Source organism: Nuphar pumila, chromosome 4 (assembly GCF_984573655.1).
Source record: "Nuphar pumila chromosome 4, dmNupPumi1.hap1.1, whole genome shotgun sequence".
In the NCBI taxonomy this organism is placed as follows: Eukaryota; Viridiplantae; Streptophyta; class Magnoliopsida; order Nymphaeales; family Nymphaeaceae; genus Nuphar; species Nuphar pumila.
Genome location: NC_143252.1, coordinates 123,318,709 through 123,390,797, shown reverse-complemented (window position 1 = coordinate 123,390,797; position 72,089 = coordinate 123,318,709). Strand labels below are relative to the sequence as shown.

Sequence of the window (72,089 nt, the reverse complement as noted above, 5' to 3'; positions counted from 1 at the left end):
GAGAAGGGAAGGGCCTGATGACCCTTCCAGTCTGGCAACTAGAACATGGGTAAGCCTCCTTTGCCAGCTGGTGGCGATCCGGCACACACAAGAGGGAGGGCCGATCGCCCCTCCTGCCCATCTGCAAAACCCTAAGAGGAGGGCCGATCAGCCCTCCCTTAATTCAGGCAAAACCGAATGGCGCAAGAAAAGGCCGATTGGCCCTCCTTCGCTCGCGCCCCAAATTCAATCATAACAGATCATTGCAAAAAAACAAATAATAAATATATATTGAAATCAAACATTTCAATGATTTATCAAGAACAAGCTACTTTGATACCAATTATTACAATTTTAAATCCATCAAAAAACTAAAATGATCATCAAACATGTTCACGTTAAATCATTGAAAGTAAGACTGAAACCAAATCTTAATGCAGAATCGTACCTGAATCCATTGGTGCTCTGACAGATCTTTGACATGTATGATCTTCCAGAACCTATATACATGACCCTTATTTTTTTCTAAATCTGATGAGAGATGGATTGATTTCTCTTGTTGATAATGGAGAGCCCAAAGAGAAGATCACTATATAAGGTTTGAGGACCATAACTTAATTGTAACCACTTGGAAGTCTATTTTCAATTCAGCCCATCATAAAATTGAAAATTAACAGAAAAAGGTATAAAAGATTTCTTCACATAATAACACCACTATATGAGATATCACATTGCCCACTAGAATTAGATGACATAAAGATGACCTAAACCATAGACTTGTCATATATAGGCCCACACTATTTTTTCCAACAAAACCAACTTCCATAAAAAAAATTGGTGAAAACACCACTTATTACAATATTAAAAAAAAATCATAATTCAGTAGTTTATCAACAATTACTCTCATCTACCATATCATAGATTGAATGTAGTTGGGTATCACAAACACCTAAATCAGCATTACCACCAGCCCTATTCAATAGTTGCTACTCATGGCCACGTTCACCATATCTCATGACGGCAATAGTTGTTGGATGTAGGAAGGAAAGGTGAGAGAGAATTCAAATGAAGAAAACGTGGTCACTTTTCTTTTTTGGAAAAGGTTGGACTTGATGATGTGGAATAGTTCCATATTGAAGAGGTTTGAGTTTGTTGTGGGCTTTATAACCTGCATGTAAACTCTTACACTTGTTCCTAAGAACAAGAGGATGCGATGACTACCACACACACACGCGCGCACGCGCACGCCTGCCGAGCCGAGCTGGGTCAGGCTCGGGTTTGGGTAATTGGCCTTTAAGGGCCATATCCAATCAAGACCAAAGTACCTTTTTGTCCAAAGTTTCTGTGATTATTTGGATTCATTAATGGGTTATGAGAAATGATAACGGGTCACGACTCCTCGTACATGTCCGTTAACGGGTCTAGTCTCTTCGGATTTTGTAACGAATCTCGACTCTTCAGATTTCGTTAACGGGTCTCAGCACCTCAGATTCCGTAATAAGTCCCTTCCACGTTTTGTAACTATTCATGGGTTATAAAACATGGTTAGGGCTGGGGTTATGAATATGTTGTAACACAGATTTCTGAAAAAGAAAGACTATGCATTCTCTCTCTCCCTGCTGCTCTCTCTCTCTCCTGAGTTTTCCCTAAGGGGCTTTCTGCACAACGGTTCAGAGAGGTTGTCTTCGAAGGACGATCCATCGGAGTGCACTGGTCCTGACATCGAGGCTATTGTATCCTGAGGGAAGGACGCCAGACCTTGTTTGTATTGTATGCGGGAGTGAATCTTCTCTAAGGGGAGTACTTTCGTACACCTTAGCCTGTTATACAATATTAACATGTTTTCGTTGTTTTTATTGTGTTCTTTGCAACTATTTGTTCTTGTGCTGTTGTCTGGATTTTGGTATTATGCGGAAATTGATATGCTTGCTCCCTGTTCCTATTTCGATCGACTGTTAATCATGATTTCCATACTGCTGTATATCATGATTTATGTCATGATGTTGATTGTAAAATGATGTGATCTGAAATATGATCCAACAGTCTTAGAGAAAATTCTAAGCATGTCGACTTCTTCTGCTTTTGTACCAAAAGTGGACATGTCCAGTATGCCGGAAAAATTTGTCGGTCAAAAATTCAAGCGTTGGCAGCAACACATGAAAATATGGTTCACTACTATAGGATTGTTATATGTTCTGGAACTCGACTGCCTTTCGGTTTTTTATACTGACCCTGATCCTGCTGTGGTCAGTGCAACTGTAGAGTGGAAAGAGAAGGACAGTATATGTCATGGTTGCATACTGTTGGCTCTGTCTAATACGTTGTTCGATGTATATTGTTCCTCGTCTACCACTGCTAAAGCCCTATGGGATTAACTTGACAAAAAGTGCAATATCGAAGACCAATGTCTTGAGAACTACTCGGTTTCCAAGTTTCTGAAATATCAGATGGTAGAGGGCAAGTCGGTCACTGAGCAGACACACGAGTTTCTGCTGTTGCTCCACAGTTTGGTTAAGGCTGATATGAAACTTCCTGAGAAGTTTCAAGTAATGACCATCGTGGAGAAATTTCCTAAGTTTTTGGTAGATTTTGGTATGTCTCTTAAGCACCATAGAGGAAAAATTTCCCTAGATGATCTTATGGTAGTCATTGCCATTGAAGAAGAGCACAAAAGTCAGAAACAGATTATGATGCCAACTGAACAACTTAAAGTGAACATGATGACTGAATCTTTTAAGGGCAAGGGACAAAAACAAAAATCTGCAATGAAAAAACAGCTCATGGGACCACAAATAGAACGCCTCAAGTCAATATGGTGATTGAGGTCGTTGGGACCAGTACTGGGTATGTTTCTATTAACCCACAAATCTATCATGTTTATGAGCCAACTGAGTGGTTGGTTGACACTGGGGCTAATGTGCACGTTTGTGCTGATAAGTCTGTCTTTGTCTCATACCAGGATGCTGCAGGCAGATCCGTGACTATGGCAATTCAATGACATCAAAGGTGTTATGGATTGGATGCGTGGATCTGAAGTTTCCTTCAGGACGAGTTCTATCTTTACACAAAGTGCACCATATGCCTGTAGTTAGAAGAAACATTTTAAGTGGTTCATGTCTTGTTAGAGAGGGTTATGAATTTAACTTTAAATATAATAAAATTATTATTTTATATTCTGGAACCTTTATTGGCAAGGGGTATTTAGATGATGGTTTGTTTAAACTTCGTGTTGAATATGTTTGCAATAATAAATTAGAGAATGATGTTTCTTTTGATTTATTGTCTAATGTTGCATATAACATAGAATCATCTGATTTGTGACATAATAGATTAGGTCATGTGAATTTCAATTCTGTGAAATGCATGATGAACTTGAAGATGATTCCTGAGCATTGCATAGATAAAACTAAAAAATATGAAATTTGTGTGCAAGCAAAACAATGTAGGAAACCATTTCATACGATTGTTAGAGATTCTGAAATATTGGATCTGGTGCACACAAATATCTGTGAGTTTAATGGAGTGTTAACCAGAAATCATAAAAAGTATTTTATCACTTTTATAAATGATGACACTAAATACTGTTATGTGTATCTGCTAAAATCAAAAGATGAAGCTTTTGATAAGTTTCTTAATTTTAAGAATGAAGCAGAAACACAAACTGATAGAAAACTTAAAAGATTGAGGTCTGATAGAGGGAGAGAATATACCTCTAATAAACTTGATGAATATTGAAAATCTGTTGGCATAGTTCATGAGTTTACTGCTCCATATTCTCCTCAATCTAATGGGATTGCAGAAAGAAAGAATAAAACCCTAACTGACATGATAAATGCTCTACTTGGGAGTTCTGAATTACCTACCTATATGTGGGGGGATACTGTGAATACAGCTTGCCATATTCTGAATAGAGTTCTTGAGAAGCATAAGGACAGTAGGCCTTTTGAACTATGGAGAAATAGGAAATCGAGCTTGAAATACCTTAAAGTGTAGGGGTGCCTTGCAAATGTACTTGTCCTAGAGCACAACAGAAAGAAGCTGAGTCCTAAAACCGTAGATGCTGTCTTTTTGGGTTATGTAGAGAACAACTATGCCTACAAGTTCTTAGTAATTAAGTTTGAGATATCTGGCATAGATGTAAACTCTATTGTTGAGCTTCGAGAAGCTATATTCTTTGATGATGTATTTCTCATGAAAGTTGGTGTACCTCAGAATCTTTCTTCTTTAGATATACCTTCAACTTCTGGTTCTATTCCCGAACATGTGGAAATGATGACAGATGTGGAGGTAGAACCATCTTGTTCTCATTCTAGACCCATTGAGTCTGAGGAAGTGGCTGAACCTAGAAGGAGCAAGATACCACATATTACCAAGGATTTAAGAAGTAATTTTATCACTTACCTTATCGAGGATGATCCTCCCACTTTCCGAGATGCAATGGCTTCACCTGAAGCAAGACATTGAAAATAAGCCATAAAGAGTTAAATGGACTCCATTGTCTCTAATGGCACTTGGGAATTGGTTGACCTCCCTCGTGGTAGTTCCACTATTGGGTGCAAATGGATCTTTAAGAAGTTGAAACCAGATGGTTTCATTGACAAGTACAAGGCAAGACTGGTTGCCAAGGGGTTCAAACAAAAGAAGGAAATATATTACTTTGACACTTATTCTTCGGTTACCCGAATGACCACTATTAGGGTGCTTATTGCACTGGCTTTCATTTATGATCTCTCGGTCCATCAAATGGACGTGAAGACTGCCTTTTTGCATGGCGATCTTGAAAAAGAGATCTATATGGATCAACCTGAGGGTTATGTGGCTCCTGGTAATGAAAACTAAGTTTGTAGACTTGTTAAGTAATTATATTTACTAAAACAAACCCCTAAACAATGACATGAAAAGTTTGATAATGTTATTTTATCATGTGACTTTGTTGTAAATGAATCTGATAAATGTGTTTATTGCAAAGTTAAAAGTGATGGTTGTATTATTTTATGCCTGTATGTAGATGATATTCTATTGTTTGGTTCCAATATGAGAATTGTTAATAAGACAAAGTCGTTTCTTAGTAGTAAATTTGATATGAAGGATATGGGTGTTGCAAATGTGATCTTCGGCTTAAAGCTAACTCGTTCAACTGAGAGGATAGTCATTTCTCAATCTCACTTTATTGAAAAAGTACTTGAGAAATTTGGTTATAACCAAGGGAGATCTGTAGCAACTCTATATGACCCTTCTATTCCTCTTCATAAGAATACGGCTGGTGTTCATGTGTCTCAATTAAGGTATTCCCAAATTATTGAAAGTTTGATATGTCTTGTAAATTACACGAGACCAGATATTTTGTTCTCCGTGACAAAATTAAGTAGATATACAAGTTGTCCAAATTGTACTCATTAGAAGACATTGGATAGATTACTTAGGTACTTGAAAGAAACTATTTCATTGAGTTTACATTACAAGAGATTCCCTGCCGTTCTTGAGGGATATAATGATGCAAGCTGGATAGCCATAAACTTTGGGAGTTATAGCGTGACAGGGTATGTTTTTACCTTAGGTGGCAGTATTGTCACCTGGAGATCAATAAAGCAAACCATCTTGTCACAATCTACTTTTGAGGCTGAGCTCTGTGCTTTAGATATCACAGGATTGAAAGCTGAATAGTTAAAGGGATTTCTTAAGGAACTTCTTTTAATGAACAAACCAATTCCTGCTATATCTGTGCATTGTGACAATATGGCCACAATTGCAAAAATCAAAAGCACAAAATATAATCAAAAGTAGAGAAAACACATCCAAGTTAGAATAAAATCTGTAAGGGAACTGATGTCTCAGTTAGTGGTTGTTGTGGACTATGTTGGATCAAAAGAGAACACAACTGATCCATTAACAAAAGGACTAGATAATTCATTAGTCCTAAAATCCAGAGAGGGGATGAGATTGAAACCTATCAATAGTTCATCTACAGTAGCAACCCAACCTATCTAAGTGGAGATCCCACAAAGTAGGTTCAATGTGGTAATAACAAGTTGTAGGGTGAACTGGATAACACCTTATTTATGGGATACTATGTATCTGTGTTTGTTCCCCTGTTTACTCTAGAAAGATGCCATAACTGCTAGTTAAGGAAGAGTTAAAACTCTGAATGAGTTCAAAGACTTATAGGCGAGATGTTAGTAGTGCATCTCTGGAAAAGCCTACCTATGTGAGTGTGACTGTGTGACCGCAGTTTAAGGAATTGGGTTATTTCTGAAGTCACTCATGAAACAGGATTCAGGTGCATGGCCTTTAACGCGCCGCCCCTAAAGATTACAACAAGAACCTTTATCGTGTTATTGCTAATGGACACTCCTACACCAAAGGTTCAAGTTCAAGACTTTAGTTCACTTCGTTCCTATGGGGGTAAAGTTAGTCGACTAAGGTAGTGGTTCAAACCGAAAGGAACCATTACTGAAAGCATGATATGTCCTGCTGCAGATTACTCTATCTTGCATCTTGGTTTCCTTCTGTTTTCATTCTTTGAATTTGTGGGGGAATGTTGGATGTAGGAAGGAAAAGTGAGAGAGAATTCAAATGAAGAAACGTGGGCTATTTTCCTTTTTGAAAAAGGTTGGACTTGATGATGTGGAATAGTCCCATATTGAAGAGGTTTGAGTTTGTTGTGGGCTTTATAACCTGCATGTAAACTCTTACACTTGTTCCTAAGAACAAGAGGATGCAATGACTACCACACACATGCGCGCATGCCTGTCGTGTCGTGTCGAGCTGGGTCGGGCTCGGGTTTGGGTAATTGGCCTTTTAGGGCCATATCCAATCAAGACCAAAGTACCTTTTTGTCCAAAGTTTCTGTGATTATTTGGATTCATTAATGGGTTATGAGAAATGATAACGAGTCACGACTCCTCATAGTCCATGTCCGTTAACGGGTCTTGTCTCTTCGGATTCTGTAACGGATCTTGACTCTTCAGATTTCGTTAACGGGTCTCAGCACCTCGGATTCCGTAACGGGTCCCTTCCATGTTTTGTAACCGTTCGTGGGTTATAAAACATGGTTAGGGCTGAGGTTATGAATATGTTGTAACATAGATTTTTAAGGAAGAAAGACTCTGCGTTTTCTCTCTCCCTGCTGCTCTCTCTCTCTCTCTTGGGTTTTTTCTGAAGGGGTTTTATACACAATGGTTCAGAGAGGTTGTCTTCGAAGGACGGTCCGTTGGAGTGCACTGGTCCTGATCGTCGAGGCTATTGTATCCTGAAGGAAGGACGCCGAACCCTGTTTGCACTATATGTGAGAGCAAATCTTTTTAAGGGAAGTATTTTCGTACGCCTTAACCTGTTATACAATATTAACATGTTTTCGTTGTTTTTATTGTGTTTTTTGCAACTGTTTGTTCTTGTGCTATTGTCTGGATTTTGGTATTGTGCGAAAATCGATATGCTTGCTCCTTATTTCTGTTTCGATCGACTGTTAATCATGATTTCCATATTGCTGTATATCCTGATTTATGTATGATCCAACAGTGGCTATTTCATATAAACAGCGGTCACCATACCAAATATCTTCAGAGATGGAACAATAAGTGGAATGAAAGGAGGAAATAAGAAGATACTTCATTTTTTTTCTTCTGGAGTAGTCTCCACCTTGCAAAACTTGGCAATATATTACCACTAAACTCAGTTAGATCTGCTGTAACGCTTACAACTAAAGATTACGAAAATCCACTTTAATCAATGTGGTCATTCCTGTACTCGGTACATTATCTCATAAACTAGGATTCTTTCTTGACAAACAAATTCACCAACAGTATCTTTTCATTTTCTATATCACCCAATTCATTTCTCCAAACAACAAAAATCTAGCAACACCCTGCTTTACACAGCCCACTAGAGACTTCAAATTTTCATCGTGTGTGTGTTAAAATAACCTTAATAAAAGCTAAACAACCCAGTAAAATATAACGTGGTTTACGCCATCCACTGGAATCTAAAAAGAGTAAAAAATACTAAAGGCCCAACAAAAGAAAAACCAAAATACTCAATATTATCCATAAGAACCTGCACACTGCACAGCACAGCGTTCGCCGGAGGCCACAGTCGGGACTCGGACGGTGACAGATCGGAGGTTGTTGCTTGTGTCAAATAGCCATGCCACTTAGCCGCTATCTGAGCAGTACTGGAGTCACCGTTTTGGGAGGAGAGCCAGAGATGGAAGCGGTGTTGATAGGGAAGATGGTGTTATAAATGAGTAGTGGATATCAGAAACGTCCTCGTGAGGATCCACCGATTCTATCACATCTGTCGTCATTGCTCCCAACAATGCAGAGCCTAATTCAAACACCTGATCTCGTTCGTATGCCTTTCGGCTGTGGACCCATTTGGATTTCTGGATTTGCCGTGATCCTTTTGTATCCGATCCGTGATCCGATTGTCTAACCATTTACAGTCTCTCTCTCTCTCTCAGAAAATAAAATACCCAAAATACCGTCTTCTCCTTCCACCTTAAACCCCTACCTGGTCCCTAGGGTTTATCTTCAGGGGCCTGAGCAGCCATTGCTATGGCTTTAGAACCCCAAACCCCTCTCTGATGGACTCTCTGTCAATATGTGGTGCACGACCATCTTCTTCTGAACCTGCCCATCTTCGTCTCTTGCCATTCTGGTCGTCTAGAATGATCAGGAGATATGCAAAGGTGGTGGTGTACCAATCGATGACAGTCATCAGTTCCACCAAATCCACTTGTCGGTTCCCTTCTAAGATGCATAACATTTGTTGCAGAACCCAAATGAAGAATACCTGCTTCGCTTTTTCGACTGTTTCGAATGACGATGAACTCAGTGGATTGGACGACCCCGATTTTCCGTTGATGGGTGATGACTATATCTCATCCCCGGAGACTGAAATGGGTTGTGGAAGGGGTTCAATGAGAACCACAATGGATGACTTCTCTTTTCTATCCGAAGCTGTGGTGGAATGTGAGGACGGTTTGGAGTCAGCTGAGGGTGGGAATATTGATCCGTGTAAGTATTCGAAAGATGCTCTTTTGATTTCCGAGATAATTTGTGTTGATGGGTTTGATTGGAAAAACGGATCCTCTCTTAGAAAGTTTAGGGAGAAATTGAATGATTCTTTGGTTATAGATGTGCTTAGACTCGTGAAGAAGCCTGAGTCTTGTGTAAAATTTTTTGTTTGGGCCGGGCGGCAAATCGGCTACTGCCATAGTGGGTTGGCATATAATGCACTGTTAGAGATTTTGATGAGTGGTAGACAAAATCGGATCTCGGAGTGTTTTCTATCTGAAATTAAAGATGAAGATAATGAAGTACTTGGTAAACTTCTAAATGTATTGATTAGGAAGTGTTGTCTGAATGGGCGTTGGAATGAGTCGCTCGAAGAGCTTGGAAGGCTTAAGGACTTCGGTTACAGGCCCACGAAGATTACGTACAAAGCATTGATTCACGTCCTTCTTAAGGCAGAGCGCGTTGACTTGGCTTTGGGGGTTTATAGTGAGATGTCCAATTCAGGTTTCGATATGGATTCTTTCACGCTTGGTGTCTTTGTGCGTTCATTGTGCCGAAGTGGGAGATGGAAGGATGCCCTTAGGCTTTTTGATAAGGAAGAAATCGTGCCTGATACTGTGTTGTACACAAAAATGATTCGCGGCTTATGTGAAGCATCTATGATGGATGAAGCAGTAGCTTTCTTGCATCGGATGCGTGCGAGTTCTTGTGTTCCGAATTCTATTACTTATGGGACACTGATAATTGGATTTTTGAAATCTAAGCAGTTGGGTAGATGTAAGAAGATCCTTAATCAAATGATCACTGAAGGCTGCTATCCGAGCCCTATTGTGTTTAATTGCTTCATTCATGCAGTTTGTCAATCAGGCGAGTTTGCATATGCTTACAAGATGCTAAAGAAAACATCTGGTGTGGGTTTCCGGCCTGGATATGTAGCATACAATACCTTGATCAATGGGATATGTGCTAAAGAGGATCTTCCAAGTGTCAAAAATTTGGAATTGGCTGAAGAGGTGTACAGTGAAATGCTTGATGCTGGATATGTGCTAAATAAGGTAAATGTGGGGCATTTAGCTCAGTGTCTTTGTGGTCATGGAAAGCCTGACAAGGCATACAGAATTATAGGAGAAATGATGTGCAAAGGATTTATACCAGATACTAGTACCTACACAAAGGTGATTGAGTTGCTCTGTCAGTCCAAGAAGGTTGAGAAAGCATTTCTTCTGCTTGAAGAAATGAAGAAAAACAACATTCTTCCTAATGTTTTTACTTATACCATCCTGATTGACAATTTTTGCAAGGTTGGACTTATTCAACAGGCTCGTAACTGGTTCAAGGAGATGTTAAAAGATGGTTGTATCCCAAATGTTGTGACTTATACAACACTAATACATGCTTACCTTAAAGCAAGGCAGGTCCTTGAGGCAAACAAACTTTTCGAGATGATGCTAGCTGAAGGTTGTAATCCAAACATAGTCACATATACCGCTCTTATTGATGGACATTGCAAGGCTGGGAATGTTGAAAAGGCTTGCCAGATCTATGCTAGGATGAGGGGAAGTGGAAGCGTTCACGATATTGAAATGTACTTTGAATCAACTGCAGCTGATACAAGTCTTGAGCCAAATGTAGTTACCTATGGTGCTTTAATTGATGGTTTGTGCAAAGCCCACAAGGTGGTTGAGGCTAATGAGCTCTTGGAAGTCATGTCAAGGGATGGTTGTGAACCAAATCATGTCGTGTATGATGCACTAATTGATGGGTTCTGCAAGGTTGGGAAGTTAGATGAGGCACAAAAAGTTTTCCAAATGATGGCTGAACATGGGTACAGTCCGAATGTTTTCACATACAGCTCCTTAATAGATAAACTATTCAAGGATAAAAGGCTCGATCTTGCTTTGAAGATCTTATACAAAATGCTAGAGGATGGATGTGCTCCTAATGTTATAACATACACCGAAATGATAGATGGTCTTTGCAAAGCAGGGAAAACTGATGAAGCTTATAAACTTCTACTAATGATGGAAGAAAAGGGATGCCATCCAAATGTTGTGACTTATACTGCAATCATGGATGGATATGGGAAGATTGGTAAGGTTGATGTTTGTCTTAATCTTTTGAAACAGATGACTGAGAAAGGTTGTGCTCCAAATTTGGTTACATATAAGGTATTAATAAATCATTGCTGTGCTGCTGGGCTTTTGGATGAAGCTCATAATCTCCTAGATGATATGAAGCAGACTTACTGGCCACAACATTCAATAGGGTACCATGATGTAATCCAAGGATTCAACAAAGAATTTATAGCTTCCCTTGGCCTCTTGGATGAAATTACACACTACATCTCTGTACCAATTCTTCCTGCTTATTGTGTTCTTATTGATGCCCTTTGCAAGGGTGGAAGGATGGAGTCAGCTCTTGAATTACATAGAGAGATGCTGCAGTTCTCTCCTATCCGTTCAATTTTCTGTAGGAAAACATGTTCTTCCTTGATTGAGGGCCTCTGTCTGGCATCTAAAGTTGAGAAGGGTTTTGAGTTGTACAGAGATATGATTAACAGGGATTGCATTCCAGAATTGACAGTCTTAGTTCACCTCATTAAAGGGCTCTGCCTTATAAACAAATGGAATGAAGCACTGCAGCTATCTGATAGTATATGTGGCACGGTAAATATCTAGCTATTGTGAATGAATAACAATATCTTGATCTGAATATCGTGAGATGCTAATTATGTTTCATAAGCTTGGTTCTTTCCATATCAAAGATGGATGGTGCCAACACCATGGTAGTCCTTGTGAGTAGGGTATTGCTATCTACTGGCGATAACTGCCAGGCATGGTTAATGCCATCCTTTCTTTGATTTGAAGTGATGCTGTATTATGCATGTGCTTGTTATTGAAATAACCATGATTGTCTTTGAAAATATTTTGCTGAATCTTGGCAAGAGCTTATGGGTAGTCTCTGGGAGTATGGGGGCTGATAGGCATGGGATGGTTGTTCAGATTGCAAATTTGCGTGTTTCTGTGAAGTTGTCTTATGCAAATTGATATGCAAGTAATGTTCATAAAAGTAGTTTGTTTTCTAAAATTATGACTTCTTGGCTAGTCAAAACAATTAAGACATTGCTAACTTAAGAAATGGATTACTTTATCACAGGGAATCATTTGGCTTCCTAGCAAATAAGCATTCAACCAATGCTAGAAAAATTCAGTTCATTCTGATACTATTCTGTGGAGAATGAGATGTCCAGAAGATATTGATTCGTAAATAGGCTCTGCTTGAAGTGCCTGAATCAGAAGAGTGGAAGCTGGATCAATCTTTGTCAAGCTTTATGTTTTTTTAGATCTGCTCGTCCAGTCTTTGGCCTGTTGTATCAGGCAGAAACTTGTTCCGTGCACAGTTCAGATGCCTAGCCCCATTCCAGCAGTAATCGTGTCAGGTAACGTGAAGAAGATACGGCTAACACAACGATTGCCTTGTGTTCTGAACTCTGCCTCAACTTAACCAATGGGTTCTGGTAGTGCAGGGTAAGAATTAAGCGAACTCAGTGGATTGAGTCTTCAATTTAGCTACAGAACTAGCCCTTTATAGCTAGAGAATGAGCCCACAATTTCACTAAGGGCCTCTTTTGCACAAGAAGGCATCAAGTGATTTTTTGAAACTATCATGCATCAGGTGCCTTTTGCTGTACAAGGATACTGAGTTGGGTTTTTCTAAACTTTTGCAGCAAGGAGTTTTTCTTGCGAGTAGGAATTTTTTCTAGACATATCATCCGAAGCAGATAAAGTATGATAATAATGATCCTTTTTCATTCTATTTTCATTTTTAAGTTGTTCCTCCCCAGTAACAATATATGTTAAGTTGCTTAACAGTTTGTACTTTGTGTCAGCTAACATGCCATTTCTAAGATGAAGGGGAAATAGATAGAGCTCTTATCAGACAGAGGTGTGCTCTCTTCAACATATTCAATAGATGTCAATTGTATCTAAATGTTGAGGTCTTCATTTGTTGGTGAATGAATCTTCCACCACAGTTTCTTTGACTGTGAGAAACAGTTCCTTTTAAAATGAGCAGCTATGGTTTTTCCAAGCTGCATTTTCCAAGTCAATTTAGTATGTGCTTACCGACCAATTTTTTTTTACCAGCTCTGATCTTTTAACCTGTGGAATAGGAGGACAACTAATTAGCAAGGTTCCTCTGGCATAGGAGTAGGTGATACATTATCTTTGTAAAGTTTCTCCATTAAGCCCTTTGAGGCTAAATACCTTTGTGATAAATTTAAATATTAAATTTTGATGCTTTGGAGAACAATACTTTGTCAGCAACTTTCTAACCATCTGCAAAATGACTCCTGCTGTTTCAAAGAAAAAAAAGAAAAACCTAGTTGCAAAATATACTGCAAGTAAATCTCCTTTAACATCTTACTAACCATTCTTATTTAAAATTACATGTAAAGAGAGAAACTTACTGAATAAGTAACTTGCGTGCTGTTTTAAGTAAATATGGAAGTTGGCTTACTATTTCAGAAATATTGTGTCGTTTGACCTTTTTGAGGTAAGTACCTCTAATGAAAGGATCCCATAGATGACCTATTTTGAATATTTAATGAATAAGATCAAGTCACCTGGGTAGACAAGGGGAAAAAACATCTTTATATAAGATTTACTTGACAACTTGATTGCAGAAGCGGTAGTATATTATTTAGCTATGGATAAAACATATATAAGAAAAACACTTGGATCACAACTTAGAGGGTACTTTATACTTTTTTACATAAAACATATATAACAAAAACACTTGGATCAACATGGTCAGGCTGATATCTGGCAAAAATCATAGCCCAAACTAAGCACATTACTCATGTCAGGTTTGGATCGATCAGACTAACATTTGGGTGGGCATTTTATATGCCCATGCCAGCAAACCCATATATCTGCTTTTGGTGTGACAAACCCAATCCATTGATAGCCCTACATATGATCTATAAACTAATCAGTTTACATGCTGCCAGTAGAAATTCTTGGTTAACTAAAGCTGTTTGGATGGGTACACTCTTACTGTTGTTTCTAGCACATCTTTTCATCTTGATTGGAATTGTCTGTTTGGTAAATACACAGAGAACAACTCTATACTTTCCTGAATCTCTGCATCATCTTATTCAGTTTCTTCAAGAGATAGACATAGCACAATCAGAAATTCTTGTAGACAATGTTTATGTGATGAGATTCACATTGTAAATACAAGACATATATATATATATATATATATATATATATATATATATATATATATATATATATATATATATATATATATTGCGTCCTTGAAGGCTACGCAATTCTTTGAGATTTTTCGGGGGTGGCATATGTTATCATCGCAAAATTTTTACTTTTGCAAGTCAAACTGACCTTTGAAAAAGATTTTGAAAATAACTCGCCTCCGTTTTAGATGATTCCATTAAGCGTCAATTTTGGGAAGATTTAGATGGAGTAGTACAAGGGATATCTTATGGAGAAAGGCTTTTCATCGGCGGTGATCTTAATGGGCATGTAGGCATTAGTAGGGATGTATTTGAGAGTATCCATGGAGGTTATGGTATAGGAGAAAAAAACGAAAGTGGTGAAATGATTTTAGATTTTGGTTTGTCCTATGATATGATCTTAGCAAACACTTGGTTTAGGAAGAGGGAGTCTCACTTAGTAACATTTAAAAGTGGGGTTAATACGAGCCAAATAGATTTTTTCCTACTTAAAAAGAGAGATAGGGGTTGTTGCATCGATTGTAAGGTTATATCTGGAGAAAGTGTAGCTACACAACATAGAGTCTTAATTTTAGATCTTAGAATTAGACAATGCCGCAAAAGGGATAGACATATGATAGATCCTAGAATTAAGTGGTGGGCACTGAAAGAAGCTAAACAAGGAATGTTTGTAGAGCAGGTAGTTAAGGAAGTTGATTGGTATCTCGAGGAGAATTCAGAATCAATGTGGAATAAGATAGCGGGTGGCATGAGAAAGGTGGCTAAGGAGGTATTAGGTGAGTCTAAAGGCGGTGCACCGCTAGGTAAGGATACATCGTGGTGGAACGAGGATGTCAAATTAGCTATTAAGGTTAAAAGAGAGTGTTATAGAAATCTAAGTAAGAGTCGTGATAATGAGAATTTGGAGAAGTATATGATAGCAAATAAGGAAGCTAAAAAAGTAGTTCGGAACGTGAGGGATAAGGTATATAAGGAGGTTTATGATAAGTTGGATACCAAAGAGGGCGAGAAGGATATTTATAGGCTTGCAAAGATGAGAGATAGGAAATCGAGGGATCTGGGTATGGTTAGATGTATCAAAGATGAAACGCAAAGGGTTTTAGTCAAAGATGAGGAGATTAAGGAGAGATGGAAAGATTATTTTGATAAGCTATTTAATGAAATGCATGCTCAGGATCTTGGAGACTTGCCCATTCCTTTTCATGAGATGAATCGTGACTTCATGCGCAAGATTCAAAAGAAAGAAATTGCAGAGGATTTGAAGAAAATGAAATCAAGAAGGGCAGTTGGCCCAGATGGTATACCTATCGAGGCTTGGAAATGCTTAGGAGAGAAAGGTTTAGAATGATTGACAAATCTTTTTAACAAGATTTGGCGGACAAATAAGATGCCTAATGAGTGGAGGAAGAGTACTTTGGTGCCTCTATATAAGAATAAAGGTGATATACAAGATTGCACAAACTATCGTGGTATAAAACTCATGAGTCATACTATGAAACTTTGAGAGAGGGTGATTGAGTCTAGGTTGAGGAAGGTTGTCATGATATCGGAAAATCAATTTGGTTTTATGCCTGGAAGATCAACTATAGAAGCTATACATCTTCTTAGACAACTTATTGAGAGAAATAGAGAGAGGAACAAAGATTTGCATATGGTTTTTATTGATTTGGAGAAGGCATACGATAGAGTACCTAGGGACGTTCTCTGGTGGACAATGATGAAGAAAGGTGTTTCTCTTAAGTACATTAGTATAATTAAAGATATGTATGAAGGAGTAGTAACCAATGTTCGCACTTGTGGAGGGGTAACAACTAATTTTCCTATAACGGTTGGGTTACATCAAGGATCTGCTTTAAGCCCTTTCCTATTTGCTATAGTGATGGATGAGCTTACGAGATCAATTCAAGAAAATGTGCCGTGGTGTATGTTGTTTGCTGATGATATTGTTTTGATTGATGAGTCTAGAGCTGGGGTTAATGCTAAGTTAGACTTATGAAGACAAACATTGGAAGCAAGAGGTTTTAAGTTGAGTAAGAGTAAGACAGAATACATGGAATGTCGGTTTAGTAAGCAACAAAGTAGTGATGGGAGTGTAGTGAAGCTTGGTGAGCAAGAAATATCGGTGGATGATTGTTTCAAATATTTGGGATCTATCATTCAAAAGTATGGAGAAATTGATGGAGATGTAAATCATAGGATAAAGGTTGGGTGGATGAAATGGAAAAGTGCATCTGGAGTGTTGTGCGATCGTAGAATGCCATTGCGGTTGAAGGGAAAGTTTTATAGGACGACTATTAGGCCCGCTTTACTATATGGTACGGAATGTTGGGCTGCCAAGAGACATCATATTCAAAAAATGAGTGTAGCTGAGATGCGTATACTGAGATGGATGTGTGGAAATACAATAAAAGATAAGATTCAGAATGAGGAGATACGTAAGAAGGTAGGCGTTGCACCTATTGAAAATAAGATGAGAGAGAATCGTTTACGGTGGTTTGGACATATTCGGCGAAGGCCTAATGATGCTCCAGTTAGAAGGATGGAGAAATGGGAAAATATATTAGTTAAAAGAGGTCGAGGTAGGCCTAGGAAGACATGGATGGAGGTGATGGAAAATGATATAAATGCTTTGAACCTCACCGAGGACATGGCATTGGATAGAAATGATTGGAGGAGAAGGATTCATGTGGAAGACCCAAAATGATTTTCTTTATTGGTTCATATCGCCGACCCCAATTGATTTGGGATGAAGGGGTTGTTGTTGTTGTTGTTGTATATATATATATATATATATATATATATATATATATATATATATATATATATATATATATATATATATATATATATATATAGAGAGAGAGAGAGAGAGAGAGAGAGAGAGAGAGAGAGAGAGTATCATCAGATGCAAATAATATCCAACCCATCCTAGCCGTCCGATTTTAAGCGAAATTAGATGGCTAGCGTGTCCCCTATATAAAGTAAAAAAAAAAGCAAATCCCTACCCGACCCCTTCCTTACCTTTCTCTCTTCCCCTGCAACCCTCCCCTTCTTCCTCTCTTCTTCCACGGCCCAACCCCGACCATTTGATCTCTATTTAGGCCTCACAAAATCCCCCGGTCATCCTCTATTGACCTCGACCTCAACCTCCTACCTTGACCATAGACCACTGAACTTGGCCGGATCTTTGCAAACTTCTGGCGACCGAAATGTTATTGTTGCTCTCTCTCTGTCTATTGTTTTTCTTGCATCTGGTGCATATAAGCTGGAATTTTTATGATAACAACGACGAATGAAAGTTGCTTGATTTGGTGAGAGGAACTTCCCAATTTCAACGATGGTCCACCAGTATGCTCATGCAATCATTTTCTCAATGGTGATGATGAGTGCCAAGTTCTCAAGAATGCCAACCAAGTGTTTGTTCAAATGCCTCATAGAAATGTGGTCTCAATGATGGCACACTCAAATGGGCGTGCAATCATTTTGTCGACGGTGATGATGAGTACCAAGTTCTCAAGAATGCCAACCAAGTGTTTGTTCAAATGCCTCCTAGAAATGTGGTCTCAATGATGCTCCACCAGTATGGGTGTGCAATCATTTTCTTGACGATGATGATGAGTGCCAAGTTCTTAAGAGCACCAACCAAGTGTTTGCTCAAATGCTTCATAGAATGTGGTCTCGTAGATTGCACTCATGTAGTGGCTGTCATTAAGCATTTAAGTTCATTTGTCGGATTGTGAACAGTGATATCATTATTAGAGATGTAAATAGGCTTGATCATTTTGGAGATGGGTTATGCTCATGTGGTGGCTACTAGTTGGTGTTTAGTGCTCTTTTATAAGCCCATATGTCCATAGGAAACCTTGTTGCAATTGGATTTATCTTGTATCATATTAATAATAATGAGAGTATCTGTCACAGGCCGATTTCTTCAATAGGCCAGTGTGGTGCGACAATCCTTCTTTACCGCCACAAGCCTTTCGGTCGCTCGCTTGCCACTGCGAAAGTTTTTACCCACAGACCAATGGGCAGACAAAGCACATCAATGGACTGTTGGAACAATACCTCAAGTACTTTATTAGTGCCAATCAGAAGGACTGAGTGAAGCTCTTGGACGTGGTCCAATTCTGCTATAATCTTTAGAAGAACGACTCTTCAAGCAACAACCCATTCGAGATAGCCATGTGATAATAATCGCTGACCCCGCACCCTCTAGCCGTGCAGGCGAAGGAAAAGCCATCCTTTGCCTATCAGTTTGTTCGAGATTGGCACGAGCAGACCGAGCTGGAGATATCATTTCTGCACAAGGCGGCCAAGAGAATGAAAAAGTGGGCGGACAAGCATCGTCGACCTGCTGTTTCCGTGTTGGGGACCAGGTGTTGGTGAAAATTTACCCGGATCACACAAGCATCTTTTGTGCACGACACTGCGGATTGATTAGGAAGTACGAGGGACCATTCACCATCACCAAGAAAGTGGGCAACCTAGCGTGCAAGCTGGACTTGCCTTCAGACTTCAAGGTGCACCCGGTGTTTCACGTGTGTAACCTGAAACCATCTTATGCGGACCAAGGAGATCCAGAACGTAGCGTGCCACAACGCGCTCCTATCCTGCAGAGGGCCTCGACAGCACAACGGGCCAAGAAGCATCTCAGTAAGATCCTTCACCACAAAGTCAATTACTTGGGCAAAGCAAAGAAGTATTTGGTACAGTGAGAGGAGACAACAAAGCCGACATAGGAGTCAACATTCTTGATGAAGATCCGCTATCTAGTCGAAGTCAGGGCCTACCATGAAGTAGATGGCGCCGAGGGCGACACATGATTATAAGGGAGGAGCCTGTTCCCTTGTGACCTACTTTGTACAGTTGTGTCTAGAGTCTGTTTTGCTTTGGTTGAGTCTTGATGTAAGTGTCGAGTCACTTGTAACTTTCTTCGGGCCACCCTTTCTCTTTGGTTCAGGTTGATCAATACCCTGAAGGGTTAGCCCGTAGATCTAAACTATAATAAGCTTGCGGAAAAAATTGTGAATGAATGCAAATGCGTTGAGTTTTCTTTTGTTCACCCTCGTTGTGATTACTTTCAAGTGATTGTAATTTCTCTCCATCTCTATTCTCTTTCGCTCTCTATTATCAAAGCTTCCGTAACGGCAAGCAAGCGACCAGAAGGCTTGTGACGGTAAGGAAAGACCGTTGCGCCGCACTGGCTTATTGAAGAAATAGGCCCGTGACAATATCAACCATAACTATTAATCAACAAATGATCTTTCTTTTGTTGTGTAATATTAATAATGCTTGCAACTATATGAAGGGTGGTTGAAAAATTTGTGTTTTTTAGCTATGTTGAATGCCAATTGGTCCACTACATAAAATGGTCATTATATAGATCTTTTGGTACATGAAGTGTGTGTCCAGAGCAATCAAAGTGAGACATTGTGCTTGTTATGAAACATAAGGCTTTTTGTTCAAATTCCATCCTATATTCATGGTTGATAAAGTAAATGTAGAACAATTGGATTTGGCTTAAATTTGGTTCATGTTAAGTCCTAAAACTAGATTATTAGAACGTGAACTTGATAGAGTACCCAAAATGAAATAAGAAGCATAAGGATTGAATTGTAACCATGGGATAATTTTGTGCTAAACCTATAGTACATGTATACACAAAACCATTGAAATATACGGCTTTTTCAAAGGAGGTAGACAGTTAAGGTAGGCCAGTTTGAAACTTGTATACACCATGCCATTGTAACAGGGCTTTTTCAAGAAGAGGCAGACCTGTTTGCAACTTAATAGGGTTGAAGATTCTGATTTCCTGTTTACATCAGGTCATCAACTATATTCAAGAAAACAAACTGGTTCATAGATAACTAGCAATCAGTTTGCATAAATGATGACTATCTATGAAGTGGTGTTGAGTATGGGGCATTTTTGGTTACCCATCACATTGCAAGGGGTAGCATGTCATATTTTCGTAACGTCATCCTTTTCAATCTTTCCAACTTAAAAAATATCTTACTATGTTGGAAACCCTTTGCATTTACATTGAAATAGTTTTCCAACCAGTTGCATTTTAGTTTATATGTAGTAACTCCACTGTTTATCAGAATTATCCAACCACAGTTAGGTACTTGTTACAAAAAAGTGCTTTGAATTACAGAGGCCTCTACACAGTGGCGTAGCTAGGATTCATGTGAGGGGGGGGGGGGGGGGGCAAACAGGGGTGTAGCAAAAAAACAAAATTTGGTGTCATAGTTGGGGGTTCGGGGGCAGCGCCCCGATATTTTTTTTTTGAGATAAAATAAAAATGGCTGCAATTATTAATAAAAAACTATTTCATATGGACAAATCAAACTATTTGCTGCAGTCAGGGCTGGGCTGGGCTACAAAAAATGGATAAAATCTATTTCATATGGAATCAGGGCTGGGCTAGGACTGGGCTTTTAAAAAAAAAATTTAACTGTTGGACTGGGCTACAGCCCAGTCCTGCCCCCCCCCCCCCCCCCAAGCTATGCCTCTGCCTCTACATATTTTCATCCACCCTCAACAAGTCTGTGCTTGCTGCAAAATCAGTCAATTATCAGGATACTGTCAACAACTCGAGGATTCCCATCAGATATGATAACTTCATATGCATTTGTGCTTGCTGCAACAGCTAGTCCAGCTAATCCATATCTTGATCAAAGTTCCAGAATTCTTTTAGAGCTGCATGGATTGATTCATGTGGCCACCCATCCTAGCATAACAATTGTAAAAGTTATACGCATCCATGTCGCTATGAAATTCGATGCCAATATTAGGTATATACTGTATCAACACACTTGGAATGTATTCTTTGGTTGTTTCTTCATCGTAAATATCACTGTCATTCATATCCAAAATAGATACATGACTGTCGATAGCTTGCTCTTCATCCATTGGTGAAATAAATTCTTTATTTGTATTCAAATGAATACTTATCTACATTCTCATAATTACCAACATTTGTCTTACTTTGAATATCTCCTCCAATGTTTATATTACTATCAAAAGACTTGTATCCATATCTTAGTTATTCTTTTACCTTGCAAACATTGAAACAAATATCAAGGTTACAGAATGATGATGCTTTCAAAGAAATTAAAAGCTCAGAAGAAACAAAATGCAGTTTCATTTAAGTAAAAGCAAATTCCAGCTAAGTGAAAGCAAAAATGCAGTTTCATTTTACCAAAAGCGTATGTTACAACTGTTTCAGTTTTTCAAAAGCATTTTACCAAAAGCATGAAGAGATTGAGTCTGGCTATTAAGACTATATGAAGCTGAAAATCAACTGAGATTGTCAAATGACAGATTAACATGGTTGACAGCTGCGCTGCTTCAACTTGCTCCAAAGAAGCAATATATTGTGCCCCGTTCTTCAGAAACAAGCTACAACCATGACTATACTTTGGTGCTATGGATTGCCTTGAAGTAAACGTATGGCTGGGATTGGTTATTAGGTACTCTGATTCTTTGTTGTGTTTGCTTGGCAACAAGAAAGAATAAGAGTACCTATAACCGCATGGTTCAATGGGAGCTACGGCAGCCTTGTTTAAGTACTCTGCAGCTGAACAAGTATGTTATGTTGGTGGAGATGCTATAAAATTCTTGGTTGTATATGTATTTAGGTATCATCTCTTTGCATAATTTAAATTAAAAAAAATCTATTAACCAATAAATCTAGAGATCCCAACAATGTTCCCAACATTTTGAAAATTCAGATTGATCCATCCCTGAGACGTTGAGAGTAGGATTTAAGAATGCTATCAAATACGAAAAAAATCAGACATTGGGAGTAGGATTTAAGAAATAAATCAAATAAACTTAAAATGAAACCACACATCATAAAAAAGATACAAGAAAGGGGGAAAACTGGGAAGCTAGATTAAAAAAAAATAAGAATATTAGTCTATCTAATTCTAAACATATAAAAAAACATGACTTTTTAAGAAAATATCAAAAAATCCAAAATGAAAATACCAAGATATGGGCGTTGGTTGTTGTACAATAGCCAACAAGTTTCACCAAATTTGGGTGTTAGATCTGCCCCAAAAAGATGATCTCGGCCTGCAAATCCAAAGAATAGGGTTTATATATGCCCCAGACGCAAATCAGATGGCTAAGATGGGTCTGATATCATCAGACACAAATAGCATCTGATGATATTCGGTTCTCTCTCTCTCTCTCTCTATCTATATATATATATATATATATATATATATATATATATAGCACTTGCTACCGTCATGGGTAAGAAACCCGTTAGTTGGAACTCATAGGAAGAGGGAGGGGGGTTAATTGTTTTGACCAAATCTGACCTCATGGATTTGTTCAACATGGTCAAAATAGTAGGAATCGACCCTTGGGTCACAAATTTTTTGCTGTAAAAATATGCTTTTTGAGGATTAAAAATTTGGTACATATAGGCTATTGATTTTCAATCCTCATAAAAATTGACATATTTGTCAGAAAAACATGATACAAAGGTCAGTTTTTACTAAACCTAACATTTAGATCACATCCGGAGGGTTTGATTGCAAAAAAATAAAGATATTACATTTTTCACTAAGGGGTTCCTTACCTATGAGGGTAGCAAATATTACCCCATATATATAATATTATATATAGGGAAATGAAAACCTACAAAATGGGCATGATGCTAAATGAAACATGTTAATGGATTTTTAGTATTTTTTTTTTTGAAATTCTAACCCCATAGATGTGTTCAACATGATTGATTTACTAGAAATCAACATTTGAATCATGCATTTTGCATGAAAAAATGGTATTCAAGCCTAAAAAATTTATGAAAATTGTAGGCCATTGTTTTTTGAAACCTTATGAAAACCTATCCTTGCATCAAAATCAAATGCTCTAAGAAGTGATTCCTATAAAAACAAGCATATAGATTAACTTTGACCAGTTTAAAAGTTAACAGGAAATCAAAAGGGCTATATTTGATTACCAACATGTTGATATATTGTAATTGGAGACATCTTTGATGATTTTAGATGTTTAAACTTTAAATAGACGTTGTCTTTGTTTTTAGAATGCTTTTGTTGGTTTCTTTAATGGCAATTGCTCCAATTCAAAGAAGCCCAAGCAAACCATCTCTACATGTAAAGAGAGGTGGAGAAGATTTTCTAGTTGTTTGCTTATCTGTGGATGATTTGATCTATGTTGGATCAAATACAAAAATGGTCGTCAAGTTTAAAGAGAACATGACGAAGGAGTATGAAATGACAAATTTAGGAATTATGAAATATTTCCTTGGAATACAGGTCAAGCAGAAGAAAGAAAATTTTTTTATTTCTCACGAAAAATATCTTGAAGAGTTGAAAAAATTTAACATGTTAAATTGTAAGCCGATGAGCACTCCAATGAGTGTCAATGAGAAGCTGACAAAAAATGATGGTGCTAAAAAGGTGAATGCTTTTATGTATGGAAGCTTGGTCATATCATTGATTTATCTTACTAACACAAGACCCAACATTGTAAATGTTGTTAGTTTTGTATTCAGGTTTATGAGTGAACTAAACAAACTCCATCTTGCAGCAGCCAAAAGAATTTTGAAATATTTGCAAGGTACAAAAAATTTTGGAATCAAATATGTTGCTGAAAACAACACAACTTGTGGGCTATACGAATAGTGATTGGGTAGGGTTAGTAGATGATAAAAAAAGTACTTCAAGATATGTCTTTTGCTTGAGATCCAAAATCATATCTTGGTCATCAAAAAAGCAAAATACAATTGCATTGTCGACTGCAAAGGCATAATATATTATAGCTACCACAGCAAGTGAAACAGTTTGGCTTAAAAGAATTCTTTTAGATTTACAGCAAAAGCTTGAAGGACTGACCATCATCAATTGTGACAACAAATCTTCCATTACGATGACAAAAAATCCAGTCTTCCATAGCCGCTCAAAGCACATTGAGATTCATTATCATTTCATTAGAGAATTAGTTGAAAAAAAAATAATCATGTTGGAATTCATGCCAAGCAATAAGCAAGCTGCAAATATGTTCACCTAGCCATTGCTCATAGACAAGTTCAAAAATTTCAGATCCTCTTTAAGAATTACAAATTAAAAGGGGATGTCAAAATTAGTAATTTGTAATATCCTAATTCAAAAGTGAAGGGAAGCGGTGTCTTAGATTTTCAAAGAGACACCTTGCTTGATGAAAGGATGCAACTTTATGTCTCTTTGAAATTTACTGAAAGATATTAGGTTTCTTTTGAAAATGTGCAACCTTTTGAAGGGACTTTACATTTCTTTTTGGGCTCTATAATAAAAAACCCAATACCATGTTTCATTTAGCATCATGCCCATATATATATATATATATATATATATATATATATATATATATATATATATATATATATATATATATATATATATATATATATATATATATATATATGAGAAGGAGGTAGGTGCAATCACTTTTAAAAATCATGTTTAAAAAGCTTGTTTTGGTAAATCTAACCATACATATGTGATCTCCATGATAAAAAAAATTAAGAACCCTTATAACATTTTTTTTCGATGTGTATATAAGATTTTATAATATATAAAAAAATCAATCGTACGAAGGTAAGCTGCCATAGGATTACTATGACAAGTTCTTCACAATTGAATCGTATTGAGTTGCATATAGTACATATCCATTCTTTTCGATAGCAGATAATGTCCCACACGTTGCTTCTTCAACCCTTATTTCTGTGTATCCACCAAAAGTGGGACGTAAACTAGGACACTGTAAGGTTAAGAGAATGAGAACAAAACACAAGAATATGATGTTATACAAGCTCAGAGTATGTGGTGAGGTTGGTCATAACAAGCTACAACACTCATAAAAGAATGTATGAGTATTCTATGTTTTGGAAAAGTATTTAGCTATTAGTTTTTAATTAATCACTTCTTTGTAATGTATATAATGTTTTTCAATGAACTGTTTTAATCTCTTATCTCTGTTATGTATATCTTGCTGATTAAAACATTGGAGATGTGGTAAAATAACATTATTTATTGAATAATATGCTTACTTTTCTCAAGCACTTGTTAGGTTAAATATTGTATTGTAGGTTCATTTTTTTGCAGGGTGGTTTGACAAACGAACTCATAGTTACTTTGCACATGTTTAATAACTCATTTCATACATGTATCTATCCTTGTCTTTGTATATGATTCTTACAGGGATGATTGTGAAATATGTCCTAGTGTACATGCAATGCTTAGGCTTAAGCGAAGAATTAAATTTAACGCAGGTATGCTGTATGTTTTTTTCATGTAAGCTATAATTATTAGTTGTTTACTAATAACCTTTTTTTTCAGAATGATGTATCTATTTACCGGAAGACTATGATGAATTTGTATAAACATGAGACGAAGAAGGTCTATTTGTAGTGGGCCAAAGAGATGGTTGACGGGGAGGAAGATAGGGCATCGAAATAAGATATGCTAGATGACGAGAAGTTAGTTGAGCTCTGGACAATCTTTGGGAGTACACATTGATGGTTATATATATATATATATATATATATATATTTTGACAATGAAAAACATGGGTATAATTTTGATAGAATGAACAAAACCTTCCATTTGGATATAAAGTTTATTCATGGTTGTATTTAAAATTTGGTTGTAATTTTGCATGTTAGGTTCACAAGATTTATAATTATTCTGTTATATTTGTGGATGAATTTTAGTTGTAAATTTTAGAAGTTTTGTTTGTATGTATTGTTAAATTGTTAAACATGCGGATCTATTTTGTGACAATAAACTTTAAAGCAAAAATGTTATATATTTACTGAAATTTCGCTTATAAGTAGGAAATTTGCATTTATATGTGCAAAGTTGCATAAAAAATTAGTATGTATAAAAATTCATATGTATACATGCAAATTTACACAAAAAAATCTCATATTTAGTTAGAAATTTGCAAATTTAAGAAAAATTCACTTATTTTGAATAAGTGCGATTTATTTTGTATACGTGCAAATTTTTCATCCTTTTGCAAAATTTTGCACATATATACGTGCAAAATTTTTATTCTTTTGTGAAATTTTATATATAAGAAGAAAATTTGCTTATTTTGAAAGAAACTCGCATGTATATGTGAAAATTTATATAAAAAAATCCACATATTTAGAAAAAAATTGCAAAGTTCAATCTTTAATTCAAATACATTTCAAATCGATTTTTTTGTTATTATATAATTCAATATGCAATTCAAACACACTTCAAACTTCATTTCAAATTAAAAATTTTTCTGTCATATATCATATATTTTATGTGGACTTTCTCATCTTCGTAAATAGTGGTCATTTTTTAACAAAATGAAGTCATTCATACGTTGCATTCATTCTATTTTTTCACAAGATGAAGTCGCTCATACATTGTGTTCATTCTATTCTTTCACAAAATAAAGTCATTCATACGTTGCATTCATTCTATTTTTTCACAAGATGAAGTCGCTCATACATTGCATTTGTTCAATTCTTTAACAAAATAAAGTTTCTCATATATTGCATTCATTTCATTGTTCTACAAAATGAAGCTGCTCATATGTTGCATTTATTCTATTATTTCACAAAATGAAGTCACTTATACATTGCATTTATGCCATTTTTTCACAAAATGAATAAATGATAATACATTGTATTCATTTTGTTCTTTTACAAAATGAAGTCGCTTATATATTGCATGTATTTTAGTCTTACACAAGAATGTTGCTTCTCATTGTCTCTTCGATGAAGAAAAAATATAATATGTGCATAGGTTCTTCTATCTCTTGGGCCTCAAGAATGCTGCATATCACCACATCCTTGATGAAAAGAAAACACAGTATACCATAGTCGATTCTATACTTTGTGTTATTCTCTTGATTTTTCTTATCCCACCCATACCATGTGATTCAATGCTGGCTGTGAGATACGCCAATTCTATGTTGATGAGGAGAAAATGCAGTATTATCATTGATTCTACATCATCATCATCCAACACATCTATCTGGCTATCATAGTTTGCTAAAGTCACAAACCTTCTATCGATTCTAAATAACCATTATTTACATTCTATATTATGAAAACACATTTTCAGATGATCAACTACAACATTTACGAACAACTTGTGGACTTTCGTTTTCTATCCAACCCATACCATAAGATGCACTTGCCGAAAAACTCACTATTAATGATTTTCTATCGATGAAGTGCTACCGATCTTCTCACCGCCAATGCTTGGACTTAGAAAATGATCATAATTTCTCACTGGTTAGATACGACAAAAATCTAGTTTTTGTAAAACCCTAGCTTTGCTTTTATACTATGCTCTTATAAAAATCCGCAAATATGAAGAAAAATCACTATTATTTGCAATATATAAGAAAATCTACAAATTTCTCATGAAAACTGCATATAAAAAACATATTTACAGTGACATAATATATTTTATACAAACTTTAGTACTTACAAAACAATGGTTTGCATATTTTAAGTGGACTTCATGGGGTCTTTCTCGTAAAATATATGCAGACCTCCTTTTTCCATTCTTTAACCGCCACTTCACATTGTTTTTACACTTGATTCACCCATAGAAAATGACTTTATCGAAAAAACTCGAAGGATTGGATGAAATAGTTGCCAATAAAGTGCCACCGATGTGTATGTCTGCCAGTAATATTCTTCGAAAATAGTCTTCAAAAATTTTGTCGAAAAGGAATAGGTTTTAGGACTATAAGAACCCTATGTTATACAAAAATAGCCTTGGGTTGTGTATAAACGGTTTAAGAAACAAAACATCACATTTAATGCTTGCGAAATTCTCACGCCGAAAAGAATTTTTGCATCACTTCATGCAAAACTTCGTGATTTTCACAAACCTTTTAAGAATTTTGCATATTTCAGGAATTTTGCAACCACCAACGTAAAACTCTTAACGAAATTTACACTCTAAACAACTATATATATATATGTATGTATGTAAATTTGCACGTTTAAACAAAATCTTGCATCACTTAAAATTGAAAGCATGTGAAAGTTCATGAATTTTGCATCAAAAGTAGACTTTCACAACCACCAACGTGAAATTCTTGATTAAATTCACAAGGGATTTCACATAGGGGTTGCAAGGCGGAGAAGATGCACACGTTCATTATGCGAATCTACTTTGTTGGGATGTAAAATGGCCATTTTTGCTTCATTTATTGTGCTAAATTCATGATTTCTATGAAAATATTGTGCATAGTTGTTTTTAGTGAGATTTAGCAAGATCAGAAGAGCGTTGCGAGCAAAAATCGAGAGATCCACTCATGCTGGGTCCTAAAAAATCAGGAACCTATGAAATTGGGGATCGGGCGAATTTCAAAATTTGTGAGGCATTTGAGGAAATACATCAAATTTGTGGTACAATATGGTCATTGTTCATTTTTTTAAACCATGGATACACAAGTTCAAAAAAGAAAAAAGAGGTCTATATCACCCTCTTTTTCTTTGAGACTGTTGAATATATTTTCTTTCAAAATGTGTTTTTGCTTTTAAATTCTAGGTTAGCTTTATTTTTTTGAAAGGCCAGATGGGGTTAGGCCGACCCTACCAGATATCTCTTTAGGCCCATGTGCAAGAGGATTAAAATGATTTTCAAATGTAATTATGTAACAATATAACGTTCGACTGCTGATTAATTCCTTATGGTTGCGTTTGGCAATGCATAAATGTAATTATGCAACCAAGTTGATGAACTCCCCCATGCCCGTTATTGGCTACTCAGAAGTTCATGAATTTGGTCAGGTCTCAGTTGTTGCCCAAGTTGGAAAAAATCTGAGGCCACGAACATGGTAATTCATAGTAGCCCCAAGGGGGTTGTCTTAGTGGGGTTGGGTCTTGGCTGTCAGATGGGTGGTCGAGGTTCGATTCTTGTGGATGTCACCACTTGCACAAGCCTACACCCTCCACACCCGTTGACTCGCACACATGTCAGACTCCTTGGTCCGTGTTTCAAGACGGGCCGGATGGGGAGCCCGCAGGCCGGTGCCACAGCACGCGGTGCTGCGAACAGCCCGCCACAAGGGCGCGTGCCGTGCATCCTCAGTCGCGGCTGCATAAGCTCAACGGGCAAAGGGTCCTAGCCGAGAAAGATGATCATAAGTATAGCAGGCTGAGCCAGTGCAATCAGGTCTTCGATCACAGACACGGTTTCTTTGAGTAATAGATTAAACAAAAAAAGTAATTCATAGTCACAAATTTGATTCCCAAGATTTACTTTGACATATTAAATATCAAGATTTGCCATTAGGAACCTCAACGTTCTTCACAAACCGAGATTTGTCAGTACCTGGAAACATTTAAAGGCAATATTACAAAAAAAAAAATCAATTAGTCAAAATATGGGAAGAGAGATGAACGGCAGAACAAGAAAGCTGGTCCATCAGCCGTCTGTATGACGTTCAAGAGTATCTCTCACTCAAGCGTGACGAGAGAGATCATAAGATAGTTTTGACTTTTTACAAAGTTGACTTTTATAATTCCATGCCTGTGACGTGGAGTTTGAGAAGCATAGCACGCAAGCTAATTGAGTTGCTTAATTAAAGATTACATCGACTTATCAATAGGATTAAATATGTGTCTTTCAATAAATTATCAAATGTTTACCCTCTATATATATATATATATTATACATATAGTGGATCATTGGATGAACTGCATTGCTGACATTGACCCCAAGAAAGAAACGATAGGTACAGCTAATCCGTGAACAGCCAACCATCTCACTGTGAAAATTGGATAGGTTCTATGTATGGTCATTAAGGCCTCCTAAAAGGATCGATCCTAGAACCTTACAAATTAGCGCACAAACTCCCATTTTCAGTTTTTTTTTTTTTTTAAATTTTACTATTTCTACATCATTGATTTTGTAGAGATAGGCTCTTACATCATCCCATTATGACAGTGAGCATGTCTTTTGAGAAATGAAGATTGACATTCTAACATTTTTGTAAATATTTGAACTTCAAAAAATCATACTTTTCATAAAAAAAATGACTCAAGTGTCTATTTCGTGTCAAATACATCTGTAGGATTCGATTTGCCAAAAAGATATTAAAAATGCCTAGTTGGTACATAATTTTAATTTCAGTGGTTTATATATGATATGCTCATATTTTTGTATGTAAAAAAATTTGTTTCCACATGGGGCTCTTAATGTATCTAACACGTTTGATCTGGCATGATAAACCATTGAGATTCTATGTGGAACTGGGCACATTTTCATATCCAACTTGATCCTGATTTTCTTGTGTAAAATTGAGATTTTGATCTGGATCAGTCACATCCTTTCCATGTTTCCATATTTATGTATTCTTATCCCCACTCAGCAGTCAATACTAGTTTTCACAGAAAAAACAAGTCACCTGACCTCCCAACCATCAACTTTCTTTTCCATCTCTATAAAAAATAAGTATGAATACGATGACATTCTCCTCTTAGTCAGTTTTTCTTCTTTTCTTTTTCAACTGCATAGTCATTGCAAGTTAGAATTAATAGCTCAACACTCAAGTACTGTATCTTTCTTAAGTAACTTATTAGCAGCAGGAATTTCATCTGATTTCATAAATAATTTTGTAATGTCGAGCATTCCAATCCTGCTGCTTTTATGTTAGGATATACTGCTTGCTGATGATAGATGTAATGGTTTTCCATTTCACAACAACCAGCTTCATCAAATATCTGGAGCCAGTGGTGCAAAAGCTTTTTTTTTGGTACGAAGTCTGCTTGGGACTATTTTACTGTGCTTTGTTCAATTTTGTTTTGAGCATATTTTGAAGGTGCTCACTTTATTCATTTCCTTGAGACAGCATATCACAAGTACCTTTTGTTATTTGGTCAACTTAATCGCTTTTCATAAAATATAGTTTTTGATATTCATGTCATGTTATTTCTTTTGAGTTTCCCAATTACTTTCAGTATGTAAATTATAACTCAAAATAGACACAAACGTTCGATGTAATGTTTTAATAGTTGAAAATTTCAAATACCATGCAAACCATGAATTAGAAACTGTCAAGTAGGAGTTGAAGATTACATTTCCCCATTTTCTCTGACAGTTTTTCTCTTCACCATTTTTTTTCTCCCCTCCCCCACACTAGCATTTCAATCTTCTCCTTCCAAAGATTGGAAGTCTTGAAAACATTTTGCAATGGGAGGATTTTGGCTTCAAACAAAAGCATTTGGTTTAGCTATAAACTAGATCAATGCGGGGCTATCAAAGTAAGGGCATTCCCGTTTATCACCTGTATGTAATAGATTTAATTCAACAAAAAAACACAATACTTTTTTTTTCATGTAGACAAACCTGTCCTGATATTTGAAAATAGCTCGATATTATCGCCATTTTCTGCTAGGTTAATAATATTGGCAAAATATCACAATATTTTCAAACTATATCGCAATAATATTGCAATATTATCATGATATTTTGCAAAGTTTTAAAAAAAAATTATTTTTATATATTCTAAGTCCAGTTTTTATATTTTTGGTTTTTTATATTTTAAAAACTTTTAAAACTTGTTTCTTTTTATTTTTTGCAAGAAAAAAATAGAAAACCTAATTTTTTTTAGCTTTCTTATCATTATTTACATTTTGTCAATTTTTAAAGCTTCCGAATTTTTTCTAAGATTTTTTTTGAGAAAAATAAATTTTGAAAATATCTCTAAGAAAAAGCCTCGCCCATCGAGAAATTACCTTGAATGATGCAGGTGACTATGAGATGAATTATGCAAAATTTAGACAGATACCTTTTGTTTTCCATCTTGGTTGTGTGTGTGTGTGTGTCTCTCTCTCTCTCTCTCTCTATATATATATATATATATATATATATATATATATATATATATATATATATATATATATATATATATATATATATATATATATATATATATATATATAATGGTTTGAATGAAAATTGGGTGGGAAGAAGGTAGGGAATGACAGAGAGTTACTAGAAAGAATAGGGGAATCGGGCAGAAAGAAGAGGGCTTGGGTAGGGAGTTTGGGTTGGTTGAGTGGTAGTGATGGTGGTTTTAACTTGTTTGGGATTTGGTTGGGGTTGTTAGAAGATCAAATCTTCAAAGTTAGGAACTTAGGCTTAACTAGTTAGAGCCAATGCATTTAGAGGAAGGGAGCCTCCAAGAGGAGAATTCACATGAGGAATTGCTCTCAAATTGCATTGAGCAAAGGAAAACTAAGCATAGAAATAATTACAACACTTAGGTTGACCTTTATATTGCCTAGGGACAGCGCTCAAAATTACACTCATGCCACCCGCCCAAACAATATAAAGAATTACTTACATTAATGCCTAAGTCGGTTTTTCATAATGAGGGGTTCTTTTCAGGTTAGTAGGCACCTACCTATGATTAGGGGTGGCAATCGGGTCGGGTTGGCGTGTCAGCATACCTCAACCCGAACCCGACCCGTTTATTAAACGGGTCGGCTGTGGCAAACACGAACCCGACCTGTTTAATAAACGGGTAACCCGACACGACCCGCCAACCCATTTAATAAATGGGTTGGGTCGGGTAAACGGGTTTTCAGGTTCGCGGGTCAGGTTGGCGGGTTGACGGATCAGGTTGGCAGGTTGGCGGGTCGGGTTGACGGGTTGGGTTGGCGGGTTGACGGATCAGGTTGGCAGGTAGGCAGGTTGGCGGGTCGGGTTGACGGGTCGGGTTGGCGGGTCGGGCAGACGGGTTGGCGGGTCGACCCACCCACCTAACCCGTTTATTAAACGGGTCAGCCGGGTTGGCGGGTTGGCATACCCCCAACCCGAACCCGACCTGTTTAATAAACGGGTTACACGGGTCGACCCGTTTATTGAATGGGTTGGCTTAAGCCCAACCCGAACCCGCCTAAGAGGCGGGTTGGCGGGTCGTGTCAGAAATTGCCACCCCTACCTATTATAGCAAGCTAAGAGAAAAAGTGCATGTAACATAATATTTGCTACCTTAGTGGGTAAGGAACCCCCAGTGAAAAATTGTAATATTTTTGTTTGTTTTTTTTTTTTATTTTTTTTGCACATCTGACCTTTCAGGCATGCCCCCACATATTTAGTATAAACTGATATTTGGATCAAGTTTTTTCTGAGATAAATGCTAGATTTTACGAGGGTTGAAAAATCAACGGCCTATAATGTACCAAATTTTCAAATCTCAAAAGAACATATTTTTATGTAGAAAAACTATGGTCCAAGACTCGATTGCTGTTATTTTGACAATGCTGAATACATCCATGAGGTTAAATTGGGTTAAAACAGCCTCCCCTCCCATATGAGTTCCAATTAAAGGATTCCTTGCCCATGAGGTAGCAAATGATATATATATATATATATATGCGAGAAGATTTCTGGGTATAATAAATTGAAAACTCCTTGGTGTATGGGAAAAGCATTGCCAGATAATGGTGGTCCATATCTCACTATTATCAATCTATTTGTCCTAAATTAGAAGCCTTTTCATTTGACTAAATGGACATTCTACGTGGTGGCAATAATTGCTATTATATAATAATAAAATTATCTAGTTTTCAATATAATTATAACTAAACAAATTAAAAGAGATAAATAATAAATGTAAATGCAGAGACAAAGAAAGATATGTATTGGATAGCCTTATAACCGAAATGAAGGTTTGGTTTTTTATAAATTTTAAAATGTTGCATGAAAGACGAAAGGGGGCACAAACAACTTGTGAACACAGTCCAGTAAACTGAAAGGACGTTATAGAACCGAAACTCATGGGGAGCCCTCTATAGATTTCGAACTCATGAAGTCTCATCAACTTGGTGACATTATCAAGTCGTTCCTACCAGATGTGCAAAGTAAAAAACAGTTTTCAGAAGCTTATGAAGAATTAAAGAGGATAAAATGAATGCACCATTTAAGCAATTAAAGCTGTCCCCTTTTTACAGGTCTATATAAACAACATTTTTACATAATAATAAAAGGATCGAACTAAATATAAATGTTTATAATTTTAATTTCAGGTTGCCATTTTAGAAAGTGAATAAAGGAAAGGAAAATTTTCAAAATAGCACCTAACAAATTGACGATAATAAAAAACGCACCTAATTTTTATTTCCTAATCGAAGGCTTTTTTTGGGCTTGATTTATGATGTTTATGTTTCTCATGCTATGATTTGTTGTTTTGGAGTTTAGCCTTCTTTAAAGTCTTGATCTGCAGTCAAATGCTCTACCTCTGAGCTATGGACCCTCCTGATTGAAATTGAGAAGTAAATTGCATATGAAACCATTGTGTGGGTGAGTTCACTGAAGAGGCAGATTAACTCAACATTCACCCAAGTCTGGTGGGTGAACCCTCCCTCATTTTATTTGCTCTCTTTACAGCTAATTAACGTGATGACCTGATATTTTACACAGTGTTCCTAGCTAACATGATATTTATATCTCTTTCTCAAATTCTTTTAGTTGTAATTTTGTTATCGGTTTTTAAACTAATATCTCTTTGTTGTGGTGCATATAATTTAGCCTTTTCTGTCATTCATTCCAGGCTAAATAGTTTCAAGTGTGCTACTGTACTGTGTTTGTTAAAAGGCATGTTTTCATCACTGTCAATTTCTCTCCCAAAGCATGCTTGGATTTGTTTTTTTAGTATACTATCATTTTCTATCGCTTAAGTGTTTGAAGTCTGAATAGAAATCGAGCATTTTATACTTAGTTGATTACGTTCTTTGTGGCATTCAATGCCTTTGCCCTAGAATATATAAGCTAAATCGAGCATTTTATACTTGGTTGATTACGTCCTTTGTGGCATTCAATGTCTTTGCCATAGAATATTAATTAGCTATTCGCAATATTGCTGTTACTTATATGTATTTTATTTGTACAGCATTTATGGAAAGCTTATTTTTTGTGCAGTTATTCACAATCGAGTATATATATATATATATATATATATATATATATATATATATATATATATATATATATATATATATATATATTTTTGTGTTTTATTTGTGCAGCAATTATGGAAAGCATCAAAATTCGTCAAGGTCCTTATTATCATTGCGAAATTTTAGAGCCTATTTGTGTATAAAAACAAGGCTTACCTAGGAAAATTATTTTACTGAGGTTCAAAATATGTATGTAGGTGGGAGTCTGCTTAACCCCAGCTTGTTGTTAAATAAAAACAAAAGTGTGATCTCGTTGACATTTCAATGTGGGCCCCAATGGTTCGACCAGTATATGGGCTTAATTATATCTTCCAGGAAGTAGTATCTACAATAATTATTTATGGGGCTTGCCTGAATGGAAAGAACTTTTCCTGCTACTCAGAACGGATGGAGGGGAGAGGAATGTCATTGCGAAGTTCAACAGTTTTAAAAGAAAAATGAAGTCGTTCATTATGAGCTGTCACAGGGACTCTTCAGCTTTCCCTTGTGTCTTGTCCCTTTGAATATTTTTTTTTTAATAAAAATTGCACAAAAATGACATATGTCCCGTCCTTTTACTCGTGTCCTCATAATATAGATTATGAGATGTAGTTTTTTAGTTTTTGTTTAAAAACTGTCTGAACATCAAAATTTATTAATCCAATATATGGTTCAAAGAAGGAGAGACTAATGAGGAGTACCGATGGAGGTAAGTGTTAGGTCATGTATGAGTTATTGTTATTATATTTTTAAATATCAAGTTCTAGGAGATAATGATGCCCTCATATGGCCCAACTTCAAGTAATTAAAAACTGAGGGAAGATAAGGTGCGATGTGATTGCACATTTTTTGTAATGACCGCAATTTATAGTTTGATTTTTCTTGTAATATTTTTTTTAAACAAAAGAATATACAAATCGAAATTGTCACGGTTACAATATCAAACAATACATTAATTAAAATACAAAATCAAAGTAGTTAATATCAATTGACACTACAAGAAAAAAGCTAATTAGCGACGAAAATTTGCGATGGATTTTTTTTGTCGCAAATTTGCGACAGATTAGCTAGAGAAAACTATCCGTCGCTAACATTCGAATGATTTGTGGAATTAGCGACGAATAAAATTTCGTCATGAATCCATCGCTAATTAGCTACGAATTCGCGATGAAAAAACTTTCATCGCTAATCTATCGCTATTTAGCGATGAATTCGCGACGAAAAAATTATATCTCAAACTCTGTCGCAATTTAATGACAGAACGGTATCCATCGCGAATCCATCGCTAATCAGTGACGGATTAGCGACAACATTTTTTTGTCGCTAATTCTCAATACAAGAAAAACCTTAAATAGCGTCAAATAAATTTTGTCGCAAATTAGCGATGGAATTAGCGAGGAAATTTTTTTGTCGTTATTTAGCGAGGAAATTAGCAAGGAACATTTTTCGTCACTAATCCGTCACTAATTAGCGATGGATTAGCGACAAAAAAATTCTGTCACGAATTCGTCGCTACTTTTCGATTTAAACTGACCCATCTAGGGCACAAAATTTTTCCTCTCTCCCTGTGCAAAATTTAAACCGACCTCTCAGTCATTCAATTTAAACTGACTTCTTCGTGGATGGCCTCCTTGACTTCTCGAACGAGGATGACTTCGTGGCAGAGAAACGAGTGGAAGAAGAGGAGTCAGAGTCGTTGGGAGACCAAGCCGTCCCGACCTCTCCGGTCTCGAATGACTCTTCTTTCACCAATTTCGCTGACGTTCTTAACGACAACGAGCTTTCTGTCCCGGTAAGTGGTTTTCTTTTCCGAGCGTGGCTTTTCGTTCTCCCGACCTAACGATTCTATTGGGGGTTCTGGTTTCAGGTCGACGAATAAGTGAAGGAACTAGGCCGGAAGGGCGTCGGTTCAGAAGTGCATCCACTGCCTTGTATAGAAGACCCCGTAGTGGCGGTTCGGGCCGCTCGGGTCTATGACCCTGTGCAACACCTGTGGGGTGCGGTACAAGTTTGGCCTATTGCTGCCAGAATACCGCTCGACAGAGAGCATTTTTTTTTTAAATTTAGTGACAGATTAACGATGAATAATATTCATCGCTAATTCGTCGCTAACTTAGCGACATATATTATCCGTCGCTAATTCGTCACTAAAATAACGACGGATAATGTCCACCCCAAAACCAAATCTATGCTTATTTAGCAACAGACTCGTGACAGATCATGTCCGTCGCTAATCTATCGTAAATTAGCGAAAGAAGTAGCGACAAATAAGTTCTGTCGCTAATTAGCGACCAAAAATTTGTGATGGATGCTATCCATCACTAAACAATTTAGCGATGGATTAATGACAAATTAGCGATGGATAGCGTCCATCGCTAATCCACAATTTTCTTGTGGTGTGAATTGAATTTAAATAAAGTTAAAATTATCCAATCGTTCAATTACGAAATCATTCACAAATCCAATGTGATAGCCAACCAAACCCTAAAAGCATGAATAACCAAAACCACCACCTCAATAGATAGTGTACAAAGTCCAATAATAGTTGAACAACGTAAGATCACTCGATCTCTTCAAAACCTAAATTTTTTACAAGAAATCAGACAATCCGAGTCTATGTAGGCAAAAACATATTTGCATAATGTTCGATATCAGAACACATTCAAACATAGCATCATATACCATAATACATAACTCAGCAGACAATAACATAAAAATCATGCTATCAATAAAATAATAATTCAATTTAATGCATATTCATTCATGCTAAGATTTGCATTAATACAATAAATTATACACATGCATAAACATTTACAAAATACATGAACATATACAAGATGCATGAACTTATCATTTCAGTGTTGTGAGTCTTTCATGCATAAATAATTTCTTATCTTCAATTATCGTTTTCTTAGTTAAATGATGCATACCATGTTCTATCTATATGTAATTCATATTCTTGTTTCACTTGCCAATATCTGTCTGTAGGTATAACACAGACTCTCTCAATATAAAGGTATGACCCAGATTTGTATTTTTAAGCAATTGTATCATACTAACTTGCATGACGCCTCAACTGTGATTATTCCGGAAAGAAAAATATAATTTTAAAGAGAGTTCCCAACCTCCCGCAACTCGATATATTAGATTTTTCTCATGAGTCTTACCTACCACACCGTGAAAAAATCATGGTAGTTCCTCTTGTTGCGGGTTTTGTAGATGAGGGACAAAAGCAACTTTTCGTGCTAAAACAATATCCCACATAACCGTTAGTACCAGACTTACTCTCTCAATAAGCCACAAGAAAATTAATTTTATTTTGATTTCTTAATTAACTCTCTTGTTAATCGTGCCAATGCAAACATACAACCACATTTAAGGTTCATATGCAACAATATTCATTGCACTTTATGCATGGTTTTGATTAGTCTCTACAATAAAATTGATACAATAATGCAATCATTATGTATTTACACAGTCAAAGTAGGTTAATCATTCATATTTATGCATGCCTAATTCAATCAATGATAAAACACATCCACATGCTGGATATATATATATATATATATATATATATATATAGAGAGAGAGAGAGAGAGAGAGAGAGAGAGAGATCAAAACTAGCATGATGAAACATAATTTTTCTGATCGTTGGATCCAAATGAAATCCAACGGCCATGAATACCCAGCCACGACCCATGAAAAGCCAGGGTTTTCCTATGCACCACTCTCCCCTATCCCTCTCCCCTCTCCTTCTCCTTCTCCTAGTCCCTCGCTCTCCCTCTCCCTCCCCCTCCCTGTCCCTCGCTCTTCCCTGCAGCACTTAAGGTATGGGAGAAGCTGGAAGACTTTGTCCAGCCACGATCGCATGGTTGAGCACAGAACAATGTAAAGTATTGTAAGCTGTTGGTGCCATTGGATTAAATTTTTTATCCTCTTGACAGGACTAAGCAAAATGTGATGTACATTAGCCATTAGAATTTTCATCTCATATAAATCAAGTAATTCAGATTTGAAGCAGTGGATTATCCGCCATATATAGACCTTTGGTTTCTCTATCGAGTATTATGATGCTTCCAAGCCAGATTGTGCTTCCATGAAGATGAAAGTGAAATTTGCTGAAACAGATATCATGCACCCGTGGAGATGTGATCATGTAAGAGCTGTCCTGTTCTCATTGCGGATTAGAGGTAGATGGTGAATTTCTTTTGGATTGTATGATCATAAGATTTAGAGATGCATTTTGGGGATTTCTTGCCATTGGAATCACTCTGTATATTATTCTCTTGAAAGAGCATCTGGGCATTGTAATCAAATGTGCTAACATTTTTTACACAACGGCAGTTGCAGAGCTTTTCATTGTTTGTTACTTGTTGGCGAGTCCATCTGTTTCAATTTCTTGAAAATAGGATACGTATTACTGGGTTTTGAACCTGCAACGTCCCACCACAAGAGACGCGCATTGACAGCTCCTACCAACCATGCAGAGCCCCCCTTGATCAATGAGATCTTTTTTTTTTTGATAGGCAAGCCGGGGGTTAGGCAGACCCCACCAGTTACACAACATATCCTACCAAACAAGCGAAGCCCCGTTGGTTGGTCAACGAGATCTTACTTCCCCACCCTAAGCCAACTTTCTCTTTCTTTTTCTTACAGCCACGCAATACATTCCCAACAAGGAAAACATTTGTTTAATTAAGAGGAGTATACAAAGTTACTGTAGATGTTGAAATTAAGGCTTAAGACGTCCGGAAGAACTGAACAAAGTTAACAATAAACAGAAGATATTGAAAAAAAAAAACAGAAAAAAAGGTGGCGGATCTGAGTTTCAACTTTGAAGAGTCAATACTGCCCCCGCCTGACAACCCACCCACCCCGTTTTCAATTAACATGGCCATTAGCAAGAAATTGTCCGTCTTGATCCTCAGATTGCAATTCCTCAATCTCTCTCTCTCTCTCTCTCATCTCACATCAGCATATATATATATATATATATATATATATATATATATATATATATATATATAGAGAGAGAGAGAGAGAGAGAGAGAGAGAGAGAGAGCTTGGCTGAGGAGAAGAAAGGGATGATGAATGTGAGGATGGGTTGGTTCAAATCTAGATCAACTTTGGCTGCGGTCATTCTGGGACAATTTGTGTCCTTCCTCAACGCCGGCACCGCTATTGCATCCTTTGAGCTTGTCCTACAAGGTATTAAGGCCTCTCATCACTCTCTATTATGCAATATGCATAAGTTCTCTTGTGAATGTTTGGTTCGATCACATGAGTCTCTCATTCAAAAGAGAGAGAGAGTGAATCTCATATGACCGCAAATCTCATGATGCCCAACCAAATCAGGTGCCATTACATGACACAAATTTTTGTGCCTTACGCACCTGATCACCCTTCGTCTTGTGGATAAGGCCTGTCAATTGTGGGGGCTCGAGACCTCACAGAAATGCGATCAAGTGGGTAAGGTACAAAAATTTGTGCCATGTGATGGCACCTGATCCGGACTCGGGCTGAAGTGTCACTTCACCCAAAAGTGACCGTGAATTCGAAATCATATTTCCGTGAACCACCGGTTCTGCAAAACGTAGGGAGGTGAACGTTTTCCACTTCTCCTCTCTCCCTTGTATGAAGAAGAAGCACACAGAAGAGCGGGGAAGCAAGCGTCGTCTGGTCGTCAGAGAAGGAGAGAACTCGCCGGAGAAGCGGTGAACTCGCCTCCCTGGACGGCTGCATGCGACCTTATCTCTGATTTCTCTCGATCATCCCCTCCAACGCAACCACCATATCACGTCGCCGAAACCCTTTGTTGCTAGAGGCGACCTCGCCGGAAGCCCCATCTCATCCTGTTGTAAGCCCCTGCTCACCAGAACCTACTTGCCGGACGCCAGTGCTGTCCGAGGTGTGTGATGGGAGGCTATCCTCCTCTCTCAAAAGCCACCAATATCATGATCACAGTCTTATAACATTCTGGCCTACTTTGTATGTTAAAGAGAACAATTACACAAACCAGTTATTGCCAAACTCGGTTTATACAAATGAGTTTCCTTTCCTCAAATCAACCAAACATGAGAAGTGGAATCTCATAAGAATTCATTTCTGGTAATTTTGATTTCATGAGATTTACTTTCACCTTTGTCAAGAGCAACCAAACATAATGTCACTTACTATTGATTCCTCTACATGTAAATGTGGAAACCATTCAGATATCAATGCACCGACGTCGCAATCGTTTTTGAATTACTCGCTTCTTGCATTAGTATATGGAGCCACCGTCCTTTGTCGCCGGAAACCACTCCATGTAAGTTAATGATCTCTCTCTCTCTCTCTCTCTCTCTCTCTCTCTCAATAGCCTGTGTTGCCGATAGGCTGCAGGCTTGAATAGAATATTTTTTAATAAATATAAAAATACAAAAATAAAATAAAATTTTGTTATTTTAAAATTATTGTAATGATTTTAACAAGTGTCATTTTATGATTGATGCATAATAATTTATTATTAATTTTGGGCTGATACAGCTGAATCTGTGGCCCAACGATTCAGGGCCGATACCGATACTGACAACATAGGTTAGTATTATTATCTATAAAGTCTTTGAAGTAAAATCCTGTACAAGTTTGGCTGGGTGTTGCTAAGCTTGAGGTGGGGAGACGTAATTTTTTGGTTTCCAATTGAAATGATGCTTGTTTTTCTCTAGGAACAAGGTTGGCAACATTTTGAAAGAAAAATATCAGAAAAATAAAAAAGCTAATTTTTTCTTAAAAGATTTCCTTTATACATTTGCCTTTTTTTTTAATTGAAAAATTATACTTGACTCGCATTTCGCCTACTTTTACTTTTCATGATTTTTAGATGATTCACATTTTTTCATGATGTGTTTTGAATTTTCTATAAACTGTGACTTTTGTTTTTTCTTTCTCGTTTTCCATGTTTTATTTCTGCAGTTGGAAGAACATAGAGAGTTGAATGAACCTTCAGGCCCTGTTTAGATGACGAGGCAAAACCAGGTTTGTCAAAAACCTGGTTTTGCTTCAAATTTAGGCTCAAAACTAGGTTTTTGGCAAACCTAGTCTGCCAAAAACCCATATTAAGGCCCTGTTTGGATGACACAAGGAAAAACCACTTTAGAAACCTGGCTTAGCTATCGAACCCGGTTTTTTAGGAAACCTGGCTTTGCTTTATAACCGGATTTTTGACTGTTAACATTGACAAACTTGGTATTGCCAAAAACAGGTTTTGTTAGTGTTTGGATGACCTAAAAATTGAAAAACTAAGTTTTCGGTTCTGAAAACTTAAAAAAAAAAATACAAAAACAATAAAAATAGGCCGATCTATTTACCAACATTCTAGGCCACTCGCCAGAGAATGTCTAGACTGATGCCTCCCGGTTAGGGCAGCAACAACCCGACTATTTCCAGCGATGGCTGGCTGAAAAAAGGCAAAAAGTAAAAATGAAAATAAAAATAAAAATGAAAATAAAAATAAAAATTAAGCCATCATTTTTCAGCCAAGGCAGCAACAGCCTCACCACTTTCTAGCCTGCAGTTAGCTAGAAAACCGCTGAAAATAAAAAAAAACATAAAAACAAAAAAAACATAAAAACAAAAAAAAACAATAAAAAATAGTTTGGTCTATTTTTTGGCCAGTCACTAGCCCGAGAATGATCAGGCTAATGCCTTCCATTCATGGCAGCAACAACCCGGCCATTTTTGGCCAGTGGTTGGTCAAAAAAATAACCAAATAAAAAAAAAGACAAAGAAAAGCTACCATTTTCTGGTCAGCCACTGGCTGGGTTGATGCCTCCCAACCAAGGTGGCAACAACCCAGCCATTTTCTGATTGGTGGTTAGCTGGGAATGGCCAAAAACAAAAAAAATAAAAATTAGAAAAAGAAAAAACTGGTCGGTCTACAGCCAGCCACTGGCTAGAGAATGGTCGAGCTGGTGCCTCACGGTCAGGGTGGCTGGCAGAAAAATGGTTAGAAATAAGGAAAAACTGAAAATTTGATAAAGATAAAACACAAAAAAAAACAGGCTGGCCATTTTTAGCACAGCCACTGGCCATGATGGTGCTGCCCTTGTAGGGAGGCACCAGACCGGACATTTCCCGACCAGTTGCTGGATGGAAAATGGTCGACTAACAAAGAACACAAAAAAGGAAAAAATGAAAAAAAAAATGTACAGTCGTTTTCCAACCTGCCACTAATGGAAAAATGGCTGGAATGTTGCGGCACCTACGAAAAGGTACTAGCCTGGCCATTTTCCAGCCAATGACTGGCTGAAAAATGGTCAGAGAGCAAAAAATTGCCAAAAAGGGGAAAAGCAAAAAAAAAAAAAAATGGCCCAGGCGACACCAACCCGACCATATGTGGGTCAACAGCTAGCCAAAAAATTGCCAGAGCCATTTAAAAACAAATCATTTTACTGCCATTTTCGACTAGTCACAGGTGAAAAAATGGCTGGCAAGTATCACCCTCGCCGAGCAGTACCAAGCCACCCATTTTCCTATTCGAGCATGGATCGGGGTGTGCACAATGAAGGCAAGAGGGAACTTGGATTGGGGTGTGCACAATGAAGGCTAGAGGAGAAGAGAAAAATGTTGATATTAACATTATGCTTCAGGCGAGATCTCTCGATGTGATCATTGAGTTTTCTCTGTATGTCCTACAAATGTAGGTGATGAAATATTTATCCTCTCTTAGGTAGCCGTTACCCAATCACAACTGACTCATTAGATTCCCAAACATGCTCAAAATTCAATGTGAAGTGGGCCTACCACTATCTTGCTGGTTCACATCTCAATGGCCTACTACTCAAGTAGGTCATTGAATTCTATGTGATACCTATTAGTTATGTTGGATGCGCGACCCTCACTAAGATTGTACGAAAAATTAAGCTATTTTTTTTTAAATAGTGCATACAACAAAAAATCAAATATTTATTTCTTTTAAATATTTTCTCAACCCCCTTTTTTTTTTTCTGCAAATGTTTTCTAGCACTAAGAAAGAACGAACATTTTTTACAAAAGTTGTATTCCATTAATGTATTCATCACTCATTACAAAATTTAGGAGATGAACTCACACTGTGTTTTACAAAATTATATTCAATTACATTTTTAATAAAATCTCAAAATATAGAACACTCTCAAGAAGAGAAGGGTCCATGATCCAGCACTAAAGATACTTCAGTTATATACATCTGTCGCTGCCATGTCCACCTACTTATGATTTTCTAAACAAGAAAAAGAAAAATGAGCAGGAGTGAGACAAACCACAAGCCTCAGTAAGTAACAAAACCACCCACTACGCAATAGCGAACATGGGTAGGTCACCAAGCCAAACTGGACTCTAACTAAGTTCATGACTAAAAATGAGTCTCAAATCCTGACTCAGTAGGAATTTGACTCAACATGACCTCTAACTCGAGAGGTCAAACAAATAATTGAACATAACCTAAATGCATGCAGGTAAAAGATTCTTTTCTTTTATTTAGGTTCATTTGTTGCTCTCTACCAATGCACATTAATTTTTTTTTCTTACTTCACATTTTCATTATTATCTCTACGAGGGCACTACTGCCTCAGGTAGCTATAGGCTTGTTGTTAGATGTGGAGGTGTGCATTCATGAGTGATTTAATATTTTATTTTAAACCTCATAGGAACAAGGGTTACCAACACTAAGGTACAAAAATACTTCATCAAGGAGTTTCTTACCTTAGAAAAGAGTCGCAATGCAGTACCACTAGCGTACATAGCTGGACCTCTACAACAAAAAGAAGTCCTCACCCTTTAAGCTACTACAGTTAGGAACTGATTCACCCTAGTGACCAAAGCGGAGCCCACAAAAGTGACACACCACCGTCAGCTGAGAAGGAGTCTGTCGGCAACTCAGCACAATCCCATAGGGTTCGGTGCAAGCTTGCTCTCAAGGCGATGAAGAGTCACTAAAGGTGACAAGTTACCCTATCTTTCAGGGCGTAATCAAAATACATGTATCTTGTTTATTTTAATTTCTAACTCATGATCAAATTCTTAATTTTTTAAAGTACCCTTTAGGTGCTCATGGCCTTGCCAAACAAAACACACTAAAATTTATTTTCATAATGTCATTTTCTAGAGATAGTACAAATATCTCGTTGCACTCTAAATGAGTTGTTACTGTGCCTAACCAGTAAGTTCTCATTTGAGAAAATCATTTTCCAAGGTTCATACCTAGAAAAATAAAGAAATTTGAGGATATTCTTAAATTCATAATTTATGAATCCCAAACCTCATGCACGACCCTCAGGCCCTTGTATAGGTTAAATGTTCTTTCTTCTTTACTTTATACTTTTTTTGTAGGTCTAATTCATTATTCAAGGCTTTAGAATAACTAAAAATATAGTTTTTAGCTTTCTATCTTTTCTCTCTCCTTTTTTTCTTTCATTCTGCTATTTATTTATATAATATTTTATTATATATATATATGATTTATTAATATTATTATTATTTAATAGCCCTAAGGGTTAAATGCATTCTCATCTCTAGATTTACTTATTTGTATATAGATAGATTATTCGAAGCATACTTAATTCTTTTTCTTTTTTTCCAAGCTAATTATTTTTTTTGTTATCATTATTATTTTATATATTTAATTAAATTTTGTATACACATGAAGTATATGGAAATCAAGCATAAAGAAATATTCATTCCAAGTGCAACATGACAAAATTATTCAACCATGGCAAAAATTTATTTTTATCCGCATGTAGGGCACAAAAGCAAGATTTCTTTTTTTTTATAACTATGATTGGCCGTACAATACCTTCATATTTTAACTTAGCAACAAGCATATTCTACAAATGGGGTCAACATATAAAGTATAGACAGTTTTGTCACCTTTGTATCGAGCTAAAATTTAAATTTTTTTGACCACTGGTTGTCGATTTATGGCTTAAATTAGAAAACTGATTGTGGACTTGGGTTTTCCCTACTTGGGATAGACTAGTTTAAAGATATTCTTAAATAAGGTTAAAACTTACTATTTCTGTCAATGGAAAAAATAGAAAAGTTGTAGATATACTTATTAGCGGTCCAACAAAACAAAAATCTTGATTTTCTAAGTTCAGATGACCCAAAAAATGAACTAAATAATGGGTTGGACTGATACAAACCTAGACAATCACCCAAGTGACTCTCCTCTCTATTCCATCATATTTTTTATTGTGATAATTTTTAAATTTAGAAAATATTAAACCACAAAAATTTTAAATAAAATTGTTAGCAATCTAAGGCAATAAAAATTAGATTTTTTTGAGTCCGAAAGACCCGATATGAACTAAATGCTGAGTTGGGCTGACACAGCCTTGGATAGTCTCCTGAGTGATTATCCTTTCCGTTTCAGCATGTTTTTGACAATGATAACTTTTGAATTTAAAAAATATTAAAATATCAAAATTTTAGATAAAATTGTTAGCAATCTAAGACAATAAAAAAAAATTCAAAGTTTGAAATACCCGGATACAGACTAAATGGTGAGTTGGACTAACACAGCCCTGGATAGTCACTTTAGTAGCTGTCCTCTTTGTTACAACATATTTTTGACAGAAATAATGACCAAATTTGAAAATTATTAAAACACAAAACTTTTAGATAAAATTGTTAGCAATCTAACACAATAAAAATCAAATTTTTTTGAGTTTAAAAGGTTTGGATACAGACTAAATGGTGAGCTAGACTGACACATCCTGGACACTCTCCTGAGTGGCTGCCCTTTTTGTTCTAGCATATTTTTAATAGTGATAACTTTCAAATTTGGAAAATATTAAAACACAAAAATTTTAGATAATTTTTTTAGAAATCTAATATAATAAAAATCAGAATTTTCAGAGTTTGGAAGACTCAAATATAGACTAAATGGTGAGTTGGATTGACACAACCCTGGACAGTCACCTGAGTGGTTATCCTCTCTATTCCTGCATGTTTTCTACAAAGATAATGATTGAATTTGAAAAATAGTAAAACATAAAACTTTTAGATAAAATTGTTAGCAATTTAATGCAATAAAAATCAGTATTTTTTGAGTTCAGAAGACTCAAGTACATACTCAATGGTAGGTTGAACTAACGTAGCTCTGGACAATCACTTGAGTGGTTGTACTCTCTATTCTAGTATGTTTTTGACAGAGATAATGGTCGAATTTTGAAAATAGTAAAACAAAAGTATTATCAGAGAGTTCAAAAGCTTTTCAATGAGCTAAACCACAATTTTTTTTGACTTCAGACAATGGAGTTATGACCAAAATACAGACAGTGGGTCTTCTTAGACAAAATTTTGAGTTACACCAACACATTAATAAAACACTACAAATAAAATTTTATATTAGTCTAATTTTAGTTTTAGTATTTATAGTTTGACATAATCAAAACACTTCTAAAAGTATTTTCTACAATGTGAAGATCCCTTCCTTCTTAACCCAACTTTAGTTAGTCTAAATCAAGCAAGTATTGCAAAACTAAGACAAAAACAAAAAATTGCATATACATAAATATATATGTTACAAATCTTTTTTTTCCAGATTATATAGCATAACATTTCATCAAGACACAATTTTAACCAGTCTACAAAGCTAGGGAAAATCATGGGCTTTGCAACCATATTTTTTTTTTGACAAAGCTTAACTCAAAATGAGCCTAACACATGCTACTACCACATAGAAGGAAGGGGTCGACACCTACCTTGATTCTCAAAGTCCGACAAGTACAATTCCTAGGAGTTGCTAGATACACCTTCTAGCGTAACTTTCTAGCGATTCTCATCCTTAAAATTTGTCCAAAACAAAATACAATGAAAAAGGCAAGAAAAATTTAGAAAATCATCTCCTAAGAATGAGAAAACACAAGAGAAAATGAATACAGAGGAGCCGAATTACCTGAGTCGACTTGGTCTTCACCCTTAAGCTAAGTGTATTAAAAAATCTCCACCAACTGAACTCCCTAGCTAGCTGACCTCCTCAATTGCACCAATTATGGTTGGAAAGGTGAGTGATATCGACCAAAGTTTCAAAAATTCTAACACCATAAAAAATGGGTTGATGCTAAGGGAAAGAGAGAGTGAGGGAGATAGATAGATAGATGAGAGATGAAAGAGATAAGAGAGATGAGGAATGAGAAAGAGAGTGAGGGAGGGATGTACGTCCCCCTCCTCCTTCTCTCTAAGACAAAAATGCCTCCCCTTCCTCTTAATCATTATCTCTTTTTTTTAATATTTATTTTTTGAATCCAATAAATGGATTGGCCAAAATGGGTGGCACAACCCTTACTCCCAAATTTGAGTAGCAACTTGCTCCTACCAATGTATGTAGACTAAGCTATGCATACATTGGCCCCCAAAAAGGTGGAATTGCTAATTTCTTTTTATATTTTAAACTTTTTTTTTCTAATTTTTGAATGGCTATAGGGGGTTCATAGCATTCAAGTGGTATTTATGTTTTTTTATAAATCTCACGATATTTTGTAAATCTCGCAAAAAATTGCCATTTTAAACTTCCAGACAATTTCTCGCGATATTATCGCAAGATTTTCATAAATCTTGCGATATTTGTCACACTGGGTGGGAGGCACCATGCCCCCAATAAACCAAGCTGAAAAAAAGAGGGGGGGGGGGGGGGGGGTTGTTTTGCAGAATTGGGTTGAAAACCCAGTTTTGTTCCAAACTAGGTTTACCCAAAACCTTGTTGGGTCGAACTCCAACAACCACCAAACCAGGTTTTGGGGTTTAAAACCAGGTTTTCATCCTAGTTTTGGGTGTCTTCCAAACAGTACCTTAGCAATCTTCTATGTTTGAGTCTTGTAGTGGATATATGTTATTAGCCTTGCATTATATGGTTGTTCTCAATTGTTAATTTAACACTTATTCTTTTTTTTTGCAATTCTGTACAGGCCAAATGGTATTACTATTTAATCCTTGCATGTGTGGACGTTGAAGCTAACTTTCTTGGTACGCCTGCCTGCATACGTTTATGTACAAATTTAGTAATTTTTCTTTCATGACATAAAAGATAAGATTCGGAACGAAGAGATACGTAAGAAGGTAGGTGTTGCACCAATTGAAAATAAGATGCGAGAGAATCGTTTACGGTGGTTTGGACATATTCGGCGAAGGCCTAATGATGCTCCAGTTAGAAGGTTGGAGAAATGGGAAAATATATTAGTTAAAAGAGGTCGGGGTAGGCCTAGGAAGACTTGGATGGAGATGATAGGAAAGGATATGAATGCTTTGAACCTCACCGAGGACATGGCGTTGGATAGAAATGATTGGAGGAAAAGGATTCATGTGGAAGACCCAAAATGAATTTCTTTTTTGGTTCATATCGCTGACCCCAATTGTTTTGGGATGAAGGCGTAGTTGTTGTTGTTGTTGTTGTTGTTGTTGACATAAGTTGATCACCCGTCTACATATTCAAGAATCAGTTAATGCACACAATTAGGATTAATGCCACAAATCCAACAATAAAAAAACATATATTTTTAACAAAAATATCAGCATACCAAATAACTAAAAAAATATTAAATAAATATACATAAACAAAAGTACAAAACATAAAAAGTGTTGTATCACATCAATAGTATAATAAAAAAGTGGTTTTTTTTTTTAAGTAGGCAATATTCTGAAAATATCATGCATGCCTTTTAGAAAGTATCAGTCTTTGAAGATATCACAATAAAATCATGGTTATTTTAATATCTCTACTACTTGGTTTTTTATTCAAAATTATGCAGTTATACCAAGCTTTTTTATCCCCTCATTGCCTTTTTTAAAATAAGTTGGGTTTAGAAGTAAACAACACAAACTGATATGTCTTCCTATTGGCCTTTTTGGGTAGCCCGTTAGGTATCGGGCTGAAACCTGCCCCGTTATATACGTGGGTCAAGCCTGGGCTGGCAAGTGGGCTACCTGGCCGACCTGATGGGCCTGTATTATTTATTATTTTTTTAATAATATAAAAATTAAATATTGAATAATAACTCTGTAACTATCACTATTTACCTAATTAGTTACATTAATTTTAGGAAAACAAGAAAGATAATTAATTGGGTGCATAAGAAGTTGGGAACTTGTTAATTATTATTATTTACAAATAGATTTGGGATGCCCGGCCAGCTTCACAGTGGCCTGTTGGGTTAATGGGCCAGGCCATGGGCTGCTCTTTAAACCCGAGCCCGTTAAGAACTGGGCCAAAACCCGACCCATTATTAAACAGGCTGGGCTTTATTCAGGCCGGGCTGCACTTAAAGCCCGGCCGGTTGAGCACTAAATGGGCCCGGCTCTGCTTGAAGCCCACCCCTATTGTTGGGTGACCATTTTCCTTTCTATTGGTCATGCTGAGTAGCCCATTTACTTTGTTGGGTTGCCATTTTCTTTTCTATTGGTCTTGTAAAAGAGTGACCTTTTTCCTTTTTATTGGTCTTTTGAGTGGTCATTTCTATTAGCCTTGTTGGGTGGCCACCTCACTTTTCTATTGGCCTTGTTGTGTAGCCACTTTCTATTGATTTTGTTGGGAGGCTCTCTCCCGATTCAATTGGTCTTGTTGGGTCGCTAGCACTCCCTATGGTTGGCTTTCTCTTGGGTGGTGTGCTTGAACTTATATAAACCCATGCCTAATAACATTACTCCTCAACGCTCTTTGTTTTTTGAAAGGCAAGCTGGGGTTAGGCAGACCCCTCCAAGTTATACAATGATACCATTGGGATTAGAACTTGCAACGTCTCAACACAAGGTGACATGCACCAGCTGCCCCTACGAGACAAGTGGAGCCCCCGTTGGTTTCTTCTCACCACTCTTAGCCAGAGTTGGTCCCCAATCTCTCTCCTAAGCTACAATGACTCTCCTTCGTTCTCTCTCTTTCTCTCTATGCCACTCTCCTAGTGTTTGTCCTTTCTTTTGGACCTCCATTGTTTTCATAGAAGAAGGTCTTGTGTCTATATGTTATAAGTCATTTTCTTTCTCTCTTGTATTTCTCATTAGCATAAAGACCAAGTCATGTATTTAAGTCATAAGTATGTATGTCAAGATGCTATTCAAGGTGATCATGTGGAGGTTATCAGCCTCACCTAGTGTAGGACGTGAACTGATTTTGCACAAGGTGAAGTTTGGTTGTATTCTGGGAGTGGAGTTGCGTTGAAGCTCATCGCACCGAAACAATTGATCTTAGTGGGGCAACTTTCACTTTAAAGATAGTTTGTCCAGCCCATGCTTTTGAGACAACTGGTTTAAGCATAGTTGTCATAATGTGCGGCCCACTACACATCTTTTCCAACACTTATTTGAAGGTTAGTATTGTGTTTGGGGGCATTTGCTTCACTGGAGAAGTGTTGGGCGGCATTTGTCTAGAATACATCATGTTTAATCTGGAACAAAAATTGATTTTAAGGTGGTGAAAAATAAATAGCTCATAGCTTATGAAGATAAAGGAGGTTTAAAAATACATGGTATAAAACATTATGCTAGTGTCAGCTTTAACACATAAAGACAGAAAATAGAATATGCTAAACATGATCCAAAAGTTAGATTAGATATATGTAAATCAAGTGTGTTATGGTGATTCAATACCATAATATATACACGCACACACATTTCAAAAACAATTTTTTTATTGAGTTAAAAATTGGCAAATATTGCATTAAAAGTGCAATAATATTAATAATATAAGCAAATTTGAAAATATCACATTAGTTTTGATAAAACATTAGCCATTGAAAATATCACATCAAAATCATGGCATTTTAAAAAATAGCAGCTATCTTAATTTCTGACATAGGTTTGATCATCCTCTTGTTCATTTTTCATGAACTTCACAATTTGGCCTTGGAAACTACAGACATTAGCAAGCTAAAGTGCAAACATCTTCTTTTGTCTGTAGACCTGTCAATATTTCTTCCTATTTGCGAAAAAGCTTGTAGCAAATAGCATCTTTCTTTTTTATGTGCGACTGAGAATGAATTTTAACTTGGAGAAAAAGGATCTTAGTTGCTATTATTTAGGGATGCCAATGACTTGGATCTGGGTCGGACATCAGACTGAATCCATCTGGTCAGATTGGTAGATTATTAAATATCATCCTATTAATAAACAAATTGGAATTTGGCATGCAGTCTTACATTCAAATCCAAACTGAATCTGAATCCAGTGGAAAATTTGAATCTAATTACGTAAAAAAAGTATATCTGATTAGGTAGTTAATTGGATCCGAATTCATTATTGCATTTTTCTGTATGACTTCGAATCTGAACTTGGATCTGATTAGGCAATATCCAACTGGTTTGATTTTAATAGTTCCTACTTCCTACACCTGAACCAAATACAACGCATATTATTCCCTTTATCTGAAAAACAGAGAAATAATATTATGTTATAGCAGATTGGTATTCTTCTTTTAGTTTTCCTTTTCTTTCTTTTTCAATGAATCAAAGTGGGTATCCATGAACTGGAATTGTAATTTAAAATTGCTTATTTTTTTGTGCTCTTATCTTTTTTTTCCCGGTTCTGAATGCTGTCATTTACATTATTTTTTATAATGCAGTGGTGAAAGCATATCAATATACATCAATAACAAGTGTGATGCTTCTGGTTTGCTTCACAATCCCTTGCGTCGTTTTCCTAACCTGGATGTTCCTAAGGACTAGATACAACCTCTTGCAAATTCTTGGTGTGTTTATTTGCATTGGTGGTCTTACTGTGATGGTGTATTCAGATGTCCATAAACAAGATAGAGAAAGTAAGCAGACACATCTGATTTAACTTAATTATTTGCATATTTCATAGATTTTGATACTTGTTGCATGTCTATTTGCATCCAAATCTCTCATTGCATCCACATCATTCTTCTTGATGGGAAAGCTGAGAAAGTGATTGAATGCCTCGCATCTAAAATCAGAGTGTCAGGGTACGTAGGGCTGTCAATGGTCGGATATTCCTCATGTTGGACTGCCATGCAGATAGCATGTAGTTGAGTTTGGTTTATTTCACACAAGAAAAAAGGAAGACCAAATCCAATATGCATATAATTTAAAGAATTAAAAGTATAATCCACCGGTTTTAGGTGATTTAAGGATCTCTAAAACCCTAGTTTCTCGGTCACAGATCTTGGGCATTCATGCAATTCGGTTCCAGTCAGTCCCAAAGTCATCCCTATCGCCATACCCCTTCCTAAGCTCCCATTGATGCACGTTGTTTTGATAAAATCAGACCCCCAAGATGTGATCTACATCGTCCATCTAGTGACGGTTGGCATTTGAATAGCCAGAATTCGACTTATCTGCAGGATATTTTGGTGATTCAAAAATCAATGGTAGGTAAAACGCGAAAATCTTGTGATTTAAAAAATCCCATTTTTAATAAAGAAACTCGATCCAATGGTTGATGCTGAATCCATCCATGGAGTCATACTCGATAAAAAAACAACTTGCATCTATGAGATCGTAAAGTGGGTATTATAATAGGGATGACAAAGGGGACGGGTTTTTTGATGTGAAAAGCCCACCACTGTATTTGGTGTCACTTTTTCTTGTATGGGTTGGGATATAGCTTTCCTATGATTTCTTTTTTTTGTTTCATAGATAATAAATTTAAAACTTATTTCTATACATAAAGGCTAATATTTTTCGTGTTTTAAAAGCTATAATCTGTTTTAAACTTTGTGACTTCATTTGCATTACACTGTTTAACAGCCCTATATTAACTTTAGATTGGAATAATGGATTTTTTGTACCTATACCTGCTTATTCATCTTCAGTATGGGCTGATAAATTCACCTTATATTTCATATATGACTCATTTTTCTTTTAAGGTTACGATATGCAATCAATGGACACATGATTCTTATAAGCCACTCTTCTAATTTCATCTTTGCTGATGCTGCATTGCAGTGTCTAATGTTGGATCGGACTTTCTTACATGGCGTTGGTTTATTGGAATTTATTACTAATTTTCTTCATCTTCAACACTGTACTTAATAGCTCATCTATGTCTTGTCAATCCTGAAGGGAACAATCCGCTCAAAGGAGGAACCAATCCGCTCAAAGGAGATATGCTTGTTTTAGGAGGCGCCATTCTTTATGCAATTAGCAATGTTACGGAGGCAAGTGGCTTTTCTTTTTTTTTCTCTCTCTCTCTCTCTTATTAGTTATACAGATTCTTGTCAGCTCTAATGGACTCTATCTTAATTGGTGTTTTGGGCATCTTCATGCTGTACTAGATGCATGATTCTTTCAGTTCAGTGATTGTGCAAGCTTAATGAAAATTAGTATGGCACAGTATACCCATTTTGTATATGATTCTTTAGGTCCCTTTCCCAGATATGGTGAAGGGTTACCCGATAATGGGGCACATGTGCTAGAAAGAGGGGTTGAACCTACAACCTCGTAAAGCCACACGTTCTACCAGATAGAGTTATTCTAGCCCATCTCTAAGTGTGAGATTTTTCACAATATTCCAAAAGAGCTCAAAGATGGCTATGTAATATTTTATGCCATATCATGGTCTTCTTACCTAAGAAGGTAGGTGTTGCACCCATTGAAAATAAGATGCGAGAGAATCGTTTACGGTGGTTTGGACATATTCGGCGAAGGCCTAATGATGCTTCAGTTAGAAGGTTGGAGAAATGGGAAAATATATTAGTTAAAAGAGGTCGGGGTAGGCCTAGGAAGACTTGGATGGAGATGATAGGAAAGGATATGAATGCTTTGAACCTCACCGAGGACATGGCTTTGGATAGAAATGATTGGAGGAAAAGGATTCATGTGGAAGACCCAAAATGAATTTCTTTTTTGGTTCATATCGCTGACCCCAATTGTTTTGGGATGAAGGCGTAGTTGTTGTTGTTGGTCATGGTCTTCTTACATAGGCAACCGTGGAAGATTGGATTTATTCCACCACTAACTTAGAGATTGTGCTCCATTAAACCCAATAAACTAAAATCTCTATTTTTGCAATAGTTGTGTTTGAGTCCTGTGCAAGAAGAATACTTCGAAAGAAGAAAGTTTGGATAAGAAAAAGTATGCTTAGGCAGTTCCTTCGCTGAGCGCAACACAGAATGAAGAGGAATTTGTATCATTTCAAATCCTTATTCCTATTGAAGAGAAGGAACGAGAAAAACCGAAATCTTCCTACTTGAACGATAAGTCCTATTGTTAATAACGGTCATTTTAATAGTAATTCGACCAATGAGTCCCTTGTGTTTGCCGTGGAAGACCATTGTCCGTTTTGGATGTAGCTTGAGGATTACCAAGTCCTCCACTTGATACTCTATGAGTCGGCGCTTTTGGTTGGCCCATTTATTCATCCTTTTTGTAGCCTTGTTGAGGTAAGCTTTGGCAAGATTAGTCTGCTCCTGCCAGTCTCTACCAAATCCAGACAGAGGCTAGGGCTGCTTCCTTCCCACCGCATCCTTCCTTGTGTGTCTGAGATACAAAGACAGTGCACTGAAAAAGAACGAGAATTGGGTTGGTCTATTCTATGGCGAAGCATCCGAAGCAAGACCGCACACTCACACGATCTTTGCCGAGAGATAAGAGCATTCGGTGGAACCGGTGAACTACACTTGATTCTGGATAGATGTGTGGGACAGATGGCTTGTGGTACCTACTGCCCTTAGTCATCACTAATACGTCCTGTAGTTTTGAAGTTTATTTGGAGAGGAGCCATAGCCTAGCTATACTACCACTAACCGTGAGATGATGAAAGTAGCTAGGGCACTTCACTCATCTCAAAGTGAGTGAGATGATCCAAGTAGTGGAGGGGAGTTCAGATACAATCATACCATCATAGAGAAAAATCTTTATAGGGGTCAGTGGCAGAGACCACTCTTCTAATAAATGATCTATCTATCGGTCGCCGAGTGAAGACCAACTTGGTCACCCAGCATGGCAATGCTCAACAATGAGATGATACGAGCTTTCCACCTAATGCTTTCGGACGTTTGGCCCGGATGATCACATTGGTTTACTCTTTTTCTTTTTTGGTAGTTCAACAGAAGGTCGCCCCTCCAACAATAAAAAGTAGAAATATTGGAACTTTTTTGCCATTTGGGTTGAAGAATTCATGGAGGAAATCAGGTTTTAAATTTCCAGAAACCGCATGATTATATAGCCAAAGGGAATACTTCGCACCTAAAATCATCCCAAGCACTACTAATGTAGCTACAAAGCTATTTCTTTGGAAAGCTCTTACTGAAATGGGAAATTCCCTGATAAATCTGCTAGTACCAGGTAAACTCATCACTCGTACAAAAGTCTCCAAAGGAAAGAGGAAATAGATGGTAAAAAAAAGCATCATCATTTTGTATAAAATAAAAGAACTTGTATCATCACGAGGAAGTAAAAGGCACATTAGGGCTTTTGTTTTCTTGCAGGGGCCTTTCTGACCCGATAACGGGTGTTCCGTTCCCTTTACTACAGGTTACCCCCCTCCATAATCATCATGTAGGTTATGCATTCAACCATTAAAATATTAACATCATACTTAATGGACCTAATTATAATTCATAATGAGTCCACCATATAATGACTCTTGGGGTCTCTTGTAAGACCTTATGGCCATATCCTGATTTGGTATACTTAATGGGCCTAATTACAATTCATAATGAGTCCACCATATAATGACTCTTGGGGTTTCTCTTGTAAGACCCTATAACCATACCCAGATCTTGTACCAAGATCCAACATTTTGTTCATGACATTACATGCCATGAATGGTTCACTTTCTAAAGAAAGTCGTTCAATGAATCTTAGAAGTGTAATTCGTTTGTACTTAGAGCTTCCTCACATACCGTTTTAATGGGAATTGTAATAGGAAACCCTTGATTCAAATGTTCTTTCTCACTGATTCGTTGGTTTTGGTTTTGAGTTTGTTTTGCACTAGTTAGGCTATTATAGATTTTGGAATTTTATGGTGATAGTTGAAAATTTGACAATAGAAGAATGATGTCTAGATATTTACTTGCTGTCCTAGTAGTTTACATAGATTATTTATATATGTTTTTTTTTTCAAAAGATAAGTCTCATTTGAGCCCCCGTGACAGTCCAATTATCAAATTTAAGTCCTTCAAAAGCTAGCATGGAAAAGATGGAAGAACTTGTGTCAGTCCAGATGGGGTTTCTATGTTTTCTATCCTCTTAAATTAGGAACCTGTGGTGATGATAGGTAGTCCATGGCACTAAAACTTCTCTATTTTTGGCAGCTTTTCAGATTCTCAGATCCTTGAACCTGAGAACAGAGCCAGGGTCAGGTGCCATCACATGGTACACTTTGAACTGTGCCGCTGCACCTCATGCTCTCCATCTTTAATTGACAGTCTGTCAGTTGTGGGGGCCCAAAAGCCGATTGAGGACAGCCAGGTGCAGAGGCAGTGCCATGTGATGGCACATGATCCTGGCTTGAGAACCACTGTAGAAATGGGGAATCTGGTGTGGGCACCATGTAAAATCTGAGGCAATGATGTGTTAGGATGCTTGCTATCATCAGATAAGGATCATCTATCCTCATTTGGAAATCTTTCCATTCTTTATCATTTTCCTATTTGCTTATCTTCCTTCTTGGTATGTATCGGTAAAATGGAAGAGACCAAAAAATAAGAGAAAAAGCACAACAAGCTCCTTCATCGTTGATGTAGGCTACATGCCGAACCACATTACATTGTCTTCCTTATTTTAACATGGTATCAAAGCGAGGTTAGTCGTGATTCAAGATTCTTTAGGATTGTTGCTCCTTTCTACTTATTCGATGGCTAGTGAGTCAAGTGCATCCGGATCCGATCATGAAAGTTAAAACACAAATCTGAGTAAAGGCAACTCAGATCATCAAGAGAGTAACAATACTTTGAAAATCACCACTCACCTTTTGAACAACACCAACTACTTGAGTTGGGTAAATTTGGATATGTTAATGGCAAAATCCAGCCACCAGCCATCACTGAATCCAACTATAATGATTGGGTTTCATCCAACTATCAGGTCATGGGATGGCTTCTCAACTCCATGGAACCTCATATTGCCAACTCCTTTTTATTTCAAGAAACCACAAAAGAGGTATGGGACTCTCTTTACGAACTCTATGGCAAACAAAATACTACTGCTCGTGTTTACCAACTCCAACAAAAAATTTTGAAATGCGCTAGAGATGGCAAACAAATTCATATTTACTTGAGTATATTAAAAGGATTGTGGGATGAGCTCGTGCAGTACAGACCAACAACTTCTAACCCAAATGTTTACAAACAACGTCTTGAAGAAGATAAAATATTCAAAGTGTTGGCCGGTCTAGGAGATGACTTTGAAATTCAAAGTCAGATCTTAATGACTAATCCTTTACCCAGTTATAATGTTGTTTGTCAAGCCATTCAACGTGATGATGCTAGGCAAAAAGTCATAAACAAAAATTCAAAAGCCGAAACTAAAGCAGAAATTGAAGAGAAAGTAGTTCTTCAAACTCAAAGTTACAAAAGGGATTTTTTTAGGGACCAACAAAGAGCCGATTACAAACAAGAATCAAGGGGCCGTACAAGACCTAGATGCAGCCATTGCAAAAAACTTGGACACATTCATGAAAAATGTTGGGAAATAGTTGGAAGGCCAAATTGGGATAAACAAAGTATAAAAAATTCAGAAAGTGCAAATTTTGCTACTAAGGAAGAGTTAGAGATTTTTTTCCAAAAATTCTCCAAAACCAACCTCATCACCACTCAATCGGCCAACAAGACAGAAGGTAATAATTTAGCCCCATTTGCAAATTTTGATAAACCTAAATGGATTGTCGATTCTGGCGCTATTGATCATATGACCAGTATACCATCAAGGCTCAATGATCTATGCAAGATCAGCAACAAACATGTTTACACGACCGATTGATCTCTCGTAGCCGTTGAAGGAATCAACAATACTGATTTTTTCTTGCAAAATAGAAAATCAGATGTTTTATATATTCTTAGTTTATCTTCCAACTTGATATCTATAAGCAAACTTACCAAGACATACAACTGCCTTGCTATTTTTTCTTCAATGGATGTGATTTTTTAGGAACTGGGAACGAAGAAGGAGATTGGTAGAGGATTGGAACACAATGGTTTGTATTTTTTGGAAAAATTTTATTCTATTTTTTTATTACTAAAAATCAACATAAGGTATATCGACAATGGCACTTACGTCTTGGGCACATATCAGATCAAGTGTTGAACAAGATGGTCCTAGATCTTTATTCTGATGGGAGAGCTTGTGATTCATGTGAGCTATCCAAATCCACCAGGTTGCCGTTTCCTGTTTTTGAAAGTAGATCATCATCTATATTTGATTTAGTACACTCTGATGTGTGGGGACCTGTGCCTATTGATTCTCATAATAGTTATCGATATTATGTTGCTTTCATTGAAGATAAAACTAGAACTACTTGGCTTTATTTCCTTAGAAACAAGAATGAAGTTGTTACAATTTTTGAAAATTTCTTCAACCTGGTTTATACTCAATTCAATGTTAAAATCAAATGCTTGCGGTCAGATAATGATGAAGAGTATGTGAATGAGGTGCTTCATAACTTTATGAACAACCATGGAATTTTGCCTCAAAACACTTGTGCAGGTTCTCCTCCAAAAAATGGAACAACGGAAAGGAAAAATAGACAATTGCTCAACGTTGCTCATTCTTTGTTGTTTCATATGAATGTTCCTTTCAAATTCTGGACGGAAGCCATTGCAACAACTTGCTACTTGACCAACTGTATCCCTAACTCCAGTCTAAATAATCAGGTACCTTTGGAATTGTTGCACAAAAGACCTATTTCTATCAGACACCTTGAAACCTTTGGGTGTAAGTGCTATGTTCACATGCAAGCGGTCCATAGAAACAAATTAGAAGAAAGAGCCACCAAGTGTATATTTCTTGGGTATTCAGGATAAAAAAAGGGTACAAGTGCTATAATCCTGTCACACAAAAAATGATAATATCTAGGGATGTAAATTTTTTTGAAGAAGAACCATTCTTTCAAAATTCCAACCAAGGGGAGCTTGCCATGCCTAAAGACTATGACCAGTCCGAACACTCCCATACATGTCCTGCGTTTCCGATCCAAGATAGATCTACTTCAAATGAGGATCGAAATGAAGCCGAACTTGATACTACTCAAACCGAATCCAATATTGATCAAACTCTTGAACCAGACCAAAACCAAACCGAGTCTTCATTAAGGAGATCTATTTGCCCTAGTAGACCACCAAACTAACTTAGAGACTACCAAACCTATACTGCGTCTACTAGCAAGTATCCTATCAACAAATTTATATCCATTTCCAACTTATCCAAACTTTATCAAGATTATATTTTCAATACCTATACCCAACATGAACCCACTAAATTTGAAGAAGCCAGCAAAGACCCCAGATGGGCAATAGCCATGTCAGAAGAACTCTCAGCTCTACAAAAGAACAAAACGTGGAAATTGGTCTATTTACCAAAAGGAAAAAAGGTTATAGGGTGTCGTTGGATTTATCGGATAAAATACAACATTGATGGTAGTGTTGAACGATACAAGGCTCGCTTAGTTGCAAAGGGGTACACACAAGAGGAGGGAATTGACTACAATGAAACATTTGCTCCAGTAACAAAAATGAATTCGGTAAGGACTCTTCTCTCAATTGCTTCTAACAAAAACTGGAGCCTTATGCAGCTTGATGTCAAAAATGCCTTCCTTCACGGAAACCTCGAAGAAGTCTACATGAAAATTTTGCAAGGAATAAAAAATAAACAAGGATATGTTTGCAAATTAGAAAAATCTTTATATGGACTAAAACAATCCCCTCGTGCATGGTTTTCAAAATTAAGTGAGGCACTTGTTAAACTTGGTTTTAAACAAAGCATGTCAGATTACACCATGTTCACCGCCCAAAATGATTCTAAAACCACTGTTTTACTGGTTTATGTTGATGATATTATTATGGCAGGTGATGATGAACATTTTATGAGAAAGTTAAAGCAACATTTGAATAACCAATTTGAAATTAAAGATTTTAGGAAAGTTGAGATATTTTTTGGGAATTGAAGTGGCATATTCAGAAAAAAGGCATTTTTATTTGTCAAAGGAAATATGTTCTTGATCTTTTGAAAGAAACAGGGATGCTCGAGGCCAAACCCGCAGAAACTCCTCTGGAAATGAACTGCAAGCTTCGAATTGATGATGAGGAAAAAGCTGACAAAGAAAGATACCAAAAATTGGTTGGTAAGCTTATTTACTTGACCATGACTAGACCTGACATCAAATATGCCGTGAGTCTAGTCAATCAATTTATGCACGACCCACGTTCAACCCACGTTGAAGTCGTTCAAAGAATCTTGAGATACTTAAAAGGAAGTCCTGGTAGAGGTGTGATGTTCAAAAGAAATCAGTCTCTTACTTTGATGGGATATACAGACTGGGCTGAAAACCCAAATGACAGACGATCTACTTCAGGTTATTGTACCTTTGTAGGTGATAACCTTGTTACATGGAAGAGCAAAAAGTAGGTGTTGTGGTCAGATCTAGTGCAGAAGTCGAATACAGGTACATGGCATTGTGCACGTATGAAATTGTATGGTTAAAAGGTCTTTTGAAAGACATGGGAGTAGAAACTCAAAATTCTGTCGAACTAAAAAGTGACAATATGGCAGCTATATATATTGGAGCAAATCCCGTGTATCATGAACGAACAAAGCACATAAAATTGGATTGTCACTTTATCAGAGAGAAAATTCAAGATGGGATAATCAAAACTCCTCATGTCGCAAGTGGAGATCAACTTGCAGATATATTTACCAAATCTCTAAGCAGTGAGAAGCACAAGAATATTATAAGCAAGTTGGGGCAGATCGATATCTGCACACCAACTTGAGGGGGAGATTGTTAGGATGCTTGCTGTTATTAGATAAGGACCATCTATCGTCATTTGGAAATCTCGGATATCTGTTTTCATCCACTATTATTTTCCTTATTTGCTTATCTTCCTTCTTGGTTATTTCTTGAAATTAAGGATCTGACTCCTTTATGTATATGTAAAATGGAAGAGACCAAAAAATAAGAGAAAAAGCACAGCAAGCTCCTTCATCGTGGATGTAGGCTACATGCCGAACCACTTTACATTCTGTCTTCTTTATTTTAACAACATACACACTTAATTATTTCTAGCCTGGTTTTAGTTATTTATCTTTTTATTTTGCTTAAAGTTTTCTGCATCCTTGGCTTAACTCTATATGGTAAAGTATTAAACCACAACCCAAAGTAACTCAAAAAATTGTTATGATGAAACATTTTTTTGTAATGCTTATTTGTTGACCATACATTACTTTAATATTTACGTATTTCTCCAGGAGTTTCTCGTGAAAAATGCTGATACGACTGAGCTTTTGGCACTGTTGGGCACATTCGGAGCTATAATCGGTGCAATTCAAATGTATCCTTAATTCATGACAATTTAGTTTGTTCTCATATCTAAAACATGGCACGTGTTGAACATACTTGAATTTGGAAAGTCAGTTCAGAAACAATACTTCAAATTTTAGCCTATTATTCGCTTTTCCTCACTTTAACGACCTCTCTCTCTCTCTCTCACACACACACACACACACCATCTTTAGAATAGTTTTTTTGGGAGTATGGAAATGATGTCAACAAGTTGGAGTTGGGTTATACATAGTGGCGGTCCTTATGCTAACCCAGGTCATATGGCCTTGGAGTTGGGTCAACATTCACCTTTTTAACACAAAGCAGATTAATTTTTTAGCGGCGGTTAGCATGCCTTTTACTAGTTTCCGTAGGTTCCATGTTGCATTGCGCCTAGCCATAGGCACAATTGGACGTCTAAATGAACTGGGTTAGGTCATATCACATTTGCAGAAAGTTTAATCATGAATTGGACCATACTCAGTTCTAAAACATTAAAACTATGACCACCCATTTATTTTTTCGTCATCTTTTATCCTGAATCTGATTGTTTCTCTGCTTTATATTTGGTGAACGAGAGTATTTCCTATTACCTGTCGCACACATCACAACCATAAGCTAATGGGACTCAGGAGCTAGTTTCATGTTTGTTCTCATTTGAGATCCTTGACCTCTTATATAGAAGCATACTGGAGCGTCAAGAACTACGATCGATTCATTGGACACCTGGTGCAGTAAGTTACTCTTTCTTGCTGCCATTGACAACTGTTTTAATTTCTTAGTTACTGATGACGTCGCGAAATGTAGATGCTTTGCCTAAATTTTCAGTCTACGTCAACCATACTGCATCTCTGTTATGATGTATTTGATGGCAGCGACAAAATGACATGAAAGGCTGCTACTTTAATTTCTGCATGTCCTTTCTTTCTTTCTTTCTCTTCACAACATATTTCAACTTGAATGACTGAAAATTGGGTAGTAGTTCTGTATACAAGGTCATTGTAGTGACAATTTGACCCGTAATTTGAGCAATTGCCTTTCTTTCATGCCATAAGCAAATTTTTTTATTGTGATTTTAAGTGCCAACTAAACTACTGTTTCTTTTGCTAATTTTGGGTTTTACTTTTTGATTTTGAGTACCAAGTACTAATTCTTTTTTCAATGTACCAACCAAACTACTTGATGCATCTAACAGTTTCACCTAAAATGTTGTTCTGCATGCTTTCTTGAATGATTTTTAACCCTCGATCCAAATCTTTGACTTTGCATATTATGATTATCTTTGAGCAAAGGGCACAGATAAAATTCTTATGCAACTTACCTTATTCTCTTGACTATTGCATTTTGTTGCAGGTATTGCCCTTCATCTTTTTTGCCTTGGCATTGTTCTTATTTTACAGTTTGGTCCCAGTGTTGCTTAAGGTAAATTACGATCATTTGGAATATAAAACTGTGCAATATTATTTTGTTATATTAAATACCAATATAGGAAGGTCGTCCTGTTTGTGTTTAATTAGGTGACTGTAGCATTTGACTAATGACTTCTATGCATGTATATATATGCAAGAAATTGGGCTTTTTAACCCATATTGAAGTATCCATCAAATCCATACACGCTACTTTCATTGAATACATCTTTCCACAGAATTTCGGTGTTGACATTTGATCTTCTATTTGTTGCCATTGAAAAAGCTCAGCCAAACATTCACAATAAGAGGAAATCTAATCCAAAACTTTCCATGTTGCACTAAGGAAACAAGTTCTTCTAACCTCACAAACTCCAAACATTTCCATGTTGCATAAAGGTAACTTTTAGCCTCACAAACACTATATAATAGTATTTGGCTTGATCTCTCTTTCACCAGCTTCTATTTTTTGTAACCTTTCATCTACTCTAAGCATCTGATTCTAGAATTAATCAAGGTCTATTCTTCACATGCATGCAGATTTCATTCTTGTATTTATACACGTGAGTTAATCACCTTGTCATTATGCATGCATGCCTTGGTTAGACTTTTCTAGGAAACCACACTTTCAGCTTATTTGAAATTTCTTTAAAAATCATTCTTGTTGTCATGAATCAATATTGTTGAATTGTGTCTTATAAAGTTATCGAGAAGAGAATATTTTCATTTTCATTTAATTTATAGATTAGTTTCCCTACTCTACAAAGTTGAAATTTTGCTTGGATACACACTTGCATTATAAACATAGGCACATCACCAGTTTTTTCCTGAAAATTTTCTGATCACTTGCTACTGAGAAGAAAATGAAAAAAAAATGTTAATTTTTTTTGCAAAGTATAATGATATAAATCAGTTTTTTCATGAGAAAATCAACATTCAACAACTGTATGTCGTCAGCAAGCTGGATATGTTTTACTGAAGCTTTAGATGTAAAGTGTTGATATTAAATGACTAAATTTCTGGATAATGGTTCAAACTCATTCGCTAAATTCTTTCTGGTTCACGTAAGTTTATGTTGGTCAACATATATATGATCTGGAATATTAATGTTTCAACAATGCATACTAGAATTTGTTGTTTTCTGCAAGGCTTGACACTTGCACCCTAACACAGTGAAGGTTTGCGTCTCAGCATGTCTCTTGAGTACTGGCTCATGGATTTGTGAGCTCAAGGGGTAGATAGTTTTGTTGATTCTTCTAGTGAAATGGTTATTTTTGAATGGAGTACAGTTCGGTTGTATCATACTCAAGAATTGGTGAATTCTTGGGCAAGCTGGATTGAACCAGCATAGACTTCTAAATTATATCTTACAGTCTGAAAATATTGACCTTCTGGAGCTCCAACCATCAATGCTTCTACGGTGGTATACACTGGATTACATAGATCTAAGCTCCAAATGCAAAATATTTAGCATATTCTATTTAGCATTTTCATATTTTAAAGTTGATTCAAATATGATGTTTTATACCATTTGTAGGCCATCCTTATTTTCATGAATAGTGAGCTGCTGATTTCTCACCAACTAGAAAATTGAATCTTGTGGTGTATTAGACATGATAAAACCTTTTTAGCAACCATGCTAAATACATCTATGTGGTTAGATGTATCATTTAGTGGCTAGATCCATACAAACAAGAGTTACCACCATATGGTATCATGGTACAAAACCATCACATATATATATATATATATATATATATATATATATATATATATATATATATATATATATATATATATATATATATATATATATATATATATATATATATATGGGTGCTTCTATGGTGGTACTGTACAGCCATAGCTTATGGTGGTAAATAGTTGGTTTACATGGATCTAAGCTTTAAAAGAAAAATCTAATAGCTGAATCATGTTTAGCATATTCTATTTATTATTTTTGTGTCAAAGTTGACTTGAATATGATGTTTTATACCAAACCAACCCTATTTTTCATGAATTGCCAGTCATTCATTTTCACCATCTAAAAAATGAAATCTTATGGCATATTAAATATGATAAAACTTTCTAATATACGAAACACATCTTACAATTAGTTTTACCATTTGGTGGCTAGATCTATGCAAACAAGAGTGTACCACTGTGAATCATATATATATATATATATATATATATATATATATATATAGAGAGAGAGAGAGAGAGAGAGAGAGAGAGAGAGAGAGGATTTTGTTTGGCCATGACATTGTTGAAGCAGTTCTCATGTATTAGAAACACAACTCGTAATATCTTTTTCTGCAGTATCTACATGCCAAGCTTAAAATTCATTCTCTATCCATTGCTAACCAATGTGCCTCATAGATGACACCAAAAACTATTTATGACTACCATTTTGTCCATGATGTATATTCTGTTTGCATAAAACAACTACAATATCTCTTCTTGTTTCTTTTGCAGATAAGCGGAGCAACCATGTTCAATATTTCTTTGCTGACCTCGGATGCATGGGCTGTTCTAATTCGCATTTTTAAATTTCACCAGAAGGTTGGCTCCCACAAGTCCATGGTCCATTTCGTCTGAAAATTATAGCATTATCTTAGTAGCCTACCTTTAACTATGCAAATCATGCTCTGCAGGTTGACTGGATGTATTTCCTTGCATTCTTTCTAGTTAGTCTTGGGATAATAATTTACTCATGGTATATCATCATCCATTTGATTATCCTCCTTTGAAAGACCTATCTGTTGCATATTTGTTGAGGAGCATATTGATGATAATTGTGTTATTCATACAGGGCTTCAAGAAACAAAGACAAGAAAGCAGCAGAGGATGGTCGAATCAACAGCTCACGACACAGTGGAAGGGATGAGGAGTTTGGGCATCAAAGGGCAGATAATTTTGACCAACAACCTACTGTTGCAATGTCAAAATATTAACTAGCATCATCTCATCATCCGTTCATATCTACGGTTGCTTATTGTGAAGCTTTTCTTTTCTTTTTTTTTTACATAAAGTTGTGTAAAGACCACGATGACAGAAAAAAACAAAAACACCAAGATTGTGCAAGCTGACTGTTCTTATGTGAACTTTCGTTGTTTATAAATAGTTCCCCCCTCCACCCATCCCACCTTTTCGTGCTAAACTCCATCACCACATTCACTTTTTCTCTATGTTGGAGTTCTACATGAAACGAGAGTGAAGGTTCAGTGCTTCTCCCTCAAAAATTATATGCTTATTCAAACAAGCCAGTTTGAACCAGCTCAAGTATGGTCATGATGAAGCAGCAGAGATTCTGCCTTGAGCTCATATCTAGTCAAAATAAGCCAAGCTTGAGCATCGCAAGCTCAGCTTGTTTAGGTCCTTTACCCGCCCTTTGCACCAAAATTATCACCATACCAATGAATGACATTAACCAACGGGGGCTTAGCTTGTTTGGTAGGAGCAGCATGCTCATCAGATCATTTTTCCAAGACAAGAAAAACTACATTTTGGGAGACAATGCTGTACAAGTGAACCAGCATGTTTCCAAAGCGCCATTTTCTCAATTTCCATGGTGCATATATTCCAGGCAAACATGAGGCTAGGACAGTGCCTTTCAGAAACCGATATAGTTAAAAGATAGCAGCGGGAATGAAAAGGTAACTCCCATATCCACAATGGTTTCTCTCTCTACTGCTATAAAAAAAATTGAGTTTTAGCTAGGCATCCCTCTTGCTAAATTATGCACAATTTACCAACTTTAAAATGAAAAATGCATGATATGATTATATATAATATTCTCGATGACCATGTTGTGAACAGAATCACAGCAGTAAGCATGTGAAGGCACGAATGGTACATCTATTCTGCATCATTATGGAGAGCTAAGGCAACCTGCCTTAGATGATGATCATGATAACTCCAGTTATACACAGAATTATAACATGAAATCCAGCTGAAATTTTGACATGAAATTCAAAGTTGAAATGGTCGATGTTATCTTTCTAAACAGTATGGTTACTTTGTTAATGTGCATCTGCCATTACTCATTTAGCCTGCAAAAAAAACAGTATGTTACTGTTAAAATAAATCTCTCTCTCTCTCTCTCTCTCTCTCTCTCTATATATATATATATATATATATATATATATATATATATATATATATATATATATATATATATAGTAAAAAATATATATAAATACCTTTGTAGTTAGTCATAACCTATATGGGTATTTTGGTCTTTTTGTTGGATCTATAAATAAAATAGTCCACTAAGGACTATATTGTAATTGTCTTTTTAATTTTTTATTTTCTTTTCATTTTGGTTTGACCAATGCCTTTTTGGGCAACTCATAGAGCCCTTGGGAGCCACCCCAATAGTCACAAATATGACTGCAGCAGGCTCCCAAGAGCTCTATGCCCCTAAAAAAAAGAATCTAGCAAGAATGGACGAGATACAAAAGACACTCTGTAATGTCCATAAAAAATCAAACCTTTTAAAACTTTCTCAAACCCAAATTTTTGGAAAAAATCTAAAACTTTTTTATTTGTTATAGAGTTTTGTATAATTGCCAAAAGTAATATGTCAACGAGTTCATCTAATGACCATGTTTCAACCGTTCCAAATACTAGACGACCCACCTGAGCATAAGCGCGAGTATATGCTTCCCAGTATTAGATTCAATACAGAATAATTCATAAATATAACTCGATTGAGGTTATTACTTCAAGGATCCTCAGACGTAGAAAAATACAGAATATGAAATTTATTTAGGATTTAAGATAATTGAGGAGTTACGTAAGATTTAAATTTTTTAAATCATAAGCACAACCATTGTATAAGTGAAAAAAACAAAATTCAAAAATATTCTTGTTAAAAAATATTACAATTCTTCAAAAAAAAAGATCTAGACATAAAAGAGCTAAATTATTATAAGTTTATAACCATTAAAAATTGTTTGGATCTTTCAAGGATCGTAATAAGTAAGAGTGGATCCTTTAACCGCACAACAACTCACACTTCGCTTCAGTCCTTCACGAGGTTATCTGTAATGTTGTGGGACACCAACCCTTGATTGTGGAAAACCCAAAACAAACTTGAAGAATATATTACGTTAATCATGCTCGTAACCAAAATTAACGTAATTGTTAATGTAATTCAGGCAAAACCATCGAATTATGCATTTCTACACTTAATTTTTTAAAGATGCACTACACTATGATTTTTATGCAATAAAATGTTTAAACACACTAGATTAATACTAGACAACAAGAATCTATATTCAATAAATTTAGTTTAGGAATCCTATCTTTGCGATTTGACCAAAATATGTAGCAGACCTCAAAAATCCATCGCCCTGCGAAACAACAACGATTTGCCGATTAGGCAAATCAACGAACACTTGATTTGCGATGCACAACACCAAGCAAAGCGCGACAAAATAATTGAGCAGTGTGTTTCCACTGGTCCACACAATATCAATGCACACCCGCCATGATTGCACAAAAATCGAGGTACATGATTTCTAAGAAATATCAAAATTTCCTAGAAAACTACCCTAAAAAGAAGGAAATCCATAAAGGAGGAGGTGATACCAATGAAAACTAGATTGTTGCTGACGGCCGAGGTGCTGCTGCTGCAGGGCATGATTCTCAATCAGGCACGCAAAACGAGGAAACCAAAAATAAATAAAAAATCAACAAAAATAACTCTGATTCTAAAAAATAAGAACACTATAGGGATGAAAATTACTCAGCACGCTGATGGGATGAAAACTAGTCCAACATCCTGGGCACAGATCCCAATAAAGGGAAACACACATAAAAAAACAAAGAACTCTTGTCTGGGTAGATCGACTGGTGTGGAAATACCAAAAAAACTCAAGAATTTTAGAAGAAATAGTGGATAGGGTAGGAATATCTTAAGAAACAAGGGGAAAACACTGGCAGGGAAAAAATTTTGGCCATTACCAGACAAAGTGGTATGGTCCTTCCAAACCAAGAATGGACGGCAAACAGGGGTCGTCTTCCCTGCGCAATGGCATCCTAGCAGATTCTCGGTCCTAAAAAATAAAATAAAAATAAAATATAAAATCAGGGAAGATGAATGAGATGGGGAAGGAGATGGATTTACCTCACACGCTGATGCTGGGTCGGCAAAACAGAACAGAGGCGAAGAGATGATGGCTGGTAACACCCAGATAGCGTCGTTGCTCAGGCGGCAGAGGGAAGCCCTATTCGGCTAAGGCTTGGATCGTGGAAGGCATAAGAAAAATGTGGCCTAGGACGTAGTAGGTCGCGCTGCCTCCTTGCCAGAAAAACAGACAGAGAGGAGAGGGCAGCAGCCACGTAGTGGCTAGGGTTGGTCTCCGGCGAACCACAAAACTCAGGGAAAAATGGGCAGCATCTGGTCTCCGGCCAAAGATTAGGTTGGGTTTTCCCAGGCGGCGGCGACATCGCTGGGTCGTGACCTGGCCTCCAACAGTGTGGTGGTGGTGGAAGAGTTGCAAGGGTGAGAGATAAATGAGGGAAGAGGGAGAAGACATACATACATATGCGATGACTTGTATGTCTTGAATGCATATGGATTATGCTTTATGAAGTGAGTTAAGGTTGAATATAATATTAAGTGATAAAATACTTTTAAACGCTTTATGTTCGAATGCTTGAAATGAATGACTTACGTAATGTTGTTTTCTTGCTTATCACTTTATGATTGATGAATAATACATCACGTCTTTACCTTTAAATGCTTGATATGTTTTTTTTAAGTTTGAGTTTGGGTTGCTCTTTCAGACTTTAGCGAGTCTGACCCCATTTTATGGGAGATAGGTAAAACAGGTAAAGTATGATGAGTAGTTTAAGCGAATGACTAGTTGAGCTGCATCCTCGAGGGTTCACTATTACCTTACGATCTTGGTAGACATGATATTTTTGTTTAAGTAATTGATCATGTAGAGACTGAACCATTGTTTTTATACTCTAATTTAAAATTGAATTAAAACTCTTTATACTTCAGTCTTACATTGTACATGGTGTAAAATGTGTATATCCAGTATATTTTGATTTGATTGTTATCTTTAGTACAATCCCGCCCAAAGTCTTAATTGTTTTTAAAAAAAATCGTTTCTACATTATAAGATCTAATTTACTTATATATATATATATAAATTTTGGTCTCCAATTTCAATATTTGAATTTTAAAAAGGTTAGATTTTTAAGAGACATTATACACTCTTACTCAAATATCGAAGACACTTCAACTTCTCAAATCATCTTCTACTTTGAATGTCGCCATTGCATCTTCTTCCTTACCTTAAAGTATGTGGATTCTTGAATCAGGTACCTCTTTTCATATGACCCCTTATAAGAATACTCTTTCTGAAGTTTGCACTTATTGTACTTCATCTTATGATTCAACCACCGATGAAACTTCTTTAAAAATAAATAGTATTGAAACTCTTGATTCTAAAAATTATCAAAATTTTTTTGTTCCAAAAGTAAATTTAAATCTATTTTTCGTATCTCAAAATTTTGACCATGATTGAAAAACTTTCTACTTATCTAAATATTGCTCTGTGCAATATCTCGAGTCAGAAAAGCTGATTGGGCAAGACCATAGGAGAGGTGATTTTTACCTCATGAATTTTTTGATACTTTTAACCAAGTCATTTTGTAATTATGTACAAGACAAAGATATTGACACTTGACATAAGAGACTTGGGCATCCTAGTTTTTTTAAGATGCATCTCTTTTCTTTTTTGAAAAATATTTTTAATGAAAAAGATATATCTTATAAACATTATATTTTTAGAAAAATAAAAGTTATTCTCCTTTCTCATAGATCTTTTGTTTCTACTCGACCTTTTGAATTGGTGAGTTCGGATGTATGAGGTCCTTCACCGATCATATCAAAAGAAGGTTACTCTTATTATGTTATTTTTTGTGGATGATTTTACTAGATACACATGAGTGTATGTTCTAAATCTCAAATCTAACATGTTCGCTTTCTTTAAAGA

The 72,089-nt window shown here is 36.4% G+C and overlaps 2 protein-coding genes and 1 long non-coding RNA gene across 3 annotated transcripts; all 3 read left to right on the top strand.

Annotated features, from left to right (window-relative positions):
- Window positions 1-8,758: 8,758 nt before the first annotated feature.
- Window positions 8,759-12,040, top strand: LOC149840888 (uncharacterized). The gene is made up of 3 exons (XM_090005157.1): window positions 8,759-11,659; window positions 11,758-11,826; window positions 11,939-12,040. Exons 1-3 carry the CDS (start codon window positions 8,759-8,761, stop codon window positions 12,038-12,040), a joined length of 3,072 nt encoding a protein of 1,023 aa, XP_089861283.1.
- A 28,280-nt stretch (window positions 12,041-40,320) lies between these two features.
- Window positions 40,321-62,682, top strand: LOC149840887 (uncharacterized). Its single transcript, XM_090005156.1, has 6 exons — window positions 40,321-40,429; window positions 41,434-41,528; window positions 49,147-49,204; window positions 52,788-52,982; window positions 54,268-54,344; window positions 62,590-62,682. Exons 1-6 carry the CDS (start codon window positions 40,321-40,323, stop codon window positions 62,680-62,682), a joined length of 627 nt encoding a protein of 208 aa, XP_089861282.1.
- Window positions 62,683-66,546: 3,864 nt separating this feature from the next.
- Window positions 66,547-67,153, top strand: LOC149840886 (uncharacterized). The gene is made up of 3 exons (XR_016431609.1): window positions 66,547-66,633; window positions 66,726-66,787; window positions 66,884-67,153. It is a non-coding gene; the product is annotated as an uncharacterized LOC149840886 (long non-coding RNA).
- Window positions 67,154-72,089: the final 4,936 nt, after the last annotated feature.

Coding starts and splice junctions, on each gene's coding strand:
- LOC149840888 (XM_090005157.1), top strand. CDS start 8,759: ATGAAGAATACCTGCTTCGCTTTTTCGACTGTTTCGAATGACGATGAA. Junction 11,660..11,757: donor CTGATAGTATATGTGGCACG/GTAAATATCTAG, acceptor TCCATATCAAAG/ATGGATGGTGCCAACACCAT. Junction 11,827..11,938: donor CTACTGGCGATAACTGCCAG/GCATGGTTAATG, acceptor AATCTTGGCAAG/AGCTTATGGGTAGTCTCTGG.
- LOC149840887 (XM_090005156.1), top strand. CDS start 40,321: ATGGGTTGGTTCAAATCTAGATCAACTTTGGCTGCGGTCATTCTGGGA. Junction 41,529..49,146: donor GTCGCCGGAAACCACTCCAT/GTAAGTTAATGA, acceptor AATTCTGTACAG/GCCAAATGGTATTACTATTT. Junction 49,205..52,787: donor CGTTGAAGCTAACTTTCTTG/GTACGCCTGCCT, acceptor TTTATAATGCAG/TGGTGAAAGCATATCAATAT.